The 72,089-nt window shown below is 39.8% G+C and overlaps 2 protein-coding genes across 2 annotated transcripts; both read left to right on the forward strand.

The window, feature by feature from the left end:
* The first annotated feature begins 17,658 nt into the window (after nucleotides 1-17,658).
* Nucleotides 17,659-19,910, forward strand: LOC306869592 (uncharacterized protein). Its single transcript, XM_079416383.1, has 3 exons — nucleotides 17,659-18,317; nucleotides 18,412-18,547; nucleotides 18,977-19,910. The coding sequence occupies exons 1-3, from the start codon at nucleotides 17,722-17,724 to the stop codon at nucleotides 19,727-19,729; spliced, it is 1,485 nt and encodes a 494-aa protein (XP_079272509.1). The 5' UTR covers nucleotides 17,659-17,721; the 3' UTR covers nucleotides 19,730-19,910.
* A 5,772-nt stretch (nucleotides 19,911-25,682) lies between these two features.
* LOC306874347 (la-related protein 7-like) lies at nucleotides 25,683-47,914 on the forward strand. Its single transcript, XM_079424312.1, has 13 exons — nucleotides 25,683-25,927; nucleotides 26,029-26,243; nucleotides 26,328-26,428; nucleotides 26,528-26,611; nucleotides 26,705-26,869; nucleotides 27,150-27,252; nucleotides 32,942-33,265; nucleotides 45,619-45,766; nucleotides 45,864-46,003; nucleotides 46,101-46,210; nucleotides 46,296-46,455; nucleotides 46,544-46,635; nucleotides 46,735-47,914. The coding sequence occupies exons 2-13, from the start codon at nucleotides 26,039-26,041 to the stop codon at nucleotides 46,807-46,809; spliced, it is 1,707 nt and encodes a 568-aa protein (XP_079280438.1). The 5' UTR covers nucleotides 25,683-25,927; nucleotides 26,029-26,038; the 3' UTR covers nucleotides 46,810-47,914.
* The last annotated feature ends 24,175 nt before the right edge of the window (nucleotides 47,915-72,089 follow it).

Below are 72,089 nucleotides of genomic sequence, written 5' to 3' on the forward strand. Positions count from 1 at the left end.
ATACCGGTTTGCTCCCATTGACCCTGCCTGTATTACGACCATGTTTGCTAATAAAGCCTTGCAAATGGATCCGCACGTCTCACGTCTTGTAACAGCATCAGCTCTGAACCTGCCCTTCCATATTCAAATGAATTAACACGTGAATTCTATTTGTGACGACTTAGATCTTGTTGCAAATTGATATACTACCCAGTGCCAAGAGGGAGGAGTTGTGTTTTCATTTTAATAGTGTGGCACAAGCGATAGCAAACAATTCACCCTTCTCTTGGTAGCACCAACCAAAATTTTAATCTGATCAGAAGGACTGATTAACATTAATATTCCACAGTTAAATGCAGCCACATAACACCACCTGATCTTCTAAATTTGCTAGAAAAATAATGAAAGGGAGGTGAAAAATACTCAAAATTAAATGTGGTTCTCTCAGTATTTGTTTCTGTTTCAGGTTGACCACTGCAATTCCTTGAAAGTGAGATACCAGGAAGGCACCTGATTCCAGCTACATCAAGCCAAGACAGCGGAATTGTTAGAATATAACCTGAAATTGCGGGAGATGGGTGCAATGACACTTCCAGAGGCCAGTCACACCTCACAATAGTACATTACCACACAAATATCTGCATGGCCTTCCGGATTAGCACCGGAACTAAATTTTTGCAACACAGATTGTTATAGATTAGACTCCACCCATCTCCCAGACATGAGCACAGAACACAAACCTCCACCATCGCATCATCACCTCATCTAGACTGTCCAGTCTGAACACTACACATCACAGAAGACAATGATGGCTTAAGCCCGGCTCACACTGTGCGATTTTGGCCACGATTTGTTCGTCTGAGACAAATTTAGAAAATCCTAACATCCTAAAAGATTCCTATAATCCTAGGCTAAAATCGGTTGTCTAGATCGCTGGTTTGACATGTTCACCGACAGCCGATTAATGGCCGTTGCGATCAATTTTTTCCTCCGATTAAATTCTGGCAGTGTCAGAAGATTTCAGACACTTTTCAGACACTCAAGTTTCCTGCAGTGTGACATCTCCTACGACGACCGTCAAACCAAGAACCAATAGGAGCACTGAACTTGATGACGCAATTAGCGCGACAACTTCAAACCATTCATTATTTGTAAAAAAACAATATATGTACAACGTAAAGTTTATTTAAAGTTTATTTATTAAGGGGCAGGATGTTTAAACTCGAATAACAAAATTACCTCAAGTTCGCTCTGTAGAACTGGAAGTCCATAAAGTCCTCTTTTGCCCAGCCATGACTTGCTCCACACACGTCGTCTTTTTCGTTTTTTTTTTTTTTTTTTAACATCAAGGCATGTAATTAATAAAACTAACGCTACACGTTGCTGTTGTTTGCTAGCTACCATTATAGCGAGAGAACGCGGGTCACGTATTGATGACGTAAAACTCCGGACAAGTCTTCTTGAGTACGTCCGTTTTTGTCGCGTCTTGACTGTCGTACAGTCTGACATTAAGACAACTGAGATCCTACAGTCTGACATGGGGATCATGTTCGTACAGTGTGACAAGCAGCAATCGCAAAAGATTATTAAAAATCGCACAGTGTGAGCCTGGCTTTAGATTCCAAACGTGGTACCCCACTAAAGATCTATTGTCCTTCACACTGACAGAACCACATAGATTCTCACACATAGGATTTAGTTAATCCAATGATGGCAGTCTCAGAAAGACACACATAATAGTTGTGATTTACAACCATCTGCCAACTCATGGAAAACATAATAAATCTGCATGGCTACTGTCACAAATCGATGATGTATAATTCTGAATGCAGAGTCAAATCTGTCATGAAAATTCAAAAGATTTAAACTTTCTAATTGTTATTGGGATGTTTTGGCAAACCAGAGGGCCCGCTGGTTTCCCAACAGATCACTAATAACAGAAACATTATCAAAATGATTAAATATGAAGTGCGGGCACTTCTGTAGATCAGCTACAAAATTTACAACTTGACTATGCCATCGAATGTGACGTAGCTTGCATGACACACACACACACACACACACTATTACAAGCTACCTACTGAATTCAAGCTACATGCACCTGCTGAGATTGGTGTACAGAAAGGCCTTTCCAAAGGCATCTACAACTGCAAATACATCACAAGGACCACAACAAGTGTCTGACAAATGACCCCTTTGGGAATTATCTGGAATTGACCCACGTGGTCAAAGGGAGGAAAACTGTAAGAATTACAGAACCTTAGACACTTTGAACTTCTGAGATGGACAACACACACACAGTGCATTAACATGCAGACATCTGTCTCCACATCCCACTGAGAGAAAATGCGGGGAAAACGCCTCTCTATAAATATGCATCAGTTCCTTTTCATCCCCTCTTTCCCTCACCCATCCTTCCCTTCACTCAACTCCCTCAGAATGGTCAATAGTAGAATGTAATGTTCTACATTAATGCAAGTGATATTTACAGTCATGTTTGGTATCATTTGAGTTGTCTCAGGGCGACTGGTACAATGGTCTCATTCTTATAAGTAAACTAAAAGGTAATACAGATCCTAAGAGTTCAGAGATATTTTGCACACTGTAGAGGGTGGGTCAGTTCCCAGTGGTTTTCATGCAAATTACCTTTTGTCACAAAAGGTGTTAACTCGCAAATTACAATTGTTAGCTCCTGTCTCCATCTCGGGGGTATTGGTCTTGGTCTGAAGTACTTAAGGAAATGTTACAAAAGGATCAGGGCGATTCTGTAGCCAGAAGCCCGTAGTGTGTGTCTCAATACTTCACACTATGTATTTCTATAAAGTCAGGTATGCATCCTTTACTCGTAGATTTATCTTTGAGAATTCGATGTTTTGTATTGATATGATTTGATCTCTTTGAATTGGCTATGTAATTGACATAACACATACAGTATTTACCTGACTGATAATAAATTGTTACATTTGACCTTATTCTGTTTTACTCTGTAATTATCGACTCTAGTAGATTACGTTGTATCCTTGTTAGAGACATGAGCAACCAAATGAACGAGTAAATATAAAGTCAAGAGTTAACTAGAATAATCAAATACCAGAAGAACACTAATTAGAAATAGACAAGCAATCAATTTGTATTTCAAGCTAAATACGAGGTCATAATAAAATGGAGTCAGATTAAATAATAAAATGGAGTCAGATTAGAGTTTAATTTAAATTGAAAAACTTTGCACATTGAAAAGACCGAACACGCAGGAAACCTTTATCCACCATTGGATACCTTCTTTGGGTCAAATGTGTGGACCTTACATCACATAGACCCTTATTACTCAAAAAGTGATTTAGAAAATGTAATTGTTTTCTGTGAGCAAATAAACAAGATGATTTTCACATTATTTTGAAACAAAAATTCTAAGCTACAAGATCCAGTTCTCAGAAGTCTTGTGAACAAATGTTCTGTATAGCAGCCTCACGTCACAGAAGTCAGTTAATTCTCAGCACATAGAGACTCCTTCACCCAGGTATCACACTATAGAGACTGTGTCTGTTCCCGAACTAGAAAATACAGAAAATGTCCAAACCAAATTAAGAGTAACAATTTAATTGGTATTCAACAAATAAAAAATGTTTACAATACAGAGAAACAATTGACAAAGCTTGGCTTACTGAATATCAGGTCCCTTTCTACAAAAGCACTTTTTGTAAATGATTTGATCAATGATAATAATCTAGATTTGCTCTGTTTGACAGAAATATGGCTAAAACCAGATGAATACATTACTTTAAATGAGTCCACCCCCGAAGATTACCGCTATAAAAATGAGCCACGTCCGAAAGGTAAAGGGGGAGGTATTGCTACAATTTATAGCAATATTCTCAATATTTCTCGGAGGGCAGGATTTAAGTATAACTCGTTTGAAGTTATGGTGCTGCGTATAACATTATCTAGAGAAACACGTGTTAGTGATAAATCCCCTGTGATGTTTGTACTGGCTACTGTATACAGGCCACCAGGGCACCACACAGACTTTATTAAAGAATTTCCCACTTCAGGTCCTGGGAGATGGTGGTGCACAGGAATCTGAATGACTCCACTGCAGTCACAGTGCTGTTCATGATGGTGAGTGGGGGGAGAGCAGGGGGGTTTCTCCTGAAGTCCACTCTCATCTCCACAGTTTTGAGCGTGTTAAGCTCCAGGTTGTTAAGACTGCACCAGACAGCCAGCTTCTTAACCTCCTGTCTGTAAGCAGACTCGTCACCGTCCTGGATGAGGCTGATCAGTGTGGTGTCGTCTGCGAACTTCAGGAGCTTGACAGAGGGGTCTTTAGATGTGCAGTCTTTGGTGTAGAGGGAGAAGAGCAGTGGGGAGAGTACGCAGCCATGAGGAGCTCCAGTACTAACTTGCTGTCTGTCTGTCAGGAAGCTGTTGATCCACTGGCAGACAGAGGTGGGGACGGAGAGCTGGGTTAGTTTATTCTGACGGGTTTCCGTCAAACAGTCCAAAAGTCCACAAACAGGATCCTCACATAAGTCCCTGGTCTGTCCAGATGCTGCAGGGTGAAGTGCAGTCCCATGTTGACTGCATCATCCACAGACCTGTTTTCTCTGTAGGCAAACTGCAGGGGGTCCAGTAAGGGTCCAGTTATGTCCTTCAGATAAGCCAAAACCAGTCTTTCAAATGATTTCATGGCTACAAATGTTAGGGCCACAGGTCTGTAGTCATTAAGTCCAGTCATTTGGGGTTTCTTTGGGACGGGGATGATGGTGGAACAGATCTCCAGTGATCTGTTAAAGATCTGTGTAAAGATGGGGGCCAGCTGATCAGCACAGGTTTTTAGACAGGCTGGTGACACACCGTCTGGGCCTGGTACTTTCCTTCTTTTGTTTTTCCTGAAGACCTGGCACACATCTTCTTCACTAATTTCGTAGGTGTGGGGGAGAGAGGGGTTGCTGGAGGTGTGAATGGTTGTGTGGAGAGGTGTTCAGGGTGGGTGTGGGGGGATCTTTCAAAACGACAAAATAACTTGTTCAAGTCATCTGCCAGGTGTTGATTCTCCACAGTACTGGGGGATGGTGTCTTGTAACTGGTGATATCCTTCATTCCTATCCACACTGAAGCAGGATCACTGGAAGATAATTTTTTCCTGAGCTTGTCAGAATAATTCCTCTTTGCCACTCTGATCTCCTTTTCCAGTGTGTATTTGGCCTGTTTGTACAAGACTTTATCCCCTTTTCTGTAAGCATCTTCTTTGGCCTGACGGAGCTGTCTGAGTTTTGCAGTGAACCATGATTTGTCATTGTTGTAGATTAGATGAGTCCTGTTAGGAATGCACATATCCTCACAGAAACTGATATATGATATTACAGTCTCTGTGAGCTCGTCCAGATCGATGGCAGCGGCTTCAAAAACAGACCAATCAGTGAGAGAGAAACAGGCTTGTAAATCCCGCTCTGTTTCATTAGTCCATCTTTTAACAGATTTTAATACAGGTTTTGCAGACTTAAGTTTCTGCCTGTAGGACGGAATAAGATGAACCAAACAGTGATCAGAGAGTCCTAAAGCTGCTCGTGGAACCGAGTGATATGCGTCCTTTATCGTTGTGTAATAGTGATCTAATATATTACTGTCTCTGGTGGGACATGTAACATGCTGTCTGTATTTTGGCAGTTCGCGGGAGAGATTTGCTTTATTAAAGTCCCAGAGAATGATTAAAACAGAGTCCGGGTGTTGTTGTTCACTCTCTGTGATCAGATCAGTGAGTTTCTGTAAAGCTGTGCTCACGTGCGCTTGCGGTGGAATGTAGACACTCACGAGAATAAACGAGCAGAACTCCCACGGCAAATAGAATGGCTTGCAGTTAATGAAGAGCGTTTCTAGATCTGAGCAGCACATCTTCTTTAACACAGTTACATCTGTACACCACCTCTCATTGATGTAAAAGCACGTCCCGCCGCCGCACGATTTCTCCGTTGATTCCACGTCCCGATCTGCTCTGATCAGCTGGTAATTAGGCAGATGTAGCACGCTGTCCGGTATGTCACCATTCAGCCAGGTTTCCGTGAAACACAGGGCAGCAGAGTTAGAATAATCCTTGTTTGTCTGGGAGAGCAGAAGGAGTTTGTCCGTTTTGTTGGGTAGAGAGCGGAGATTCGCCAGATGGATGCTAGGCAACGCCGTTCGAAATCCGTGCTGATGAAGCTTCATGAGCGCGCCGGCTCGCTTCCCCCGTCTGCGCCTCCTGTAGCATTTGACCAGAGCTACGGCTCCGCCAACTACAATGTCCAGCAAAACGTCAGAAAAATCAAAATCCGGTAAAAGATGTTGTGGTGTGTTCTGCCAAATGTTCAGCAGGTCATTCCTGGTAAAACTGATCGTATTTGAAAAACAAAAAACAGGAAAAACAAACAAAAACAGTTAACACTGGAGAGCAACGCACAATAGCTGCCATCATCGGCGCCATTTTTCTTTTAATGATCTGATATCTCAGATCATTATCTAGTCTTGTGTAAACTCCATATAGCTAAAACTGTAAATTCTACTCCTTGTTACAAGTATGGTAGAACCATCACCTCTACCACAAAAGATTGCTTTGTAAGTAATCTTCCTGATTTATCTAAATTCCGCAGCATATCCAACAGCGCAGAAAAACTTGATGATGTAACAGAAACTATGGACGCTCTCTTTTCTAGCACTTTAGATACAGTTGCTCCTTTACGCTTAAGGAAGATCAAAGAAAACAGTCCGACTCCGTGGTATAATAAGCACACTCGCACCTTAAAAAGAGCAGCCCGGAAAATGGAGCGCAGATGGAGGAAAACAAAACTAGAGGTATTTTGTATAGCCTGGCGGGAAAATACCCTATCTACAGAAAAGCATTAAAAACTGCTAGATCTGATTACTTTTCATCTCTTCTAGAAGAAAACAAACATAACCCCCGGTATTTATTCAATACAGTCACTAAATTAACGAAAAATAAAGCATCAACAGGTGTTGGCATTTCCCAAAAGCACAGCAGTAATGACTTTATGAAATTTATTGTATAAATTTGTTAAAACATCTAAACCAAAAACATGTATGTTAGACTCTATTCCATCTAAACTACTAAAAGAGCTGCTTCCAGAAGTCATAGATCCTCTTTTGGCTATTATTAGTTCATCACTGTCATTAGGATATGTCCCCAAAACCTTGAAATTGGCTGTTATTAAGCCTCTCATTAAAAAAACACAACTTGACACCAAAGATTGAGTTAAGTGCAGACCGATCTCAAATCTCTCTTTTCTGTCAAAGATACTAGAAAAGGTAGTATCCTCGCAATTATATTCCTTCTTAGAGAAAAATAGTTTTTGTGAGGAATTCCAGTCAGGATTTAGACCGTATCATAGTACTGAGACTGCTCTCATTAGTTACAAATTGACCTGCTTCTATCATCTGATCGTGGTTGTATCTCTTTATTATTTCTACTGGATCGTAGCGCTGCGTTCAACACTATCGACCACAACATTCTTTTAAATAGACTAGAACACTTTGTTGGCATTAGTGGAAGTGCATTAGCATGGTTCAAATGAATGCCATCAGTTCGTAGCAGTGAATGAAGAGGTATCATATCGATCACAAGTGCAGTACAGAGTACCTCAATGCTCAGTACTAGGGCCATTACTTTTCACGCTTTACATGTTACCCTTGGGAGATATTATCAGGAGACATGGTGTTAGCTTTCACTGTTATGCTGATGATACTCAGCTCTATATTTCTTCGCGGCCCAGTAAAACACACCAAATTGAGAAACTAACGGAATGCATAGTCAATATAAAAAACTGGATGACGAGTAACTTCTTACAGCTAAATTCTGAAAAAACAGAGGTGTTAATTATCAGACCTAAAACCCCACAATGGCTTTGGAAAATAGAATTCATACACGACAGCAAGAGGCATTCATAAAAAACAGTGTGGGGAAATATTACAGTGAAAGCATAAGCACTGTTTTATAATAAATAATTAAAATACTTATTTTATATTATAATATTTATATTATATTTACACGTCCGAAATCCAAAGTTAGCTTCACTTCCTGTCTCATGAGGTACCTTCATCTGATTGATTTTTGAAGGCAGCATAGATGTATCCTCTGCTGCCTTTGATATCCCACAATCCTGTGCGTTCCATTCCATGACGATTGAGATACAAAATAAAGATGGCATCTGAAAGTTGCGTTTGGTGGTTAGTTTGTGTGTAAATGTATATTCTGATTAACATTTTGTACTTTTGATGTTATTTCTAGCGAGAAATTAGTATTATAGTAATTAAATATTTGTTTAGTTATCACAAAAACTCATTCTATTTTGTTGTAGATCATTAAATCGTTACGCTGTCTCAGAAGCCTGTCCGAAATCAGTTTCGTGAGGTGCCTTCGTGCAAAAACGCTGCCTGCAAAGTCATTGCCTCATAAGGCAGCGAGACAGCAAGTCAGCTGCCTAAGTTTTCGGATGCAGTGCCTTCTGGGACAGGTCTAAGCCCCTTTTGAAATTGCTTTTCCTGAATGTAAGTTGTATGCCAGTTTGTTTTGTAAATTTGTTATATATTTGTTATACTATAATAATAATAATAATAATAAAGGTTCAGGAAGAGGTTAGAATCTTGTAAATTCACAGTCCTCTGCCCTTTTAAAACCAGCCACTTTCCAGTTTTAGACTAATAATATTGCCTCTCCTGCCTATTATGAGCAAAGACTTGATTTACACACATTTGATAGCCCCATTCATTTCAAACCATATTATGTTATATTATGTTATACAATCATTACTAGAAAATACACATTATATTCATATAAATAGATTAGTCTATGTGGAAATTTATTTTTTTCTTCACCACTATTTCTAAGCCTTAAAGGGGACCTAACATTCACAGTTTCACCCAATCTCATGTTAAACTTGAGTACCTATAGAGTAGTACTGCATCCTACATATCTCCAAAAAGTCTTTAGTTTTATCATATTAATAAAAGAAAGATACAGCTTATGATTCTCTCCGGAAAAAGCAGAGCTCCTGGAGGCGTGCCGTGTGGGCGGAGCTAAAGAGTGACAAGCACTTGCGCCAATTGCCAACAAAACAGAGACATTTGATGCCGTTTCACTTACCAACTGCAGTTCTGAATCATGACCGGGATCTTTTATAGCTGGGACTGCTCCATCTTTCAGTATCAAACGATGTGCAAATCCAGCGTCGAACTGGGCCTTGTTTATAAAACGTTCGTCAACAAACACACTTGAAACGCCATTGCTGCCCCGAAAAAACAAACTGTATCCACTGTTCACGTAACGGTGGGTTCTTTTGGGAAGCTGAACAAGGTTATCTTTCCCTCACAACCAAAAACACACTTCTTTAGAGACATTCTTCTCGAGCGAGTCACTGTAACGTAATACAAATGTAATATTAATATGTAATTTAAAGAAAGAGTTTAATTTAGCTCAAAGGGAATCATTTATGATTTTATAGGGAATTTGAACAGAATCACTGTTACGGCGATTCACTGAACGAGCCGTATAACAAACTCTGCACTGGATATTAAAATCCAAAATATAGTGAAAACACTATTTAATAGCACAAAACACAAGATACTTCTCTTTTCAATATAAATAAGACTTTATTTATATAAACCTAAGACAAACTAATCTAACACATGAACACAAGCATTCACACATTCACACGTTGCAGAAAGAGAGACAGTGAGGAAAGGATGAGTTTAAGAGAATGGAAATGTGAAATCCCAAGTTTACAGCAATATGTTCAATTGCATAGACCTGAACAACCATCAATCACTTATTTAACCATCGCTTTGAGTTTCTCAATGGGCTAAAATTTATATTAAATACCCCAATTCAGTTAGAACCTGGAGATGTTACTTGCTTGCTTTGCTAAGGGAATCCCTTTTGTCGTCGTTGTCGTTGCAGACAGGGGGTTCCCCGAAGTGTCTGATTGGTTGAGAGTTCAGTAGTCTTGAAGTGACGTCTTGGGAAGCCGATGGAGTTGTGGCTGGTAGAAGTTGAGGCGGTCACAGACTCCAGTTGAACTCGGAGACGAGGCATGGCGGCAAAACTTAACTGAGTACACAAAACTCACAACGGAAAAGAAATAAATTAAAGTAAATTAAAGTAAAAGAATAAAAGTATGTAACGAGACTAGGTTGGTTTTCTTCTCATTGTGGTAGCAGCTGTCATGTGGGCCAGAGCACTCTCAAAGAACAGCGTCAAAACGCGGTGGCAAAAAAGAAGCAAAAAAGGAGAGAGAAGACAGAGGACCAAGAGAGAGTTTGATGGTGTCCTGAGTTTTAAACTCGGCCATGTTATCTGTTCAGTCAGAGGTCCGAACTTTACAGGCTCATGCAAAGTATATTTTTGAACATGATTTCTATAACAAGACTATGATGCATTTGACAAAGAATTGATTGGAAGAAACATTTAAAGCATGATTTTTCAAACTCATACATACACAACACGCATCTGAATCCTTCAGCTATTCAATAGTGATTAAAAAAAAAACATACATAATATTTGATTAAAACATGATAATCTAATGGGTGGGTTACAAACATAATATGGGGTTCTGCATAGAAATGTCCTTTTAGGATGATTTTATGTGCATATGATAAAGAAAGTCTTTGTGCAGTTCTATGGAGAACGAAGGCATGTTCTTTAGACAAAGGAATTTTGGTTTGGTCTATCTTCTATGTGGGGGAGAAGTCAGTATAAGGAAGCTTGTGACTTCCAGCGTGGAACCCATGTGATATAGCCATCTCTTTGACCATCAGTCTTGATTGCTTGTCCCAAATTTGACGGTCTCCTTCCTGAATTGGAATTATCAATAAGTGTTCTTTTGTCTCAAGGTTGTAAGCTGTTCTGTGAAAGAGGCTTGCTGGTTAGTTTGCTTGCTTCAGACTAGTTGGAGCTAGGAATCTGATTTACAGCGTCCTGTTTCCTTTGGCCTCTCTGTGGAATTCCAGCTCCTCATGTTTCAATGTTCTGATCTCATCTTAAATTTGTCTGATTCAGTCTCTGATATTCTACAGCACGGGCGCGTTCTTCCGGGAGAAATGCCCATATAAGGAGTTCCACCGTTGTTTACGTCATCAAGAATGATGATCGAAAAAAACTCTCAGAAACTTGTCCTAACCCAGATGTGAGATTTTTGGCACAGAAATACTCTGTTATACGTCCAAATTGTTTTTTGAAACTTCTTAGCATGTCCAACTCTTTAACAGTGTAAACAACTCTGAATGCATGAAACAGCATTGTACCCCCCCTTTAACTGGTGCAAAATCAGAGGTGGGTAGTAACGAGTTACATTTACTTCGTTACATGTACTTGAGTAAATTTTTTCGGCAACTAATCCCAGTCAGCAAATTTCCTTTGACATGGATCTGGCCCAAATCAACAGCTAAACTGTGGGTCAGATTGGTTTGTGTTCGCCGGCCCAAAACTGGTCCATATCTTTTTAGCCAGAACTGAACCAAAACAGTGCCATAAACCCAGAGTGAGCCAAATAATGAAAACAGACGTGGCTGATATATGGACATTATATGGTATTCTTATATGGCTGAGTTCCGTAAAGGGCTGACGGCCCTTATGTGGCCCACATGTGGCTGATACACCAAAAGCCATTATTCAACCATATTTACACCACACCTATCTTTTTAATTTAAAATACCCATTACACAGTAAATCTTAAACACAAAAATGGATTTAAAAAAAATATTATTAGTATTTTAATAATAGAATTACAATACAGAACATAACAGACGTGTGCTATTTTGTAAATGTCAGATGAGTGAATAAATATGCAAAAATGTATACTTTTAGTAAGTCTCACCAGTCTTTCTTACTCAAAGTCTGTCAGGAAAAATAAGAGAAAAAAGAACATTAGTATATCATAATTAGTATCGTACATTAGATATTATTTGAAGACAAGCACATAAAAGACTGTAAATCAGCACTGCACACATTCTTTTCTACCACCCAAGACATGAGTGCTGCTGTGAAGTCCCTTTTTAAATTTTTATTTTCTAATTTTTTTTTTGGCTACCTCAATAACATGCTATTTTTAGACATAATTATGATAATATACATAATATTAATGAAAACATTAGGTGTGCAATCATGCCTAAGTTTTGAAGTCACGGTTTCAAACATTTCTTGGTACAGCAGGGGGAGAAAACTATAGTTTTTTTTTTATAAATGGTGGTTTACTGAACAATTTGTGTCTCTGCCTTTAAATAAACTCAATTATAATTACAATTTTCTTAAGGATAAAAAAAAATCTGAGCTAATGCTATACAATATGGAGCCCTATTAGAGCACATTACTAAAATATTAAAGGCTGCAATTAACAACTGAGCCCAATCTATTAAATTCAAATATTTTAGATACAATGACCAACACTACAAAGAAAAAAAATATGCAAACATAATTTCCACGTTTGCACATTGCAATTTTCTAGCAGCAAAATGTGGACACTGAATGACTTGCCTGAGGTAAAGGTATTGCTGTTTTATTGGCATTTTTCCTTGGTTGCAGATTAAGTGACATGAGCGTCTTTATTTCACGTTATAACTAGTAGAGAAGAGGATTAAATGGAAGGGATAATCGCATTCAGCGCTCTCCGCGCTTCCGCTTGCAGCGGCCTGTCACTCCACATCAAAGAGCATCAAAACGGCATTTGTGGATTTAATTAGACATCATTTTAAAGATGAGACCTTGTTTCTTATCGAAAAGAACAAAACACAAACCTTGCGATTACAGGATGTAAAGTATAGCCTAGTTGTCATGGCGTGAAGAGAAGAGGAAGCAAGTTGCGGGTGAAGCCCAGAAACCTCTGTAGGGCCTTACGGGAATCAGGGCTTGGCCACTCCACCACAGCCTTAACTTTCTCAGGATCCATGCGCATTCCCTCGGACGACACGATGTACCCCAGAAAAGGAACAGACTGTGCATGAAAAGCGTATTTCTCCGCCTTGACAAAAAGCCCATTCTCTAGCAACCTCTGAAGCACTCGCCGGACGTGCTGCACATGTTCCTGGAGAGACGAAGAAAAAATCAATATGTCATCCAGGTAGACATATGAACTGATCTACCATATCTCGCAGCACGTCATTGACGAGTGCCTGGAAGACCGCCGGGGAGTTGGACAGCCCGAAGGGCATGACTAAGTATTCAAAGTGCCCCCTAGGGGTGTTAACCTGTTAACCTTCACCCCCATTTGTGGCCTCGCAGGTGAAAATAACCTACCTAAATTAAAATGGTAACAGTTTGTGACAAAGTGTGCTTACACAAACAAATTAGGTATCTTTGGAAAGAAGAGACTCTGGGCTTTACTATCTATCATCCAGAGTTGATAATGCTCAAAAAGATAAAAAGTTATAGGCACTGACGTGCCTTGAAAAATATTTTTCCACACTGAATGTTTTTTTTATTTCATATACAAATACATGAAATAAGTCCTGGAGCAATCCAGAAAAGTAATGGATCGAAAGCCATGTGTCTCATGAGTTCATATTTCAAATTTGAAGAAGATACCATGAAAAATGAGATTCCTGCAATATTTTTTCTGAAACTATTTATAGTCCCCCCACCCCCCTGTTTGAGGAAAAATAACCACCAAATGGATTGCAGAATTATACAAGCTATTTTAGTCATTATACATATTCCTGCATAGTTTTTCAATTATAAAATAATAGACAGATTTATTTGAGCACTAAAAAATACAAAAATAATTATTTGAGTAATAAAAAAGGAAAAAAAAAAAAAAAAATGCTTTGTATATAGTATGTATACTGAAGTATTCTTCGTTATTACAATGATAAATATCACTGCCAGACGTGAAGTGATATTGGCAGACATGGTCATAGAGTCAGTAAACACACGCCGATGTGCTTCCATTCAGATTATAATCAAACAGATGGGCCATATAATCAATAATAGCTGATCAATGAATCACAATGATAGCCATCATAGAGTCGCTAATAAACACGCTGATGTGCGTCCATACATATTATAATCATGCAGACACGGCCACATTCCCCACACAATACACACACACACATATAAAAATGTAGAAGAAAAAAAAAAAACATTTTTTTATGGATAAAGCAGATCGCTAAGTTATGCCCCGCTCAGATGACAGTTGCGTCACAGAAGCGTCACTGCCGGCAGGAGGGAGCGCCAAATTCAAATAATCTATATTCCGCTTTTCTGAGACTTTTTTTTCCGTGGACGGTCTCATTATGTTTGTAAAACCGTATGCTGCAACACAGTGTTGTTTTTTTTACCACCAAGACGCTGTTTTTGAGCGTAATTTATTCCATAACGGACGCGAACAATAACTCTCTGAAGAAATGAAACGTAAACAAAGGAATATTCATCCTTATTACAACGTTATTGTTTCGCTGGACTAAAAGTGCTCGCTGGGATGTTGTTCTGTGGACCCTTACCTCTCTAACTAAACTGGGATTTCAGCAGTGGACGCGTTTGTGGCTCGTTATTACAATGATAAAGGTACGTACTGCTTTTTTACTCTGCGTGTTTGGATGTGTACTGCTTACACAAATGTAGCAAATTTGTGCCACTCATTCCTTATAAGCTTTCCATCGAAAAACAGCGATCTGTCGTCGATGCTTGAGGCTTAGACCCTCAGAATGATATATAGTTTGTCAAGATTAACTTTGTCCCGTTTCATTTATTCTATTAGAAAACAATGACACATGCAAACAAAGAGCGTTCAGTGCGGCGTCGCTCTGGTGAACGTTAACAGGTTAAAAGCAGTCTTCCACTCATCCCCCTTCCTTATGCGGACCAAATGATAGGCATTACGTAAATCCAATTTTGTGAAAATGGATGCTCCCTGAAAACTCTCGAAGGCTGAAGACATCAACGGCAAAGGATAAGTATTCTTTACCGTGATGTTGTTCAACCCTCGGTAGTCAATACGAGGACGCAGGGACCCATCCTTCTTCCTCACAAAAAAGAACCCCGCCCCCGCCGGAGAAGAGGAAGGGCGGATAAACCCGGAAGCTAGAGAATCAGAAATATATTTCTCCATAGCCTCCCTTTCTGGAATAGAAAGCGAATATAACTTGCCCTTAGGCGGAGACGTACCTGGCAGTAAATCTATAGCACAGTCGTAAGGACGATGCGGAGGAAGAGAAGCTGCTCGAGACTTACTGAACACTTCCCTCAGGTCCTGGTACTCCGCGGGCACGTTAGACAGATCCATCGCCTCCTCCTGAAACACAGAAACAGAAACCAACAGACAGGCAGACACAAGACAGGACTCATGACAGTTATTGCTCCAAGCTATGACGGATCCTTGATGCCAGTCTATCTTGGGGTTGTGATTAATGAGCCAGGGGTGGCCGAGCACGACGGGTGCAAGGGGGGTGTCCATGATTAAGAAGGATATAGTCTCAGTATGGTTGCCTGACGTGGTGAGAATGACGGGTTCAGTGGCGAAGGCAATGGGAGGTAACTTGTGGCCGTTAAGGGCATGAACAGAGATCTTGTGCATGAGGGGTTTGATGGGGATCTGAAATTTGTGCGCAAATGAAAAGTCCAGAAAGTTACCCTCTGCCCCGGAATCCAGAAGAGCCTGACAGGTGAGTGAACGTGTAGCCCATCTCAGTCTTACCGGGAGGAGGGTCGATGATGTAGTTGAGGTCTTCTCTGCGGAGATCCCACCCGATAGTAGCCTCACGTTTACTATCGGGCTTGGTCTTTTACCGGGCATCTATTGAGCAAATGTCCTGCCCCCCCGCAATACAGGCAGAGGCCCTGGGATCTCCGCCTCTCCTTCTCCTCCCGGGAAAGCCGAGCCCGCCCTACCTGCATGGGTTCGGGATCGTAGGTGGGACTGTCCACGTCGTTGACACGGCGACTCTCAGACCCACCAGGGACTCGGCTGGCCGGGACGCGTCGCTCTGCTCTAGCGAACCGTGCGTCCACCCTGAGGGCCAAGTCTATGAGTCCGTTGAGTGTGGTGGGGAGGTCCAGGACGTAGATCTCCTTCTGGACGTGGTCAGCCAGCCCATGCAGGAACATGTCCCACTGCGCCTCCTCGTTCCAGCGACACTCCGCCGCCAGGGTCCGGAACTCGATGGAATAGTCCGATACAGATCTTTCCCCCTGGCGGAGATCGGCGAGAATTCTGGCCGCCTCTCTTCCGGCGACAGCCCGATCGAAAACCCGCTTCATTTCTTCGGATAATGTCAGGAACGAGGTGCAGCATGGATCCTGGTTCTCCCACACCGCTGTTCCCCATAGTGCCGCCCTTCCAGTCAGCAAGGTCAGGACGAAGGCCACCTTGCTCTGTTCCGAGCTGAAGGTCCTAGGTTGCAGGGCAAAGTGCATTGAGCATCGTGTCAAGAATGCCCTGCAAAACTGCGGTTCTCCTCCATATGGCTCGGGAACGGGCAGCCGAGGTTCCGGCTGGAAGGGGGGTTCAGGTGGACTGGGGGAAACTAGCCTGAATATCTAGGCCCGTGTTATTCAGGCTCGCCTCTTGAGAGTTCATACGGTCAATGCTTTGTGAGATGAAAGCCTCCAGTGGCGTGGCTGAGGCGCCCGCTGCTTCCATGGGAAGGTCAGATCGTTCTGTCATGGCGTGAAGAGAAGAGGAAGCAAGTTGCGGGTGAAAGTAAGATTTACTGTCCAAAACAGATAATACAGGCACAGGAATGGAATGATGGCAGGTGACGCATGAACTGGATGGACTACGCGGCAGGAGGGTGGTGAAGAGTATCCGTGGTGAAGCGTGGAATCCAGACGGGAACAAACGTACACAGCACACCGACACAGGACGGACTTCGACACCAAACAGCGAACTGGACGAGTAGGAACAGGAACAGGAACTGAAACAGCACATGAAGACATCCACAATGATCTGACAAAGGAGAGGAGAAACTGGTGAGTCTTTATGGGTGAGTTAAGGAGCTGCAGCTGGTGCTGCTAACGAGGCTCAGCTGAGTGTAGTGAATGGTGATGGCTCGGCCACGCCCACACACAAGTACTACACGCACACACATGACAATACACGGGACAAGGAGGAAACAATGAATGAGTGAACCGTGACACTAGTAATAATGTATAGTGGGGATTTATTAACGAATATGAACTGAAACGGATTAACTTCCGCACGTGCAGTGGTTAAAATGACACTGTATTTGTTAGGTACAATTTTCTGTACGAATAAGTGAACCATTACACCCCTAGAACACATTTAAAACTGCACTTACCTGAATAATATGTGTCTGGGCAAAGGTTGTTGTTGTAAATAGGGAGCTTTTTCATCATCTTCTTCTTTTTTAACGGCGGTTGAAAGAGGAAGCGGAGTGGGAAATAACGGATACATGTTCAACATTTCAGTAATCCACCAATAGGAATAAAGGAAGACACAAAGCAACCAATAGCATTGTTGAATGGGTTGAGAGATGACTGCCAAATAACCTGATACCCGACTATAGCAGTTTATATGCGTTTTTCCAAATAAAAGCCAAATGTTAACCATAAGTTAACACATTCCATGGTGTGCCATAGCCAAGCCATATATGACTCTCATTTGTGTGCTGTCATCTGGACCATATACCTCAAAACATATAGGCTCCTTGCACATAGCAACCTGACGTCATATCCGCAACGGGTAAATACGGCCCACTCTTTTCCTGTTTGGCGAAATATGGCGGCGCCCGCGGCGTAAACAGCGGAAAATGAGCCTTAAAAAAGATAGAGTTTTTTTCCAGAGGCAACAGAGAAAATATCATGAACATTGTTGTGTTCCCACATGCACGTCATCATCTAAATTCAACGGCGTTTTAAGTTACCATGGATTTCCCAGCGATGTTGAACTCAGAAAGCGGTGGCTGGTGAATATTCGTCGTGATGAGTTCATTGTCACAGGACACAGCAAAGTCTGTAGTTTGCACTTCACACCGGAGCAGATCATTCAGCCGAAAACACCGGAGGGGAAAAGGCAACTAAAGAAAGGAGCTGTCCCGGTATTGTTCCAGTGGAATGATTACTCCATCCCATCACCAAGACTGAGCGTTTGGGACAGAGTAAGCAAACTTCAGCCTGAGCTGGCATCAGCAGAAGATGGGCAACATATGGACTGCACTCCTGCTGCTGATCATGACTATTCATCTGTCCCAGAACCCGCTTTCATTGACTCGTTAATCGACGAAAACACGAATTTAAAAGAAGAAAATGACTCATTAAAGAAAGCGATACAGGAGCTGAAAATTAGCTGTAAATTTGGATTACAAAGATTCGCCCACTCTGACGACGACATTCGATTCTATACACGGTAAGATGCGAACAAGATACCCCTGACATTAGTAATTTGGACCATACGTGACCATACTGTAACGTTGTGTACTCTTTCTGTTCCGTTCCCATAGATTTCCCAGTTACCATAACCTTATGCTGTTTTGGAGATTGGTTGAACCATCGGTGCATAAAATGGTTCGTGCGTCGAGGGCCAAAGCTGCTGAAAAATTGAATGAAGCAATAACATCTGTCCGTCCCACACACACGGTTGGTTTTTGCAGTTGTCATTAATAATAATGTTGTCATTAATGTTGTTGCAGTTGTCATTAATGATAATCATTAATAATAATATTTTTCTGCAAATATAAATAAATATTCTTTAGTTTATTTGATTTATTATGGTGGTTTTTCAAAGCAAACCTTCAAATTAATGTGAGAGATGAAAATGACATTGACTGCATTTACCTCAACATTCTGATATTAGATTGAATATTTTCTAACTTGAATCCATATTAATTTATAGATTTGAGTTGGGGGGGGGGGTCGTTAGTTTTTGCTGTTTTGCATTATTGCTGTTGTATTTTTAATTATAGACCAACAGCAGTAATGATAATTGCACATCCTTTTATCTATTAGACTAGAGAGGTTACATTAGGTTTAATGATGTTTGTGTGTGTGTGTGTGTTTTCTCACCAGAGACAATCATTGCAACCCATCGATGAGCTAGTCCTTTTCCTAATGTACTTGTCCGTTGGTTTAAAGGAGCAGGACTTGGCAAACCGTTTCAACATTCACATCTCTACTGTAAGCCGCATTATCTGTTCGTGGACCAACTACCTGTACACACTCTTGGGCTCGGTGGCTATCTGGATTGAGCCTGAAGACGTTAAAGCTCGCCTTCCTGATGATTTCAAAGACTTCTCCGATACTCAGATAATTGTTGACTGTACAGAGCTCAAGTGCCAGACGCCATCCTCACCTCTCCTCCAAAGTGAGATGTTTTCGAAGTACAAATCTCACTGTACAATGAAAGGACTTATCGGGATCGCCCCTCATGGTCCAGTGACCTTCATCTCTTCACTCTATGAGGGGTCAATAAGTGATAAAGAACTCTTTAGGCGGTCAGGGTTGGCTGACCTTTTAACTGATGACATGGCCGTGATGGTTGATAAAGGTTTCCTGATCACTGACTGTGTGAAGTGTAAAGTGTACTGTCCACCTTTTCTCAACAAAAAAAGCCAGATGCCAGCACCCAGTGTCCTCCAAACACAGAAAATTGCTCGTGTAAGAGTGCACGTTGAGCGAGTCATCCGAAGGGTAAAGGAGAATAAACTTTTTGATTCTGTTATTCCTTTGTCAATTGCTGGAAGCATTAATGAAATTTTTGCCGTTGCTTGCCTGCTTAGCAATTATCAAAATAAACATCTTGTCACAGCATGGGCCAAGTAGTGCTGACAAGTTTACATTACAGAAACCTACAACTTTTAAATGTAAGTATTATTTATCTCTGAATAAATTCTCATACAGTGACAACAGATGTGATCTCACACAACATTATAAACAATGATTTTTATTGTAAAATGATGCCATATTGTATAAAGTCCATGAATAAATCTGACATTACTTATTCAACTGTTTTTTTGTTTTTGTTTTTTTAAAGCAACAAGCTTGAAGACACATTTTATCCCAGATCATATCATTTATCAATCAGTTCCAGGCTAAATATATATACTGTAGGTGCGAGTGGTAAATGTAACGTAAATGAGAAGTCAAATTCATAGTCCTAATAAAATACATAATGAATCAGATTATGATTTCTTTACCTGCCAATCAGTTGTGATCGTCTCATTGAGAGATACTTTGTCATGTAAATGCTGAAGTAGAAATGATCACACTTCTGCCTGATTGTTTCTTGAACTTCTTTGTCTGAGTGCAGTCGCTGCACAAAGAAATCTTCCTCTGCCCAGACAAAAAGGTCACACCACTGAAGTCCAGTAATTAAAAGCTGGCCTTGTATTTGCCAAAAATAGGCATGGCTTTTCTTTAGTTTAAAAGCACCATTTGACATGTGCAAGTACTTGCAGTCAATGTAACTTTTAGCATTTGGACATTTAATTTCAACCAAACCGTAAGCGGGTGTTGCATTGGGATCATAAACAAGGCCATCCGGTGAGGGCCCTAGCCATGGAGCCTGTGGGTGAACCACAAGTCCACAAGGTGAGTAATTGACATTGTTGTACTGGGCATATTCTTTTGCTGCCTGAAACTCCATTTCTGAACCTCTCCTCATTTCCGCAGTTTGTCTGGTGCCCCTGATAATTCGCTCTGCAAGATGCTCAGCACTACTGTAACCTCTAACATGGGAAACTTCCCTAAACCTTGAGGAGGTTATCCTCATTCGCCGCAGCACGTGCCACTCTGGATCTTTGCTCTGACCCCGTGTCGACAATTCAATTTTGTGAGCCATCTCAATAGATAGCTGCACACTTTGTATATGCAAGTGTTCTTCCTCTGTGCATACCCACACACATTCTGTTGGTGACAGCTGATGAGTAATAAGGGGAAGACATGGAGGACCCGGGGCATTCTTATGCAGCTCTGTGCATTGTGTTAGAAGTTTCGGCTGCTGATAGGAGATCACACTACCCATCTGTACCAGTCCAAATTCAGAATCCACAAGGGGCTTGTCAATGCTCATCCCCATTGTTGTCACCAGGGGCATATCCAGTGGATCTAGGCCGCTGTACACCTCAGCCACACGAAGTACCGACAGGTCAGGAAGAGGGCCAGTCATTCCTCTGTAGAGGGTGCTCCTTTTAATAAAAAATATCATAAAGAGGTACATAATTTGACATAACAATGGGGGAAACAACTCATGAAAATAATTGTTAAGTTAATATTTATTTACCGTAATCCTCCTTTACCCATCCGACCCTGCACAGGCTTAACAACCACCATCTTCCCAACTGGACCTGGTTTTACACCCTGTGAAATTGTGATAAAATACGTGTTAAAATACACTCATAATTTTTAAAATTTATTAAACAGAGGTTCTATTTTGCAGCTACTGGTACATACTATTGCATGACATACATCTATGCAAACTATCCCATATGAACCTTGCTTTGCTATGAAACTTACTGCTGTTCGGGGTTTGTGCCATTGTTGCTCGGATTCTGTACAGCTGTGTACAGGAGGAACCACTGGCACACCCAGCTGGGAGAAGTGAGCTGTCTGGAATAATAGGGCAACTGTGTGGTTGCATAGAGCTGTCCCCGCCACACATGAGCATCTGCACCGCACCATAATTACAGGATCTGTGTCCCTGAGGACCATCTGTCGATAGATCAGTCGCAATTACTCTATATGGTCATGTTGGACTTGTGAACTGTTGGCATGAATGTATCCTTCTTAAAAGGTTGTATCACCGATTTCTGGCCCAAAAATAAATCATCACATGCATCAATTGCTACGTCACTCTGTTGATGTTCAAATAAAACAGAGAGCTAGCTCGCTACTCCCTCCCCCTCCCTTCCGTGCAATTGAAACTCTCCTAAATGTGCATCTCGTTGGTTATTGGTTGGAACACTTTGTTTTGCTTTTGAGTGGGTGGTGAACACTTGTTGATAACAAGTGTTTTTGTGTACAGATCTCGGAGCCTAGGCTGCTAGCGGATCGTTAGGAAAGATTAGATGAATGTGATAATTTATGTTTTCTATAAATATATAATATAATATATATAATATAATAATAATATAATATATAATATTATATTAAATATTTATATAATATTTTTTTTTAGAAAATCCCTTCTTTTGGGCCAGAAAAAGGGGATTTTGATACAACCTTTAACACAGAAATAGATGTCTTTAAATGGAATTATGAGAAGTGGTGTGCAGCAAGTATGGCATTATATTAAGTCATACATAATGATATTTTGGCATCCAAAGCTGCACACTGTAAACACAATCCCATTCAAACACATCATAATAAAACGCACAGAAAACAGTAACAGAGACTTGAACAACTTGAGTAGCTTTTGGAAAAGTTAAGCACATGCAAGCCAGCAACAGTGAACAGCTTGAGCAGTTTTTGGAAGTTGAGCACATACAAAGCGATAACGAAGGTCAAAATGTAACATGACCATGTTAAGCACAACACACAACTTGAACTCGAACCTTTTGGAACTGCTGAACTCGGAACTCTGACACAAATTACAAGTGCAGCCCTACATTTACACAATGAGGTTTTTCGTGCTTCTTCATGGATCTGAAGCCGAAAGCCTTTACAGCGACTTCACTTGTGGCCCTGTCTTTGTTTGACACTCACATATTAACACAATAAGAAGTTAGGAACATGCATGAAGGCGTACAGACACAACGTAGACATTTTTCGCCTAATACTACAAAACAGTACAACATTATAACACGCATATTCTGTCAGACCGGGATTGTTTATTAGCCTAGCCTAATGTAAGCTAGCAAGCTAACGTAAGCCATAAAGTTTGAGATATATAGACTTACCTTCATATCCGTGGATATATGAAGAGGCATACATTTTAAAGCCCTTCTCTAATTTGCTGGTAGGTGATTTGGAGGAGGACTTACAAAGGCGATGTATGTCCGTTATTGTAAGTTTCGGCAACTCTTGTAAACACCTAGTGTAGAATAGCGCCATGTTTAGACCGGAAAAGACGAGGCCGCATTTCCGGTAAGGAAGTAGTTACGTGCAAGGAGCCCATTGGCTGTGTCCAAATTCAGGGTCTGCATCCTCCTTAGGATCCTTCCTACCCGGTTGAAGGAGGAGGGATCCTCCGACGTCCGCAAAACCCGGAAGTCGGTGTTTGTGAATTTGGACAGCCTACCCTTCTTTCAGTTCCCTCCCTTACCCGTTGCTCATATCCTGTCGTCTAGCAACCGTGACAGCGCCAAGCAAGAAGCGGGAAAATGGACAAACAAAGAGTTATTCTCCTCATTTTAATTATTTTGGAAGAAATAAAGCAATTAAATAAATTAAATACTTTCTTTGCTCGTTGTCGGAGAGTTTTTTATATCAGACTACAAGACAGTCACATCCAGGTAAGCCATTATAGCCTATTTTTATTTGTTTTTAAGTATTCTACTAATTTCTCCTACAAATTCATTGAGCCGAAGCATAAACTTTAGCTTGTTTTGTCAGAGAAACTCCTCTCCCACTCCGCTACCGCTCGCTTCGTCCGCAATTACGCTCTGCCGAAAAGAATTATGGGATAGGTAGGACGGGAAAGGATCCACCACACCCATCCTTCCAATTCGGGGAAAAGGAGGACGTATTTGTGGGCCGCATTTGAAGGATCCTACGAATTTGGACAGCCTTCGTCGCGGCGCTGTGACGTAACATCCTTCAAATGAGTACTCCGAAGGATGCAGACCCTGAATTTGGACACAGCCATTGTCATCTAAAAGAAAATTCCCTCCAATTCTAAAGCTATGGCAAAACATATATGGGAAAAGTTTGGCCCATATGTGCTCAGCCATGCCATACCTAGGCCAAATGTGACAGCTATCAGCCACATTTGGCCCAAAACGTTCTTGCTATACTTTTAGAGTATATTTAAAAATGGGTAGCCTACTTTTACTCATACTCAAGTATATTTTTAGTGAAAAAAACGTAGGCCTACTTTTACTTCGTTAATGTGGGCGAAGCTCCTCTCGTTACTTTATCTTAATGTAATACAAGTTAAAAATCCTTAAATTTATTCTAAACGCGCCGTCTACTTTTTTTCTGGGCAATGAGCGATGCCCGTTCGAGGATGATTCATTCTTTTGAGTCAATTCTGTTCAAAGGCTTGATCAAACCAGTTGGCAAACCAGTGAATCGGTTCGGGAATCAGTTTGAATGATTCGTTCAGTTTGAAGCGGTTCTCACTCAGAGTTGTATCAGAAAAGAGCGTTGAAGACGTGGCTGATCTACATTCGGTTGAAAGTAAATCTGCAAAGGCTATGGTTTGCTAGCTATGAAGATCTTTATTAGATGGCCGCGTGTGCTGTCGGTTGCACAGGTCTATAATCTATATTCGATTACAGTACACGATACCATGACATTACCAGTTTGTTGTACATGTACCTTACATTAAATACAATGTATAATTTATTCATTAAATAAGCTGTCAGAGTATGAAATGAACACCCGCCAAACCCACGTTAGTTCCAGGAGGAATGCCTTAGCCTAGACACAATTAATATTGATATTTTCCCAATATTTACACTTGCAGTAATAAAGGCTACGTTTTTTTACATTTTGTAGAACAGACGGAAGAAGATCCGTCAATGTGCATTTGTTTCGTATGTTCAGACTTTAAAATATAATTGAATTCGGTGATGCAAATCAGAATTTTTATCAGCTGTTACTCCAGTTTTCAGATCCTTCATAAATCATTCAAATATATTGATTTATTACCAGTGTTGTTGAAAAAAAAACCCCAGCATATGCTGGTTAGGTATGTTTTGAAGCTGGGATGCTGGTTTATTCTGGTCCTTTGCTGGTTTAAGCTGGTCCTTAGCTGGCCATGTGCTGGTCTTAAATAAACTGGTCAGACCAGTTTAGGACCAGCACATGACCAGTTTAAATCAGCTCAAACCAGCATCCCATGCTTCAAAACATACCATACCATACCATACCAGCATATGCTGTTTTTTCAACAGGGAACAATTTTGCTGCTTAATATTTTTTGGAGCCTGTGACATTTTGTTCAGGATTATTTTATGAATAGAAAGCTAAAAAAGAACAGAATTGATAATAAATCACGCTGATAAAAATTCTGATTTGATCACTGAAATAAATTACATAAAAAAACTTAAAATTTAAAAAAAATTTAAAATATTTTGAACGGCAGTGTGTGTGTGTGTGTGTGTGTGTGTGTATATGTATGTATGTATGTATATATAAATTGTATCTAAATATCTATATATCTAAATAAAAATAGACTATATTCAGTATATGATCCAAACTAACTACTTGAGTAGTTTTTTTATCTGATACTTTTTTACTCTTACTCAAGTAACTATTCAGACTATTAATTTTACTTTTACTTGAGTAAATATTTCTTCAAGTGCTTTTACTTGAGTACAGTTTTTGGGCACTCTACCCATCTCTGCGCAAAATACAGTGCATCACAGATCACATAAGGTCATCTGTAATGTATCTGCTTGTTTTACACTCTTTGGCCACCAGGTGGTAATGTGAGCAAATGAACCCTCGAGAAATGAACCCTTTTGTGAACCACATGGCCGAAAAGCTTCAAGGCTTCATCTCGACATCACTACCTGAGGTTATCCGCTCGTTTATCCTCAAACAAACCCTATTATGTCACATAACCTGCTTTCTGGAATACCCCCAGTTCCATTCGTTTGCGTTGTCTCAAGACACGCCCACATCTCACGCTCACTGGAACAGCATCGACGTCATTTTTATGCGACACGACGTAGGAAATTTGCGCATATGAATTGATTTTGTGCTGTCGAACATACAACACTTTAGATTTTTGTGTCGCCGTCTTCTATCTGTGTTTAAGTAAAACATTTTCGAAGTCGTTATCAATGGCTGTGTCTATGGTAGTGTAAAGCGATTATTTTTATTCAAGTTAATTTAGAAAGCGACAATTTAAAGGTAAGTTAAGAATGTGTAGTCGCTAGTTAGTCATTAGCTCGACATAATTGGTTCTGTACAGGTAATGGTCTTACAGATATCTTATGACTTTTAACCAACAGCCATAGCAATATGATAGACACAGAGAAAATTTCCTCAGGACGGGATGCCGCCTGTTCAAACCAGAGTGAGAAGAAAGAGAACGAAAAAAAGAAGAGATCTAGGGTGAAACAGCTGCTGACTGAAGTGAAGAAGCAGGTGGAATTCTGGTTTGGTGATGTGAATCTTCACAAGGACAGATTCATGAAGAATATCATCGAACAGTCACGAGATGGATGTATATATCAGTGTTATGTTCATATCTCATGATGCACATTAATGCATATATGATGCACTTAACTTTTTTGTTGTTTCTTTGCAGATGTTGACATATCCATGCTGACGTCATTCAACCGAATGAAAAAATTGACGACAGATGTCAAGTTGATAGCCAGGGCTCTAAAAAATTCAGCCAAAGTGGAGGTATGGTTTGCATGATTTTAATTTTCTTTTCCTTTATCAGCGAGGATTTAGTTACAATTCATGTACTGATAATAATGTTAACTGTTATGTTGTTTTAAGGTAAATCTTCATGGAACACATGTACGACGAAAGAATCCACTTGGTGAAAGCCCAAAAGATGTGGACAACCGCACAGTTTATGTGGTAATTGAGTTCGCATTAATTTCACATTATTTTCACTTTTTTGTTTGTCTGTATGATTTCAGTGTATACCCTCTTAAATTTGTTGTGTTTCAGGAGCTGTTGCCAAAGTCAGTGACTCATGTTTGGCTGGAGCGAGTGTTTAGCAAATGTGGAAATGTAGTTTATGTTAGTATCCCCAGGTACAGGTCCACAGGACACCCTAAAGGGTTTGCATTTGTGGAATTTGAGACAGAGGAACAAGCACAGAAAGCTATTGAGGTAACTTGTGTGCTCTGTAATTCTACTATATTGTTAGCTATACTAAAGCATCGGAATATTGTTGGACTATTAGCCTACAAAGTAATATCACTTTAATAGCCAGCAAGTGGGAAATACGATTTTGGCACACTCATAGGATCCTATAAACACGTATTGTTGGGATTAGTATAGAAACAGAATAAATTGTAATAATACAGTATAAAGTAACACAATACAGTCCAATTGCAAGTTGGAGTAACATGTACTCTAAAGCATGGTGTTTTTTTTCTTGAAATGGCAGATGCTGAACAATCCTCCAGAAGATGCTCCAAGGAAGCCAGGCATCTTCCCTAAGACTTGTAAGAAAAAGACTATCCCTTTTGATGCTATCCAGGACACACAAGGTAACATATTGATGCGTACTGTGAAAAGGTTGCTTGTGTATATATTACAGTATACCATTAAAGGTGGGATATATAATTTCAAAAACGCTTTAGAAAACTGAGTCGGATCCGAGTACTAGGGCTGCAACTAACGATTATTTTAATAATCGATTAATCTGTCGATTATATTTTCGATTAATCGATGAATCGGATTAAAAAACCAAAAACAAGGCATTCATTTCCAACCCTTTATTCAAAAACAGAACTAAAATATTTAGAAAGTGCACAAACACGTTGCTCCTTGAACATCCCTGAGCTGTTATAATAATAATAAAATTAAATAAAAATGGACTAACACAAAAAACATACACATGTATGCTTTACATCTGCCAAATATATAGACTTTTTAAAAAAAAATAAAGTGCCACCTGAGCTGCCAGAACAACAGGGGCGTGTCTAGAACATTTTAAATGGGGGGGCCAGTCTGGGGCACTGCCTCAAAAGAGGGTGGCCGGGGGGAGGGGTTGGATACACGATGTTAATAGGCCTATATTATATAGGCTATTAATTGCACAGTGTGAGATTCATTGGTACTCACAGAACTTTGTGAGATCGCGATGAACAAAGAGTGACAGCTTTATTGGTTATGAGCGCTCTTTGCAAGCTTTCTAGGCAATCCATTTAAAATGCAGAACTTTGTTTTTTGCCCACACACATGTTGCAACGTTTTGGGAATGACATCTGCATATTTATGCAGGATTCGCTCTCGAAGTATCAGCATATTGATAGTAATAGAAGGGACAAAATATGTGAAAATGTGCATTAAGAGAGCACCCCCACTTATTTCAGAAGCAGCCTTGGTGATTATTTCTGGAACCTGGTTGATATGCTTCTATAACTATATACAAAAACAACAAAATACAAATGTACTACATAAAATAATTTAATAAATGCATATTTACAATTTAAGCACTTAACTAAAATAAGTATTAATAAAATTAATAACTAGAGAAGGCTAACTATATTCAGCTTGCTTCCATTTAGTGAGAAAAGCCTAGTCTTCACTTGAATTAGAAAAAAAAAAAAGCCCTGGCCACCACGTAGACACGCACCTGCAGAACAATAAATAATTTATAAAAAATAAAGAACAATACAAATCAGAAAATTTAACAGGATTTGTTTGAATGTCAGAACTTGTTCTCTACACTACACTGCAGACGCACACACTCGCAGACGCACACACTGACAGACGCACACACTGACACACACACACACACACACACACACACACACACACACACTTACTTTGTTCAGACACTTTGCATTGCAGTTAACTCACTTTTTCTGTTTATTTAGTGTGAAATGCTCCCACACCTTGGATGACTTGGGTCGCACGGACTTCTCTGCCTCCGCCATGTATCTTTCCTCTACCTCCGCTCGTTTTTTATTTTAGCTCCGCCCTGTCTATGAGGCGCCGAACTCTGCTAGCATCCGTGCGCGAGAGAGTGTTCACTCCGCTCCGCGCTCGTTTTTTTTTTTTTTTTTTTTTTTAAATAATCAAACGTCTCCGCGTCGCGCGACACAACGAATCGATTATCAAATTCGTTGCCAACTCTTTTAGTAATCGATTTTTATCGATTTAATCGATTCGTTGTTGCAGCCCTACCGAGTACCAAAACAAACTTGTAGCCAATCAGCAGTAAGGGGCGTGTCTGCGCATGATGTGGAGGAGAGAGCGTTCAGTGAACAGCCGAGCCGAACGACAGAAAGATAGAGATGGCGGATAAAAAAAACAAAAGAGGAAAACCTCTGCAGAACGATAAGACAAGAAGTAGGACCCGTGTAAATGTTGGATCAGCTTTCAGTGTTTCCCCTAGGTTTATGGCTTTTGGGGGGGTATTCGTTTAATTTCTCTTTTAATTAATGAAAATTAAACAAATCTTATTTTTTTTGGAAAATAAAGGGGATTTAATATTACAATTAAAACATTGAAGACATATGTTATGATTTTTCCTTAAAAATAAGGTTTTAATCATTTTAGTGTCAAATGTCTACAATTGAAACCCAAACATTTATTTTGACGGGTTGCTGTGAATACCTTTACATTTCTGTGTGTATATGATATGAGGATAGTTTTACTCAAATGAAACGGTCAAATGCTCATGAAGTGACTCTCAGAGCAGTTCTGGAGATGTTCATGTATTTATGTCCTCATTTAGTGAGGCAGCAGACGTTAATATCACCGCAAGCCTCACGCGCGCCTCTGTATGAGTAGCGAACAAAACCATGCCTCTGCGCCATACATTAACACAGAGACAGGCAGAAGTCATATTTAAATAGTCGTTTTGCCGCTTAATATTTACAAATACTAGTGGGAGTGGGCTCACTTGTGTGAGCGCGTACGTTTGTGTGTGTGTGTGTGTGTGCATCAGGGCGGAACTCCGCTGTGCGCATACAGAGCGCGTGAATGTAATGTAACGTTAGAGGCAGAAATGACATGCCGTCATGTAAATAAGACAAATAAGGCAAGGCTATTTAGTTTGTTTAATAAAAGAACAAGGTGTAGAGTAGACCTGTTCTATTGGAAAGGTAACTTTAAATGACTTCTGTTGTGATCTGGCGCTATAGAGAAAATATAATTAAATAAAATGAACTTGACCTTCAAGGGGGGCGGGGGGTGCCGTTGGGAGGGCGGGAGTACTGGCTTGTACTTTTACATCCATAATATTATAATTTGACAGTTTATTGCTGGTCTGACGTTTTACAGTGCTGTATTTTTTTAAGATTTCATATTATTGTAAGGTGAGCTTAAAGGGTGCACTACTATGCAAATCACACAGCTTCAGTGTGACATCAATAAGAAAAAGTATAATTTCATAGATACCCTTAATAATATTCATATTAAAATATGTATGAACTTAATACATGACCTAGACTATTTATTTAATACAAATCCAGTCATTTTAATAAATATTACATGAAATTTATAAAAAATTGTTGCTGCTCCCATTAAGCTCAGTGTGCTCTCTTTAAGCTCTCCCACATTGAACGTCTATGTAAATACTTCATAAACAGACTTTAAATATTAACTGATGGTTGTCCCCTTAAGTTAAGTTAATTGATTTTCTATGAATTCTGCCAACTCAAATCTGCAGACTGGCTCTGATCTTTGGCAACTAGCATCAACTTCTCCAGACTGTAAATCTGTGGGAAATCGGGGCAAAAATCGTGTAGTGTATTCCAGGCTTAAGAGACTATAGATAAGTAGACAAAAAGAGGTTTCACAATGAGGCTAGTTTCTGTGTTCATCCCCATGAATTAAATGTTTTATTGGTTTGTTTTATTTGATTTTTGAATGTGTTACTTAGCTGAACATGGACTAGTATAGAAGCGATTAGTGTTGTCAAAAATATCGATATTTCGATAAATATCGATACTGAAATATCTGAACGGTACCAATATTAATTTCCCGAAGTATCGATACACCGATACTAGCCGAGCTGTCACTTTCACTTCTCTCCAAAGGCGCGTGGAATGTCACGGAATTTGTCAAAGTTTGGATGAATTAATCAAAAGTAGGTCATTACACTTAAATCAAATCGCGGTATGGACTAGTATCTGTAAATATTAAGCTGCAAAAGTCGATTTAAATATGAATCCTGCATGTTCTGCGCGTCTCTGTGTGAATGTGCTGCACGTGCGGTTTTGTTTATGTGGCGCTCGCGGTGATTTCAGCATCTGCCTCTCAATGAGGACAAATACATCAACAATATCTCCAGAACTGATCTGAAAGGCACTTTACGAGCATTTTACCATTTAATTTGAGTAAAACTAGCATCATATCATACACACACAGAACTTTAACGGTATTCACGGCAACCCGTCAAAATAAACGTTCGGTTTAACTTAGCCTATTAAAGACCGTGTGCCAGAAATAGGCTATATTACTATTATTTAGTAGAATGTACATAATACTACTACTGTTAATTTTTTTTAAAGAAATAATCACAAAATATTTTAATTTTAATAGTAAATCCCCTTCATTTGCCAAAAATGTAAATGTTTAATTTTCATTCATTCAAATATAAATTAATTAAAATTGTTTTATGCCTTCATCTGATATCCAGTAAAATTTAAATACACAACACAGAATTTCTGAGGGGGAAAACACATTTCATAAGGCTATTGTAAGAATAAATAAAAATTGTTTGTATGCATTCAAATAATAGACATGCTAAAACACAGAATTTGGTAACAATAAAACATAAGGTGAGAAAAAAATAAAACATTTCATACGGCCCTAAACGTGTCATTTTTGTTACACTTTTAATAAATTAAATGTTAAATTGTATAATTTTCATGATTTTAATGAATTAGACATGCTTTTAGATTAATAGCATTTAATTTGACCATTAAAAAAAAAAAAAGAGTCCAGAAAAATTAAAACGGAAAAAACCGGAATCCAGAAAAATTAAAATGGAAAAAATTGAATGTAGAAAAAAATAAAACGGAATTTGGGGAAAAAAAAAAAAGGATTTCATAGGGCCCTATATCTGGAAATATTTTGGTTATGAAGCAAATGAGAATATCAACAAATAGAACTTTGGATTTTAATTAGTACATGTATTAGTAAACGTTAGTTTCAATTAACATTTAACTAAGATTAATAAAAGATTAATAAATAAATCAACAAATGCAGTACCTCAAGACATTTTTTTGTTCATGTAAAATATACCGCATGTTCTCGACTTGTTACATTTATCTTTAAATTAAAAAAATTACCCCCTTAATATTGTGGCAGTTTTTTTTCTCCGTGGTATCGAAAATGGTATCGAATATCGATATTTTTCAAGGTATCGTATCGAAGTTAGAAATTCCAGTATCGTGACAACACTAGAAGCAATGTGTTTGAATGACACTTCACTATGAATATACTGATCAAACTGAATGCCTTGTTGCTTGATTTTTGTGTTCTGTTTTTGTTTTGTTTTTGTGATCGACTTTGTACCTTTTTTAATTACTCTTTAAAAATGTTCCATAAAATAAACAAGAATTTTTAATAAAACGTGAGCTTAGTGGGAACAAGGGTGTGCTTAAAGCACACCTTGTTAAGCACAGCCAGACTTTTGGAATTTGATGATGTATATCTTAATTGAAATGCTTTTGTCATTTAAAATAAAATAAAATAAAATATTTTTGTGTGAGAGATTAATATTTTATTTTAACAACTTTTTGTACTGAAACCAGCACTAAAAACTGCACTAAAATGTCTCAATGTAGATTTTGGTGAGCTTAATGGGTATGTTTACCCTAAAACGCAGCAGCAGTTTACTGTCAGGGATTTGTCATGTCGAATCGCACAGCATCCAGTGTAGACAGCATCACTGATTATAATGACTTCTATAGTATTTTTTTGCGACGCTCACATACGGTGTAGACACGGTGTAACATTGGTTTCGCTTTGTTTCACAGAACTAATCGTTGTGTAGGTTACGAATGTGTGGGGCAGAGCTATCAGAATAGGGACAAGACCCTTTTGGGGTAGGGGCGTGTTTGTTTTGTTGATCTCAAATATCAACATTGGCTTCCAGAAATCGCTTACCCCACCTTAAAACAGACGATTTGTGTGATTTGTGTTACCAGTTTGTGTTTTTCTGCCATCACATTCTGAATGATCCAGATATAAGCAACTCATGTTTTTACTTTTAAGGTTATGAGGAGGATGGCAAGAAAAAGAAGAAAAAAAGGTCTCGAAATGATCTCAAAAACAGTGCTTGTGAAGAAATGACTGTAAATGAGATGGACAGAGAAGGAATGTTGGGGACTGCAGTTAACAATGAGCCAAAGAAACAACCATCAGATGAATCTAAAATGCAAAACCCTGCAATACTGATCAGCAGCGCAAGCAAGAACGTTGAGAGGAAAAGACGAAGATCCCACAGTTCTGAGGCATTAGTTAGAGAAGCCCAAGATGAGATGCCAGCCAAAATAAGAAAAGTAGAAGAGGAGGAATACGAGGAGAGTGAGATGAAAGGTAGATTTTAAATAATTTTTTTAAAGGTTGTTTTGGTTTTTCTGGGAGAATTTTAAGGTGCGCAGCGTGCGCTGTTATGCTACGGGCGCCCCCAGTTCGAGTTCTGACTCGAGAACCTTTCCCAATCCCGTCCCCAAATCTCTCTCCCACTTCGCTTCCTGTCAGTTCTGATCTGTCTTATTGTATCAAAGGCGAAAATGCCAAAAGTAAATCTTAAAAAAAAAAATTATTTTAAGGTGCACTCAGTGCTTATTTTTGTCATTTAAAAAGATATTCAGAAGTATATTCATACTTCTGAAAAAGTCCAGTCATATGAGTAATTTATTTTAAATGGAGTGGGTCACCTCATGGGGGCTGCCATGGTGATATTGCTCCGCAATAGTCACATCGCAGGATGTGCGATTTTTAGTATACTGATCGCCGCCCCACACTGTCTACCCTGGACGCGACAATAAGACCGTTGCAAATTCTTTGAAATTTGTGTCAGTACGTCATAAAAAGAAAGAGATTTACTCTCAGGGATCTGCCGTGTCGCGCTTCATCCAGTGTAGTAGGGCTGTGCGATTAATGGAACCGTAATCGCGATTTGAGATGTTGCGATTTACTAATCACAAAGCCTGTAATGTGGACGCGATATGACTCGGTTCAAGAGCAAACGCAAATGCATGATTGCAAGCCTTGAGTGACAGTCTTACTAATCAATTGAGTGATCGCACCTCCGTTCTCCCCAATCAGCACTGCTCTAGCCAACTGTGTAAACGCCCACCATTAAAAAATAAATAAAACAAGCGTGAAATCAGCCTGTAGCCTATGTAATACTTTGCATTATAGGAAAGTAACAGTTCTTTTTTATACAAAATAAACAAATCTTTCCTGTGAAATTCAGTAATTAAGTAAATTCTGTAAAAGTAGTAATACCATTAAAATCTTCCCTGCTGAAAAAAAACAATAGAAGCCCTCCCAAAACACAATAGAAAATTTAATGGATTTAAGGGTTATAATGGGAATTGTATTGGTTTTAATATTTAATATATAATAGTGTCTACTGGTATTTGATGGATTTTATTGGTGTGATGAAATCTGGCAGATGGGAACCAGAACAACAGTAATTCCTATTGGAATAATGCCCAAAACACACTATAAAAAGGAATTTTGTAATGGTTTTAATGGAAACCATAAGAATTTCTGTGATGGTTTCTGTAGTTTTTTCAGCAGGGTAATGATACCCATACTGTACTGCACACTATTGACGATATTGAGCTGAATCTTGACTTGGCAAAATTAAAATCGCAAATCAAATCGCAGTATCTGTCAAAAAAAATCACAATTAGATATTTTCCCCAAATCGCACAGCCCTACAGTGTAGACAGCATCACTGATTATAATCGGTTCTATTGTATTTTGTCGCCACTCACGTCCGGTGTAGACACGGTCAAAGCCACGCAGATGCAAGTGAGCACTGAATTCCGTTCATTTCCGCATCTATTTGTGCCTGAAATGACATACACGTGAAACTGTCAAAATGCATGTCTCTGCAAGTATCCTTGTAAACACAGTTGCTTAGGTGAAGGTAAAGAATTGAAGAGTTAATTTGCAAAAACCGATAAACTGATTGCCGTGCATTATTCTCCACATACAGTGCGATCTGGACCCTAAACTCGTTTTGTCAAAAAAGCCGGTATTGTCCACTTCCAAGGCATCACGAGTTCACGTTTTACTGCAGAAGCCGACAAGCGCCCTTATTGTTTTTGAACAGAAGCTGATAAGTCCATTTTAGCGAATCAGCACGCTGTATTCAGGTCAGTTGACAAGGTTACTTTCACTTTGAAAAGACGTGCTAGCTGAGAGGAGTTTCGTCAAAGCTGACTAAAAGTGATCGAGGATGGATCATTTCGACAAACTTGACGAACCTGTGATATCATCTTCAGGGCATAAAAGGAAAATAAAAGCTGAAACGTTTTCACGGAGCCTTGCAAAAGCAACGCGTTACAATGGTGAGGGAAAAGCTCCGTGTATTACGTGTAATCACATCCATACAGTTTATGATCACAACAACAACAACATTTGTCAGGCATCTACATTGTAATCTGAGGAGATTACAAAGATTGAACGAGTGTTTTTTTTTCAACTCACTTTTTTTATCTGCTTTTGCTATAAAACTAATTTTTAATATATAAAAAAACAAAACATACTTTCAATGAACTTTAATTTTGTAAATTACCTGTATTTGTTTAAATTACTTAATCAAAATAACCCAACTGCAGTTTGATTGATATTACTTGGAATGCGCAAAAAAAAATTGTGATTTCCAAAAAAAATTTTTTTTCGGTTTTTGCAAATGAACTCTTCAATTGATAAAGAAAATGGATAGTATATTGGTTCACAGCAGTTTAATGTTCCTAAGGTTTTCTGTGTCATGAATTTTAAACAAACAACAAAACGCATAGAGAAAAATCGCTTTTGTAGCTTTAACACAGATGTATTAGATTTAATTTATACAGTGAAGACTATGCAGTTTTATTTTACATTTGATTATTCAACCAGTATACCTGAATACTGTTAGACCTACCGAAAAAATATAAAGCACTGTTTATTTAATTTGTGTCTTTTTTCTATTATATTTATCTATATTTGTAATTTATTTATTTTTCTATGCTGTTAGAACTACAAAATCACCCCAATCATTGATTATTTTTTTTCCAAATAGAGCTTTTCAAGTAATGTGTTAATGTTAGTTAATAAAAAGACAATCGTTTAGTATTTGTTCATGTTGTTGTCGCTGTTACGTGACGTAGCGGTGTCTGACTAGGGGCAAGACGTGGGGTGATGACATCATCGTTTGACAAAATATACTGATTGGCTGTACACACGAAAATGCAAGGCTGTCTTTTTTAGTTTTATCAACTCTGGGGCCGAGTTCCCAAATCACCAGATCCATTTGAGCAAAACGCCGATACAATACAAAATCTTTACGTATACAGCTAAACATATCTCCGTGTGGATGGGGCCTTATTCACCCTCAAGCCATCCTCAGTGTATATGACTCTTGTCTTTCAGACGAATACAATCGGAGTTATATTAAGAAATGTCCTGGCTCTTCCAAGCTTTATGATGGCAGTGACTGGGTGTTGATATTCAATAGTCCAATGAATAGAAGTCCATAAAATCCATCCATCATCCATCTAGATGGCTCCAGGGCTTTAATAAAGGCCTCCTGAAGTTAATCAGTGCATTTTATAAGAACATATTTATATATTTACATATATACATATTTGTATACATATACAGTCAGGTCCATAAATATTGGGGCATCGACACAATTCTAACATTTTTGGCTCTATACACCACCACAATGGATTTCAAATGAAACGAACAAGATGTGCTTTAACTGCAGACTGTCAGCTTTAATTTGAGGGTATTTACATCCAAATCAGGTGCAGTGTTAATTTTGTCAGGCATTTTTTATTTAGTCTTAGTCTTTATCTTGAGACGAAAATGCTTAATAGTCTTAGTCACATTTTAGTCATTTGAGTCTTTCATAGTTTTAGTCTAGTTTTAGTCAACGAAAAGTCATTGCATTTTTGTCAACTTTTAGCCAGTACTTTTAGTCAAACTGTAGTTACCAACATTTATTTTGGTAGCTATTTTATATGTAGTATTCAAACAAAAATAGTCATTAATAGCCTATCCGTCCACTGCGGCTGCCATGCAAATGCACCTTATCCAGTGACAGAGACGCACATTTGAAAGACAAGACAGTTAACTTCGCCTATAGGATGTATTTTGAATGTCCGGTAGTCCTCAAATAACATTTTAGTCCCGTCTCGTCTTGTTAATGAAGACGCGCATAAATTTCGTCATAGTTTTTATCATCAGATATTAGTTTTAGCTCGTCAACGTCTCGTCTTAGTTACAGAAAAAAGGTTTGTTGACGAATATGTTTCGTCGTCGTCGATCAGGTGATCAGGTGAACGGTGTAGGAATTACAACAGTTTGCATATATGCCTTCCACTTGTTAAGGGACCAAAAGTAATGGGACAGAATAATAATCATAAATCAAACTTTCACTTTTTAATACTTGGTTGCAAATCCTTTGCAGTCAATTACAGCCTGAAGTCTGGAACGCATAGACATCACCAGACGCTGGGTTTCATCCCTGGTGATGCTCTGCCAGGCCTCTACTGCAACCGTCTTCAGTTCCTGCTTGTTCTTGGGGCATTTTCCCTTCAGTTTTGTCTTCAGCAAGTGAAATGCATGCTCAATTGGATTCAGATCAGGTGATTGACTTGGCCATTGCATAACAGTCCACTTCTTTCCCTTCAAAAACTCTTTGGTTGCTTTTGCAGTATGCTTTGGGTCATTGTCCATCTGCACTGTGAAGCGCCGTCCAGTGAGTTCTGAAGCATTTGGCTGAATATGAGCAGATAATATTGCCCGAAACACTTCAGAATTCATCCTGCTGCTTTTGTCAGCAGTCACATCATCAATACATCATCAATAAATACAAGAGAACCAGTTCCACTGGCAGCCATACATGCCCACGCCATGACACTACCACCACCATGGTTCACTGATGAGGTGGTATGCTTAGGATCATGAGCAGCTCCTTTCCTAAGATATAAACAATCCCACAGACTATTGTCTTTCACCAGTGAATCTATTAACTCTCTGAAGTCAGAAGTCCTACTCAGTGTGTGTAGTTCATCAAGGTATTGGTCAGAATACAGAGTTCCGTTTTCTGTCTGCCGTGCTGCTGAGAGGTTTGTGATTGTAGCTCCGTGTAGCTTCGCTTTTCTGTTGAATCTCTATCTTACTATCACTCTGTTGTTTAAAGTGATAAAATATAATTAAATTCCCACCATATTTCTGATATTTTCTATCAAACTAATCAGACTAATTTGATAGTTCGCTTTTAATCTAAAACTGCGAGTGCAGTGCGTTAGCATTCGTTAGCCGGTTAGCTTGTCATTCATGTTTCCATTCACGCTTCTATTTGCGTCTATTACTATTTTCTTTTTTCTCACTCCGTTTAATTTCTCTCTCGCTCCGTTTTTCTTGAGTTCATCAAACAACAGTGGTCAGTGAATCTTTCATCAATCACTGTGAGTAATGGCTTCTTCTCCTGCTATTGTTGTTTGCACTACTTACCACATGTACCGTTTATCTCTCTCTGTTGGCGATGAGGGATTCACATGTGATAAATGCAAGGAAATAGTTAGGCTGACAGAGAAGATTTTAGAACTAGAGACACACATCCAAACTTTAGTTGAGACTAGTAAGAATGTGAGGGCTGTAGATACTGCTTTGGATGCGACTAGCTCAGGGAGTCCCGTACATTGTTCGGTTCCGGTTACAGAGCCTCCGCTGCAGGGCAACTGGGTGACTGTGAGGCGGCGTAGTCGCGGGTCAAAACACTGCTTTTCCGTTCCGATCAAAACATCAAACAGGTTCTCCCCACTCAGTGACGCACCCACTGAGAAACCTGATGAAAGTGCTCTAGTTATTGGTGATTCTATTGTACGGAACATGAAAATAGAGACATCAGCCACCATAGTCCAATGTTTACCTGGAGCCAGAGCGCCTGACATCGTGGCAAATTTAAAAGTGCTGGCTAATCCTAAATGTAAATTCAGTAAGGTTGTTATTCCCGTCGGCGCTAATGATGTTCATTGTCAAAATCATACTCTAGATTTAATACTGTCACATGGAATTGATGTTAATGGTGTTGAAATTCTGCAGCAAAGCGATGATATTTCAGATCATTATCTAGTCTTGTGTAAACCCCATATAGCTAAAACTGCAAATTCTACTCCTTGTTACAAGTATGGTAGAACCATCACTTCTACCACAAAAGACTGCTTTGTAAGTAATCTTCCTGATTTATCTCAATTTCTCAGCATATCCAACAGCACAGGAAAACTTGATGATGTAACGGAAACTATGGACTCTCTCTTTTCTAGCACTTTAGATACGGTTGATCCTTTATGCTTAAGGAAAAGAGTCCAACACCGTGGTATAATGAGCACACTCGCACCCTAAAGAGAGCAGCCCAGAAAATGGAGCGCAGCTGGAGAAAACTAGAGGTATTTCGTATTGCTTGCTGGAAAAGTACCCTATCCTACATAAAAGCATTAAAAACTGCTAGATCTGATTATTTTTCATCTCTTTTAGAAGAAAACAAACATAAAATTGTATCCATGCAGCTGTCAGCTACAGTATTGCATCATATAGTGCACTATAGGTCCCCTGAGGAACAATTCCACTCATTCTCTACTATAGGAGAGGAAGAATTGTATAGACTTGTTAAATCATCTAAACCAACAACATGTATGTTAGACCCTATTCCATGTAAACTACTAAAAGAGTTGCTTCCAGAAGTCATAGGTCCTCTTTTGGCTATTATTCATTTGTCGTTGTCATTAGGATATGTCCCCAAAACCTTCAAATTGGCTGTTATTAAGCCTCTCGTTAAAAAAACACAACTTTACCCTAAAGATCTAGTTATTTACAGACCAATCTCGAATCTCCCTTTTCTGTCAAAGATACTAGAAAAGGTAGTATCCTCACAGTTGTATTCCTTCTTAGAGAAAAATGGTATCTGTGAGGATTTCCAGTCAGGATTTAGACTGTTTCATAGTACTGAGACTGCTCTCATTAGAGTTATGACCTGCTCTCCTGTCATTTGATCGTGATTGTATCACTCTATTAGTGCTACTGGATCTTAGCGCTGCGTTCGACACCATTGACCACACCATTCTTTTGAATAGAAGAGAAAACTTTGTTGGCATTAGTGGAAGTGCATTAGCATGGTTCAAATCATACTTATCTGACCGCCATCAATTCATAGCAGTGAATGAAGAGGTATCATATCAATCACAAGTGCAGTATGGAGTACCTCAAGGCTCAGTACTAGGGCTGTTACTTTTCATATATTATCAGGAAACACGGTGTTAGCTTTCACTGTTATGCTGATGATACTTAGCTCTAGATTTCTTCGCGGCTCTGTGAAACACACTAAATTGAGAAACTAACGGAATACATAGTCGATGTAAAAAATTGGATGACGATTAATTTCTTACTGCTAAATTCTGTTAATTATCGGACCTAAAAACCCCACATGTAATAGAACACGGTCTACCACTTGATAGCTGCTCTGTAAATTCTTCATCATCAGTTAGGAACCTAGGTGTGCTATTTGATAGCAATCTTTCCTTTGACAGCCACGTTTCTAGCATTTGTAAAACTGCATTTTGTCATCTTAAAAATATATCTGAATTGAGACTTATGCTCTCAAAGTCAAATACAGAAATGTTAATTCATGCATTTATGACCTCAAGGTTAGATTATTTTAATGCTTTATTGGGTGGTTGTTCTGCATGCTTAATAAACAATCCAGATGGTCCAAAATGCGGCAGCTAGAGTCCTTACTAGAACCAGGAAGTATGACCACATTAGACCGGTTCTGTCAACACTGCACTGGCTAACGATAAAACAAACCAAATAGCTAGTTATCAAGCTCATGAGCGCAGGTAAACGCGATCTTTGGCAAGTAATTTCAGACTTGGAAAATCACATAGCAACAGACATGAGATTTCTTAATAGAATCAAAGTTTATTTCACTACTCTAACACAATACTAAGCTAAACAACACGAAACAAAAGACGTAAACAAACACACACATTCGTTGCAATGAATAGTTTTGATCTGAAGAGAGTTTTAGGTTCTAATGCTCGTTTTAAACCTGAGGGAAATCACACACACATGGAACTTTTCGGTCTTTACTCTTAGCGACGAATACAACCAGTTTCCAGCAAATTTAGGAGATTTTGTCTTACTTTCTTTACTTTCGGTTGAGTTCAGTTCTTTCCGGTTCAAGAATGCTCTACTTCAACTTTCTCGCTTTCAGTTGAGTTCAGTTGTTTCCCGGCTCAGGAAAGATTGTGCGCTGATTGGCGGCTTGGTAGTTCGTTGTCACGAGAATACTCTTCAGTGGTTGGTTGGCCTCGTTCTGACTTGATGACGCTCCCAGGAAGTTGGTTTCAGTTTCTGAGGCTTTTAGATGTTAAGGTTCTTTGGAAGCTTGAGTCTTGATCTCAGTTTACTGCTCAATCATGATGTTAAATGACTGAGAGTGTCGAGCAAGGAGCGAGCTGAGCTTAAGCTTTTCTTTTCAATTTCCAACAACAACAACTGAGACACAGTTGGGTATCTGTTTTTAACAGATACCGCCCTGCACAGCCTTAATTTTCCGTGCATACATTATCCGTTCAGTTACTTATCACATGAAGAAATTATTGACAGCAGATTTCTATTCGTGTTGTAATCATGCATTGATGAGAACAATCAAATTTCATCCACACCAGCTTACTATTAATGAAATCAGCTTTCATCTGAAACCAAACACCACGTATTTGACATGCACAAAAATACATATCATTTGTATTCATTCGTTAAGCCATAGAAGAAACAATCCTTAATTCTAAATAATCACATCGAGCATGTGAACTGAACACTAGTCATCAGGTAAAGTTATGCATCAAAAGATTACAACAATATCATACGTTCCACAAACCTTTTAAATGACACGAAAACAACCTTAATATATGTTGTAAATATATTGTATATAGTGTTTTTCGAGTATATTGCTTCAATAGCAGAAATTAGTATAATTTGTCCTTTTTTAGGTACTTGAGCAAAGCGTGGCGTCTCTTTGTCTGTTAGAGAGCAAAAAGGCGCATTCTTGGAATGTGCTGATAACGCGAGGTCATAATGTCATTTTTTTTGGGAAGATCTGGAGATTTTCTTAGTTGGACGTTGATCGTAAAAACATCATCTTCAAAGATACATCCTTGAATTAGGTTCTCTTCTCTGAAGACATCCAGATGTTCGTCTCCAATATATCCTGGTTTTTATGGTCCCAGGAGATAAGAGGGTTCAGGGGAGGAGATCCGCAGGAGGGACGCTTTGCTCAAGAATGTGCTGTCCGAAATTGTGTGTGTGTGTTCTGGTTTCGACCAGGACTTACACTGTATTCATTTCAAAAATACAGAAAAAACAGTGATATAGTGAAATATTATTGCAATTTCTAATATTGGTTTCCTATTTTAATACCTATACTTTAAAATAGCATTTATTCCTGTGAATTTCACAGCTGAATTTTCAGCATAATTACTCCAGTCTTCAGTGTCCCATGATCCTTCAGAAATCTTTCTAATATGCTGATTTATTATCAGTGTTGAAACTGTTGTGCTGCTTAATATTTTTTTGGAACTTGTTACTTTTTTCTTTGATTCTTTGATTAATAAGTTTAAAAGAACAGCATTTATTCAAAATAGAAATATTTTCTAGCAATAGAAGTCTTTACTATCAATTTGATCCATTTAACACATCCTTGCTGAATTAAGTTTATTTAGCTTTCTTTAAACTTTTTAAAAGTATTTTTAAAAAAGAAAGAAAAAAAATTCTGACCCCAAAATTTTGAATAGTTTATATTGGAACACAAAATCTCTATTTTGACTAAACACTTTTAACTTTTTATTTTTTTTAAATATCACAGGTCCCAAAAAATACAGTATGTATGTATGCGTATATATATATATATATATATATATATATATATATATATATATATATATATATAAGTAGTACATCTGTTTCCAACATTGATTAAAAATCTGCATATTAGAATGATTTCTAAAGGATCATGTGACACTAAACATACTGCTTTGCTTCACAGGAATTAATTACATTTTAAAGTATATTAAAATAGAAAACATATATTTAAAATTGCAATAATATTTCACAATATTATTTTGTGAAATAATATTCAGTATTTTTTATCAAATAGATACAGCCTTGATGAGCATAAGAAACTTCTTTAAAAAACTTTATTGATCCAAACTTTTGAACTACAGTGTATTGTACAGTAAAAATGTTTTCTCAGGTAACCTAAAATGTACATCATTTAGTTACATCAAGGGTCAAATCAAATATAAATAGTGCATTAAAGTTAAAAGTTACACACATGCGTGCGCTGTATAGGTCTGGTATAAAGCATGCTTTTGCTCAGGTGCCCGAAATGTCCGCCCAATAGAGAAAGGTTTTGCTCAGCAAGAAAAAAAATTAGAGGGAACATTGCTCCCACGGGTCCTTAAAGTTGATGACTAAATTTAAGAGTTTTTAAGGTTTTTAAATATGTTAAATGGTATAAGAAATAATTTTTCAAATTGCCTTAAATAGATTTTTAAGAATTCTGCAGATACCTTGTAATATAGTCAAATAAAACTCTTTCCTTGATATTTGTGTATTGAAAATGTTTTTGATTGACATTTATGGTCTTTATTTTATTTGGGCTAGTTAAATTCATTTTCGGGCTACCAAAATCTGAAGAGTACCTGCCCGATACTACCAGGGATTTTGAAATTTTTCGAGCCCTGCGTCCGCTGCGTTCTCAACTCTAGCCATTTGATACTACCTAGAATATCAAAATCAACTGCGGGTGGCAGATCCTTTTCCTATTTAGCGCCCAAACTCTGGAAAAATCTACCTAACACTGTTCAGGAGGCAGACACACTCTGTCAGTTTAAATTTAGATTAAAGACCCATCTCTTTAACCTGGCGTACACATAACACACTAATATGCTTCTAACATTCAAATCCTTTTAAGGATTGTTAGGCTGCATTAATTAGGTCAACCGGAACTGGGAACACTTCCCATAACACCCGATGTACTTGTTACATCATAAGAAGAATGGCATCTACGCTAATATTAGTCTGTTTCTTTCTTATTCCGAGCTCACCGTAGCCACCCGATCCAATCCGTATCCAGATCAAATGGTCACTGCAGTCAGTCGGATCCAGTCCGTATCCAGATCAGATGGTTGATCAGCACCTAGAGATGACCTCTACAGCCCTGAACGTCAGCAGAGATCAGGACACCTAGATGAGCCCCAGAGACAGATCCCCAGTGAAGACCTCGTCATCTAGACGGCCATCGGGACAAGACCACGGGAACCAGATGAGTCCTTAACACAATCTGACTTTGCTGCAGTTGGAATTGAACTGCTGGTTCGTCTGGCCAGAGGAGAACTGGCCCCCGACTGAGCCTGTTTTGTCCTAAGATTTTTTCTCCATTCTGTCACCAATGGAGTTTTGGTTCCTTGCTGCTGTCGCCTCTGGCTTGCTTAGTTGGGGGCACTTCATTTCCGGCGATATCGTTGACTTGATTGCACAGACACTATTTAAACTGAACTGAGCTGGACGATGACATCACCGAATTCAATAATGAAATGCCTTTAACTGAAAATTTAGTGTTTATAATCTTGTCATTTTTCATTATTGACACTATTTTCCTATTTTGATACTGGAAAGTTGCTTTGACACAATCTGTAATGTTAAAAGCGCTATATAAATAAAGGTGACTTGACTTGACTTGATTAGTCAAAAGTAATTTCTTGTTTCTGATCAGCAGAGAAAAATTTGTATCTCTCAAATGTGACATTCTTGCTTGGCACAAAGTATTCTTCAAACTTTGCCATGATAACAGTCAGTGTTAAATTTGCCTCGTCAAGTTGAAAGCTATTTATTACATATGCCCAGTGCATCTTCCCCTATCACATGCAGAAAGATTGATGCTCTTAACTTCTCGTCAGCTCCAACTGTGCCACTGGCAGCAATGATGACAATTTCTGATGATTTAGTATATGCATGCACACATAGCATTTGTCTCTACAGCATGGTGCACTAACCAGAACTGTCTGGTCCTTAACACAGTAAAGTAACCATAGTTGTTATCGGACATGACATAACATTCAGTTTGGTCAAACAAACTCTGACCAATGGCAACAGATGCTAACAGGGGTAACACTTCATTGATTATGCTGGGTGATTTTTCAGATTTTATCGAGTAACTAAGTTTTGGCTAAGATTAAAATGAACAGCTATGCCGTCATGTGTCATTGTAATCATCCCCTTGCAACGTCATATCTTCATCTACCGTACAACATTCAATCCGCATTTTTGCATTTAGAATTGTTGACCCCCGATAATTACAGCTATATTTAGGGACCATGCACTAAAGATGCATAGGCACCTATTGTTGGTCTTCTTATTAAGGGGCAAAACCAAAGGTTGTTTCCATGCTGCTTCTACTACTGTTTCTGCACTTATGTTTATGGCAGCCCGTAGACTATAGTTTCCAACCTATAGTTTCCCAAAACCTCTAGCACCACCAACTGTCTAAATTTGCACTCGTGCAAAAATGTATTTTCCTGCGACTGTTCACTCTTCAATGTGAAATGGCCTTAAAGTTGTTCCTGTCATTTACTTGTACTTTATATTATTTTATTGAATAGATTTATCAACTAAGAGCAAGAATGAAGAACAGTTGGACTCTGTGAAAAAAGACGATTCTGTTTTGAAGGCCAAGAGGAAAAGAAAGAAGAAGCTCAAGGAGAGATTGAAAATAGGGGAGGAGGTCATCCCACTCAGAGTCCTTTCAAAGTAAGCAATGCTGTGTATCTTTTCTTTTTCAAGTCAAGGTTCATAAATTGTGTATTGTGTGAGATGTTGAAGTAATGAAGTGGATTTCAACTGTCAGGAAAGAGTGGTTGAACCTGAAGCAGGAGTACCTGACACTGCAGAAGCACTGTATGGCCCATCTGAAGCAGTCAGTGGCTCAGATCAACCACAAGTCGGTGAAGTATGAGATCATGCAGACTAAAAAGAATAAAAACACTTGTGAGTATCTTTTGTTGGGGCAGCATCTTGCCAGTTAATATATCTTGCTATTTAAATACCTTTCTTTCTTTCTTTCTTTCTTTCTTTCTTATCAAAGCTTGTAAGGATACTGCTAAGAAGGAGACCCCTTCTGGCCCTGAGTTTGCGAGTGGAGTCATTGTCAAGATTAGCTATAACCAGCCCCTGCCAAGCAAGAGGTGCATCAAGGTATACTAACATACTAGTTAAATTTATTGTTAAACCTATCTTGGGTACATCAAACAATAAGAGCGGTTTCTTTTCATATGCACAGGATTCACTGTCTGAGATGTCTGCTGTGGCTTATGTGGACATTCTTGATGGAGATAAAGAGGGTTACATTCGCTTCAAGAGTCCTGAAGATGCACAGACAGTTATCACAGCCCGATCAGAACTTCAGAAAAAATACAACTGGAACCTTGAACTCCTCTCAGGTTAGAAGGATAATTTTCTTGGAATCAAAACTATCTTTTTTTTTTTAAGATATGGCAAAATTAAATCATGTATTAATGGATAAAAAAGGTGACCATGAGCAGAGGTACTGGCAGAAGATTTTGGTGGACCGACAAGCAAAGCTAAACAGTCCTAGAGAAAAAAAGCGTGGAACAGAAAAGGTAACCTAATCCTCACTCAAAAGCCTTTAAAGGCAGTCAAAGTTAAATAGATTTGTAGTTTTATCAACATCACAGAATGTTTGTCATTGTTTTTCATAGCTCATTTCTAAAGCTGAGAAAATCATCATCGCTCGGGCCACTGAAGCAAGTAAGCACATCCGCTTTGATGACTAACAGTCTGAGCAATTATTACTTCAACAAAAATATTGTAACAAAAACAAAAATATTTAAAATGACATAGCCAGTGAATTCTAAAATGTTTCTTTTATGCATTGTGTTGATCTGACCTCAAGTAATTAATAATGGAGTTTTGTGTTGGAATTAGAACGAAGATGTCTTGAATAATAATAATAATCATCATCAAGCATTATTATTATTATTATAATTATCACTATTAGTAAGTTGTTTACTGTTTTTAAGTTGTTATATTTTTTTGGCAAGAAAAGGCTCCAGAATCAATTGTATATGTAGTTATATTGGCACCCCTGTTATTATTTTTATTATTATATTTCTCCTCCTTTGTTTTTTGTCTTTCTAAATAAACTTCATTACTGAAAGCATTGGTGTTGTGGTAGAAAACGATTCTCACTGGAATAACACCAGAAGAATTCAAAATAATGGGGGGGGGGGATGTTAGTATGAGTGAGTGGTTTGTTACCGTAACTTGCACCATACTCTTTTCACCATACTTTGGCTTAATATTGTACACATCTATCAGACCACCATAAACATGCAAATAAAGGTTTTCTGGGAGACAAAAAAAAATACAATTCCCTCTCAAATTTTGCACCTCTGCATTGGTCAGTCCACCAAGAAGGGGTGTAAATAAAGGGGAAGTAAAAGACCCTTACCTAGACCGGTCATTGCTCAAACCCTTTGAGACAGACCCTCTTTAAGACTCATCCCTTGAGTCTGATCTTCCGCATTTTTATCAAATAACTTTGATTCACTGACTGTGGACTGTACGGTCTTCAGAAGAACCCAACAAAAGCTTCCAGCTTCTAACAAAACTCCTCAAAAATCTCAGTTTTCTCCATGCATCTGTACTCTTGTACAGCTACAAAGCTAATGAAAGTAACCGTTTTCCATCTATTTAAATGCATTTCTGAGATGAGCCCCTTTATTAAGGTCATTTTAATACTCTGATCCTCATTGGGTTGGGGTTAATTGACATTCTGTTGTTTGTCTCTCTCTTTCCTTACTTTCCTTTCTTCTGTATGTGTTGTGTCTGTTTGGTTTTAGCTTTAGTTTCATTTAATAAATCCCTTATATTCACAATTGATTGCCTCTGTTTCACAATTCGAAGTGACTAAAATGTTGATCTTGCCTACATGCTAAGTTACTGCTAGTACTGTATAAAGTAACAATGCTATTATTTTTTTGGTCAGGAAGATAATCATTCCTAGAATTTATAAATTATACTGTCTGCTTGTTGGACGAACAGATTAAATAATTGTAGTATTTAGTCTGCTACTGTTAATTTTGAGATCTGTGATCTGAACCAGTTATAATTAATGATAAATATTTCACATTAGCGTTTTTAACCAATCAGACACAATTAGTCATTATATTTAATGAATAATCCTCTCACCCAAAAAGCAAACTATGTGTTAAGAGCTCTGTGGAAAACATCCCAGAAGAGCAAGTAACACCCCAAAAAAAGGCAGAACATGACAAGCAAAGACAAATCATCTGATAACACTGGTTTTATTGTTCAAAGGAATGCAGGCAGAGCAACTCTCACTCTATTTGCCCATAGGAAAGACACATAATGCCCATAAAAATGGACTCTTCCCTATTAATTCCTAGCCAAACCTTTCTATGAATGACTACACCTATCACCAGGTCATTGTGTGTATTATTACTGTTCCTGTATTGTCTTTTGTATCGAATACTCTTTTATGCATGTGTTATTATATAATTAGTTAATATACATGGTAATCACCTATACCATGTTTGATAAATTAGTGTATATTATATGTTGATGCCTATGCAAGATATTATTGTTCTAAGAAACTTTAATAGTTTTTGTATCAACAATCAATACATTTATAATAATGTTTAATTTATATAGCACCTTTCCCAAGCTCAAGGACACTGCACAAAAGCAGAAACACAATAGACGGTCGATTCACATAATCGCAAACAGTCATTTCACAATCAATTAATCAGTTAAGTGAACAGAAGGCATTTGCCTAGTTCGGGGATAGACATGATTGCAGATTCATATTATGTACAGAAAACAGAGATACATAACATAGTAGAAGTAACAATGGAAAAAAGTTAATGTCAATAAGTAACAAACAGAATAGAGAATGCAACAGAAATACACAGCTGGTAGTATAGGATGAGAGGAGTGTCTAAAGAACATATGACTGATATTAGGTAAACAAATAGGTTTTGAGTTGTGATTTAAATACAGAGAGAGAGGTTATAACAGTTACATATACAAAATACCATGCTCGAAGACAACGGGACATGAACTTTTCCTCCAAAATTTAAAGTCACCATTGGCTCTTTGACCCCCCTCGGAGGTGTGACCTCCACAGAAGTTAAAAGGCCTCACATCAGTGACCCGCTTGGCTCTCTGGTCTCTTCTTCAGCTACATCCCCTTCAGCTTTATCTTCTTTTGCTACATCCCATTTGAGCTGATTTGCTACACTTGTTAAAGCATCTAAATCAACAACATGCATGTTAGATCCTATACCTACCAAGCTATTACAAGACATGTCACCTCTTCTTAATATTATAATTATAATATTATAATTCATAATTACTAGGATAAGTGACAAAAACTTTCAAGCTGGCTGTTATAAAGCCTCTTATTAAAATAACGGTAACATTATTTGTAACAGATGGTAACAGTTTAATTTAAGGTGTCCGTGATAGAGTAATTACCTAATTAGGTACTTGGTAGTAGATGTTGTACTTACATGAAATAAAATGTACTTACCATTTAACTAAGTAATGTAACAGCCTGCACTTACAGTTTGTAACTATGTACATTTAATAGGCAGCTACTATGTAACAGGCCAAGTCTGTTACACAGCTACTTATGTAACCAAAAGATGTTATTACATCCATGTTGCAGACTTGATACAACGTAATCATAAATGTAAGTACTTAGTTCTACACAGTGTAACAAGTACTTTAATATGTTACTATTTTGTGGAAAAGCCTGTATTTGCACATGGTTATTTTGTATGTATTAGTTGTGTATCACGATAACAATGAACTGTTGTATCTGGCCCCAAACCTAAAGATGTGTACGCTCATGAAAGACATTAATTTACTTTGCCCGAGTAAAACCGTTTGTCCGCGATTAATATTGAAGGCATCTGCGGCCTAGAATCCATAAGGCCCGACACTAGCTGCCCCGCCGAAGCGACACCACGTTCTCAAGTTGAGGTAACGCAAGCCGAAATTATCGGAAACCGATGGCTGGTCAACACCCCAGCGCGAACGGCTACCCACACATACGATCAACACGACACCGCCACACGCATTATCCTACCTAACCAAACTCTATGGATCACGGTCCCTAAGGGCTCGATCCTCCATATTGACGATTTGGCGTTGTATCACCTTACAGATGACGAGTATCAGGCTGAAATCGAAATCTCACCCTTCTTCAAACAGCACTCCTTCGCCCTTGATTCAGAATTGGAAGAAAGGATCAGGGAGGAAGGAACGCAACTGATTGATTTAACTCCTGTTGATACAGCTTTAGAAGCTATCGCTCGCCTTCCGCCCGCTGGCGCGCCAGTTATTCGGTCTTGGTCTGCCGCTGACACAGCGCTTTGCATCTCTACTATTGTAGGATATGTTGTGACTTTGGCCCTGGGCTTCCTCCTACACAAGCGAGTGAACGCCGTTCAAGAGTCTTTCAACAAATACATGTCAGGCATCCCGCGCATTTTCTGACGTGATAAAACTGACCAAGAACCCGAACCGGAGAACTCAACCAACCTGATTGAGATCACGCCTATACCGCCTCATCGAACCCCTGACAACTAAACCAATCAAAATGACCCTACCACCAATAACCCAGTTGTCTTCATTCTCAAATTACCCTGCACCAGGATTCAGTCAGTGATGGAGATGTTGTTTGTGCCTTGTGTGTGCCTGTTCTCCCTACTTCTTGTTCCAGTGCCCGCCGACGTTCACAACGGGAACCTCACTGAGCAAAGGGGGAATATGTAAGAACTGGTCGAAATCAGGATACACACACACACACAGCTATTTTCAACACATTCTTGAAGCAAGAATCAAAGCTCGCATTCCAGCGCCCACCGCTCGAACCCCCTTTTCTCCTGGGACCATAAAACCCAGGAAATATTGGAGAAAAGACATCTGGATGCTTTTAAGAGAAGAGCAACTTTAAGTGCTTGGCTGGATTTATCATAAATAAAGTCGGACAAGGGAAAAGACCTTGTCATTTGGGAGAAACTCCACAGAAACACTCCCTAAGCTCTCTCCATTAACGCAGTAAATTCAAGGATGGTATCGTTGAAGATGATGTGTTTACGATCAACGTCCAACTAAGAAAATCTCCAGATCTCTACGAAAGTGACCTCCCCACAACCTTGCGCTTCTCCCCAAGAAAGGAATGCGCCTTTTCCTTGTTGCTCTCTAACAGACAAAGACGTCACGTATCTTACAGGGACAAAGTTATACTAGTTTCTGCTATTGAAGCAATATACTGGAAAAACACTATATATAATATATTCACAACATATATTAAGGTTGTCACGACATGTATAAACTTTACTGTGTTATTGGAACGTATGATATTGTTGTAATCTTCTGATGCATAACGTCACCTGAGGCCTAGTGTTCAGTTCACATGCTGGATGTGTTTATGTAGAATTCAGGATCGTTTAATCGATGCATTAACCGTGTAATGAATACAAAGGATATATGTATTTTTGTGCACGTCAAATACGTAGGTGTTTGGTTTCAGATGAAAGCTGATTTCATTAATAGTAAGCTGGTGTGGATGAAATTAGTTTGTTCTCATCAATGCATGATTACAATGCGAATAGAAATCTGCTGTCAATAAGTTTTTCATGTGATAAATAACTGAACAGATAAGGTATGCGCACGGAGAGAAGCCATGCAGGGCGGGGCTCCGCCCCACAGGAAGAATCCGATTGGGTCAGTCGCCCCGGGGGGCAGATCCCAAATCGGCCCGTTAAAAACAGATACTCTTCAGAGTTGGTTGTTGTTGGAAATTGAAAAGAAAAGCTTAAGCTCAGCGCTCATTGCTCGATGCTCTCAGTCATTTAACATCATGATTGAGCAGTAAACTGAGACCAAGACTCAAGCTTCCAAAGAACTTTAACATCTAAAAGCCTCAAAACTGAACCAACTTCCTGGGAGCGTCATCAAGTCAGAACGAGGCCAACCAACCACTGAAGAGTATTCTCGTGACAGCAACCTACCAAGCCACCATCAGCGTGCAATCTTTTCTGAGCCGGGAAGGAAGAAATTCAACTGAAAGCAGAAAAGTTGAAGTAGAGACTCCTTGAACCGAAAAAAAAGACTGAACTCAACCGAAAACAGTAAGACAAAATCTCCTGAATTGGCTGAATTGGTTGTATTTATCTTTTAAGAGTAAAGATAGAAGAGTTCCATGCGTGTGTGATTTCCCTCAGGTTGAAAACGAGCATTAGAACCAAAGACTCTCTTCAGATCAAAACAATCCATTGCAACGAATGTGTGTGTTTACGTCTTTTGTTTCGTGTTGTTTAGCTTAGTATTGTGTTAGAGTAGTGAAATAAATTGATTCTATTAAGAAATCTCATGTCTGTTGCTATGTGATTTTCCAAGTCTTGAAACTACTTGCCAAAAAGATAACGTTACCTATGCTCATGAGCTTGATAACTAACTATTTGGTTTGTTTTATCGTTGGCCGCGAATAAGATAAACAAATTTGTTAAGAGATAACGTGCTGATTTTAATGCTTGCTGGACAAGTCGTTAATAAGGTAACGTTAACAAGGTATAAATTGGACATTCTGATTAATCTCAATTAATCATATAAATATCGAATCTTAAGAGTGATTCCCTAAAATCTAAAGTTAGAACAATGATTCTAATGATTACTTACAATGTTCAAATTTGAAATGAAAAAATAAGTATGTTTGTTGAATAAATAATGTAAAATAGTGTTGTGTTCCACGTTTAATGTCAAGTGTTCATGAGATGGATTGCTTGAGGGAAGAAACTGTTTCTGTGCCTGGTCGTTTTGGTGCTCAGAGCTCTGTAGCGTCGACCAGACGGTAACAGATTAAAGAGGGAGTATGCTGGATGTGAGGGGTCCAGAGTGATTTTGCCAGCCCTTTTGCTCACTCTGGATAAGTACAGTTCTTGGAGAGCGGGGAGGGTTGTACCAATGATTCACTCAGATGTCCGGACTACCCTCTGTAGTCTTCTGATTTCAGATTTGATAGCTGAGCTGAACCAGACAGATTGAAGTGCAGAGGATGGATTCACTTATGGCGGAGTATAACTATTTCAGCAGCTGCTGTGGCAGGTTGAACTTCCTCAGCTGGCAAAGGAAGTACAACCTTTGCTGGGCCTTTTTCACAATGGACTCAATTTGATTGTCCCACTTCAGGTCCTGAGAAATTGTGGTGCCCAGGAATCTTAATGACTCCACTGCAGTCACAGTGCTGTTCATGATGGTGAGTGGGGGGAGTGCAGGGGGTTTCTCCTGAAGTCCACAATCATCTCCACAGTTTTGAGAGTGTTAAGCTCCAGGTTTGTTAAGACTGCACCAGACAGCCAGCTCCTTAACCTCCTTTCTGTAAGCAGATTCGTCACCATCCTAGATGAGGCCGATCAGTGTGGTGTCGTCTCCAAACTTCAGGAGCTTGACAGAGGGGTCTTTAGATGTGCAGTCATTGGTGTAGAGGGAGAAGAGCAGTGAGGAGAGAACGCAACCCTGAGGAGCTCCAGTGCTGATGGTGCGGGTGCTGGATGAGAATTTTCCCAGCCTCACTAGCTGCTGCCTGTCTGTCACAAAGCTGGTGATCCACTGACAGACAGAGGTGGGGACGGAGAGCTGAGTTAGTTTATTCTGAAGGGTGTCCGGGATGATGGTGTTAAAAGTGGAGCTGTAGTCTACAAACAGGATCCTCACATAAGTCCCTGATCTGTCCAGATGCTGCAGGATGTTGACTGCATCATCCACATACTTGTTTGCTCTGTAGGCAAACTGCAGGGGGTCCAGTGGAGGCCTTCAGATAAGCCAAAACCAGTCTTTCAAATGATTTCATGGCCACAGACGTTAGAGCCACAGGTCTGTAGTCATTAAGTCCAGTAATTTTGGGTTTCTTTGCAGGGACGGATCATGACGCAGAGGTGCCCTGGCCACAGACTGATTATAGGCCCCCCTCTGTTGAAATTGCGGTCATTTTCAAAGTTCAAATAGCAATGGATTTTATCTACACTAAGTGAAAACAGCAGTATTTTTAGCGATATGTTATTTACACTGTGCAAATAGCTATAGATTACATTTACACTGTTAAAATAGCAGGATTTTCTGCTATTTATACTACTTGTCGCAAAATAGTGGCAATTATCTGCACTTCAGTATTGTATTACTTTATAAACCAGTATGCAATAATAACGTATTGAGTGTAAATTATCATTTTAATTCAGATTATTAAATGGATGCCACCTTATTGATAATAAAGCCCTCCCTACACCTACCCTAACCCTACCCGATACTTTATTTTCAACTTTTTGTTTATTTCTTTAATTTTTATTAAAAATAAATGCCTTTACGATGTAATATGAGATTTGAAAAGGGAGAAAAAAAAGTTCGGCAAAAGGCCAATTTTCACGTCATAGTTCAGACGGGGGCCGGGCCTCGGGCCTGTTTTAGGTTTTTTCTCCTTATTTTTATATTGTAGACATCCATCAATTAGTGATGAAAAACAACACGAGACCATGGTGTTTAGTGTCCCGCAGCAGCAGCAGGTGCGCAAGTGACTTCAGCGCAGCTGCAGAGTTCTGCGTTCAAATACACGCAATAGGCTAAAGCTTGCTGCAAATCCCCAGCAAACATAACCACGAATGTGTCTGCGGGAAATAGTAAGGAGATATTTGAATTATTTACTAATAAACTAATGTTTTCTGAGTCTGTGTCGTAAGAATGAAGTTGCTGATCCTGACTTGCCGTCTCCTCATTAGACGCACCTTTAGAGAGAAATGCATCTTTATTGATTATGATTAAGATTATAATAAAAGTAAAAAAATTAATTTTATTTCGTTAAGTGATAATTTAAAGCTTTTTATAGATATATTTATCATGTCTGTGAGGCATGTATTTGCTCCGCTTCAGTTCATTTTTGTGAAGCGCTCCTGTTCAAGACGGCAGAAAGCGCATGTTTTTCTTTGTTTTATAAAAGAACTACCTTTTGTTGGTATTGTGAGTGCACACAAATACAAGTAGACCCTTTACAGTTCCGAATGATGTATTACTCTTACCTTTATCAGAAAAAAAGGTGGTGTAGGCTATTTTAATTTGTTTCCACTGAAAACAATGCAAGTGTTTGCTGGTGCCTCCATGTCCGCACAAACTTAGATATAGGCTACACACATTATTATTATAGCGCAGGTTTAACGTTTAAACATTGTTATATACTTTAACTGTTTTAGTATATCTATAGATTTTATTTTAGGCAAGTCGTGATGATATGAGAAGGCTAAATTGATCAAACATAGGTTATGGTCAGATCATGCAGCTGGCCGCTTGGCCGTTACTTTAAAGACCAAAAACTTAGGACTTATTACTATATTTAACGAACAAAAATGTTCCAAACGTTTCTCTAACTTAATAAGAAAACAAAACGAAATATAATCATTTTGCTATTACATCGAAAACTGAACTATTTTAATAACGAAACAGTAGTATAAACTGTTTTGGGAGAAGGGGGGAAAAAAAGACTGGCTCGGGTCGGTTATTCTGATAAGCTGTCGGACGTGGGCCGGGCTAGGGCCTAAATTTGAGGTCCGTGCATGGCTCTAGTCTCTGGCTCCGTGCCAGCCAACGAAGTTGAGCGAACGCAGGTTTCAATTAGCAGCTGATGATGTGCCGCACTGAATGATCTAATCACACCGGTGTGATCGTTTATTAAATATAAAAAATATTATTCGGCTATTTCTTTTTTTTTTTTGTCTTTTGGATGCTGCATTCAAAATCCAATTGCCTCAAAAATCTGAGGAGGGCACAGTTGAAATCGCGTTCTGGGAGTAGAGGTATTTCGGCTGGGCCCCCCTCTGGTTCAGTGCCCTCCAGTGATCTGTTGAAGATCTGTGTGAAGATGGGGGCCAGCTGGTCAGCACAGGTTTTTAGGCAGGCTGGTGGCACACCGTCTGGGCCTGGTGCTTTCCTTCTTTTGTTCTTTCTGAAGACTTGGCGCACGTCCTCTTCCCTGATCTGAATTGCAGGTGCGGGGGAGAGGGGGGTTGCTGGAGGTGTTAATTGTTGTTTGGAGAGGTGTTCAGGGCGGGTGTTTTTCAAACCTGCAGTAGAACTCATTCAGATCATCTGCCAGTTGTTGATTCTCCAGAGTGCTGGGGGATGGTGTCTTGTAACTGGTGATATGTTTCATACCTTTCCACACTGAAGCAGAATCACTAGAAGAGAATTTGTTCCTTAGCTTGCCAGAATAATTCCTCTTTGCCACTCTGATCTCCTTTTCCAGTGTGTATTTGGTCTGTTTTTACAAGACTTTATCCCCCTTTCTGTAAGCATCTTCTTTGGCCTGACAGAGCTGTCTGAGTTTTGCAGTGAACCATGGTTTGTCATTGTTGTAAGTTAGATGAGTCTTGGTAGGAATGCACATATGCTCACAGAAACTGATATACGACGTTACAGTCTCTGTGAGCTCGTCCAGATAGTTTGCAGCAGCTTCGAAAAAAGTCCAATCAGTAAGGTCGAAACAGGCTTGTCCATCTTTTAACAGTTCTTAATACAGGTTTAGCAGATTTAAGTTTCTGCATGTAGGTCGGTATGAGATTAACCAAACAGTGATCAGAGAGTCCTAAAGCTGCTCGTGGGACAGAGTGATATGCGTCCTTTATCGCTGTGTAACAGTGATCCAATTCATTGCTGTCTCTGGTGGGACATGTGATGTGCTGTCTGTATTTTGGCAGTTCACGGGAGAGATTTGCTTTATTAAAGTCCATGAGAATGATTAAAACACAGTCCAGATGTTTTTGTTCTGTGTCTGTGATTTGATAAGCGAGTTTCTGTAAAGCTGATCTCGCATTCGCTTGCAGTGGAATGTAGACACTCACAAGAATGAACGAACAAATTTCCCGCGGCAAATAGAAAGGCTTGCAGTTAATGAAAAGCGTTTCTAGGTCAGAACAGCACATCTTCTTTAATACTGTTACATCTGTACACCACCTCTCATTGATGTAAAAGCACATCCCGCCGCCGCACAATTTCCCCTTTGATTCTGCGTTGCGATCTGCTCTGATCAGCTGGAAGTTAGGTAGATGAAGCATGCTGTCTGGTATGGCGTCATTCAGCCAGATTTCCGTGAAACATAGAGCAGCAGAGTTTTAAAAATCCTTGTTTGTCTGGGAGAGCAGAAGGAGTTTGTCCGTTTTGTTAGGTAGAAAGCAGAGATTCACCAGATGGATGCTCGCTTCCCCCGATGGCTCGCTTCCCCTGTCTGCGTGTCCTGAAGCGTTTGACCAGAGCTATGGCTCCGCCAACTACAATATCCAGCAAAACGTCAGAATAATCAAAATCCAGTAAAAGATTTTGTGGTGTGTTCTGCCGAATGTTCAGCAGGTCATCCCTGGTAAAACTGATCGTGCTTGAGAAACAAAAAAACAGGAAAAGCAAACAAAAACAGTACAAACACTGAAGAGCAAAGCACTGTAGCTGCCATATGTGGCGCCATCTTAGATCTGTCTAATAGGCTAATAATAATGATGATGATGATGATGAATGAATCATTCGTACAACCCTCACTACTCTCCAAGAACTGTACTCATCCAGAGTAAGCTAAAGGGCTGGCAAAATCACTCTGGACCCCTCACATCCAGCACAATCCCTCTTTGAATTGTTGCCGTCTGGTCGACGCTACAGAGCTCTGAGCACCAGAATGGCCAGGCACAGAAACAGTTTCTTTCCTCAGGCAATTCATCTCATGAACACTTGACAATAATTGTGGAGCACACGCTATTTATACACTTATCTAACACACATACTTAGTCTACATTTCAAATTGCACAAAATATACCTGTACATTCAGCTGTCTATTGTTATACTTGTAAATACAATTGTTAATTTGTATATTGTTATTCCTTATTTACTTGTTCTATTTTTTTTATTCTTTTTATTATCTGTGTTTTTTATTCTGTCATTGTCATTCTGCTGCACAGTGGAAGCTTCTGTCACGAAAACAAATTCCTCGTATGTGTAAACATACCTGGCAATAAAGCTCATTCTGATGATGATAAAAATAATAAAAAAAATAATAGCCAATAATAATATACAAATATTACAGAAAAAGACAATCAGTTAATGGACACACACAGCTAGCAAGACTGTGGGATGGATAAAAATCTATTTTATTTTATGTACTTTATGTAACATTTAGCCTATTCGTGATGAACTTAATTCGAATGCTGTTTACATCACGTACAATTGCCTACAGTCCGGTAGCCTGTGGTCAATATAATAATTGAATTAGGTAATAATATCTATAATAATTAATATAATAATTTCTTAATTAAAAATAAAATATTAATGAATCCATCTCTGATAATCCCGGGTTGCTATGGTCACGTGGGTTTGTTTACACATTAAACTCGTGCCACAAGAAAAATGTCATTCCCTCAACATGAGAAGTCATGGCCACGAGAAATGGATGTTGTTCCCTCAACACAATATCTCGAGGCCACAACATAATATTATGTTCCCACGAGTTAATATGTCATTCCCACGAGTTAATATGTTGTGGCCATGACAAAACTAAGTGAATGGCCCCTCCTGGTCACCGTACTATACACTAGATTTGTTTATATAAAAGGTGCTGTTCAATGTACCTGTCACAGGGTGAGAAAGGTGATGTTGGTGATCCAGGACCCAGAGGGCCATATGGGTTACCTGTAAGTATTCAAAGATTTTTTTTTATTATTATTTGGCCATTTAATAATGGTCACATTATCCAGTATTGTAGTTCCAGAAAATATTTAGCTTTTTTTCTTCTTTTTTGAAGGGAGCTGCTGGAACACCTGGAATGGTTGCGAGTTGTCACTCATTTACTGCTTGTGTGTTGACTCTTATCATTTATTGTCTCCTGGATTGGTTCCTGCAACTGTTCTGCCCTCTAGTAGCTGCCGGCAATATCTATGAAGATCTTTACCCCTGAACTGCTGAGTATCCAGGCATTTGTAATTACTTGAAGTTGTATTTTTGCAGGGGTTACCAGGCTTAAAGGGAGACAAGGGCAACATGGGGGAAAGAGGAGAAAAGGTGATTGTGACAGATGTTGTGAAACAGGGAATGAAACTTTCACTCATTATTGATTAGATCTGATGTCAATGGACATTTTCAAAGCAGTTGAGGCACAAGCCTTCATATAGACTGAATATGGTAGGGATGCACGATATTGGATTTTTGCCTGTATCTGATATGCCGATATTTTTCATCTAATTTTGGCCGATACCGATGCCTAAAGCGATATATTTCCTTTTGTTTGGAAACAACACCAAGTCTGTCCTGTGCAGAAATTATAAGCAAAATATTTAAAATTTTGGTTAGTTTTTAACAGAACTTATTTATTAGAATTAAATAAAAAATAACGAAGGTTTTTTGACAGTACATTGAAGCTTTGAAAATAACTAAATAAACTATATCAATCACTGCATTTCCCCCCAGAGAGATGCTGTGTTAACCCTAACATTTTATTTTAAGATTTAACATTTGTAGGCAGTCTAAAACAAAAGAGTTGTAAAAATTCAGAAAATCTTTTAGAGCTCATGATTTGTTTAAAAAATAAAACATATTAAACATTAATGAATAAATCAGTATATATAAAATTATTTAATTTACAAGTGTCATGTTTGTGATTTTATTTTTTTTTCATTAAAGCTATAGCTTCTGACCATTCAAATCAAAACATACTCATTATATTATGACATCAATTACTGCTTTATTTAATCAGAAACACAGTCTAAATGCTATTTGTGTAGGCTATTTTACTGTTAATTTAATAAGTAGGCAAACAGCGCCCCCTACAGATTAAATCTCCTTACCAAACGTGCGTTAGGACCCAGGGAAGGCTGCCGCTACAAGTGCTATTACAGAACGTGCTTTCACAGATTAACCTGTTAACCTTCGTCCCCCATTTTGGGCCTCGCAGGTGAAAATAACCTACCTAAATTAAAACGGTAACAGTTCCTGACAAAGTGTGCTACACAAACAAATTAGGTATCTTTGGAAAGAAGACACTCTAGGCTTTACTATCCATCATCCAGAGTTGATAATGCTCAAAAAGATAAAAAGTTATAGACACTGACGTGCCTTGAAAAATGTTTTTCCACACTGAATGTTTTTTTATTTCATGTACAAATACATGAAATAAGTCCTGGAGCAATCAGGAAAAATAATGGATTGAAAGGAACATGTCTTATGAGTTTATATTTCAAATTTGAAGAAGATACCATGAAAAATTAGATTCCTGTGTAAGTGAAGTGAGTGAAGTGACATTCAGCCAAGTATGGTGACCCATACTCGGAATTCGTGCTCTGCATTTAACCCATCCAACGTGCACACACACAGCAGTGAACACACACACACCGTGAACATACACCCGGAGCAGTGGGCAGCCATTTTATGCTGCAGCGCCCGGGGAGCACCACTATTCGGATACCATGCCAATTTACGCTGCTTGACTTCTTCCTAAAAAAGGAGTGAATAGTTTCTTGCCGCTTTGAACTCATCTCGACCTCTATGATGGATACAGCGCGGGACCGCGGGCGCGAGCCTGGGCATGTCGTGACGTCACAAACTGAGTGACTGATTGCCATGGAAACGTAAACGTCATGTATAAATTATCTTGTCTCTTTGAATTTTAAATTATTCTTCATTTATATACATTGCTCCATTAAAACCTCAACATATCGAGAACACAACTGTCCAATGAAAAAGTGCGGGGGACGAATTTATTTTTTATAAAAAGTGGGGGGGGGGACGTCCCCCGCGTAATCTACGCCCCTGGCTCAAGGGCACCTCAGTCGTCGTATTGAGGGTGGAGAGAGCGCTGGACATTCACTCCCCCCACCTACAATTCCTGCCGGCCGGAGACTCGAACCCGCAACCTTCGGATTACAAGTCCGACTCTCTAACCATTAGGCCATGACTTTTCCCAACATACAAGTAATATTAATATGTAATTTAAATAAATAGTTTAATTTAGCTCAAAGGGAATCATTTATGATTTTATAGCGATTTTAACAGAATCAGTGTTACGGCGATTCACTGAATGAGCCGTATAACAAACTCTGTACTGGATATTAAAATCCAAAATATAGTGAAAACACTATTAAATAGCACAGTAACAAAATCGGCAGATTAAGACATTAACTTGTGAGCAGAAAACACAAGATACTTCTCTTTTCAAGATGTAGGGCAGTGTTTTGGGTTGACCACAAGATGTCGACTATGACACTGTTGTGTTAGGGCAGTTTCAAGTACTTTTAGCACTGTTTGAGCCTTTTGATGTACCGTAGTGTTGATAGGTGTGTCATCTTATATACGCCATCTTTTCTTCAGTTCATGTTATCAACACTATAGGTAAGACGTGTTAATAGTAGTGAAAATTTCAATTCAAAGTATCTTTGTTGTTATCGCTCTAAAGTTCTGTCTATTGAGATATTTTGTGTTCTAAACTGCTAAAGACCTAAATGCACAGTAATATGGAGAGTTAAAATGTTTTTTTTGTTCTCTCTTTGGAGTGTGATTAATACAGGGTGGCTGATGCAAAGCTATGCATGATTATATAAGCAGCGAGAGATTATTGAATTGAATGTGCATTGAAATGTACATTACTAGATAAACCTTAAGTGAGTTCATGTTATCAACACTATAGATGTCGTGCTGTGGAATAAACGGTCAAGCCACGATCCCGAACCCCTCTGTGTCCGCGTCTCCTCTCTACCACCGCCCACGAACACACACAACACAACGCAGAGAAGCAGCGGCGGTGCTAGAGGCCAGCAAGCACGCAGAGAGCGAGAGGGCTGCATCTTTGGTGCCGTGACCCGGATCGTGGCACCACTAGACCGAAGAGGAAGAGAATTCTACAGCCAGTGGTTTGAACGCTGAACTATGTAATAGACAAACTGAATTCTTAACCAAACTGGTGATTTTGGGGATGCATCATCGTCACCGCTATATCCTTTGCAGCCTGCTGGGAATCTGAACTGTTTGGCTGTTTCAATCTGAGTGATTTACTGTTATGTAAAACATATTTTATGGTTTATTGATAATAAGGAATATATATATATATATATATATATATATATATATATATATATATATATATATATATATATATATTATTATTATTTATTTTTTTTCCTATTGAGATTCATGTAACTTTTCTGAGATTATTGTGCATCTACTTGCTATTCAGTGAGACATGCAATAGATAGTTAGGTGTAAAGTGACAAACCAATTTAGTTTATAAATTTTTGGGATAAACTGGTTGTATATTTCCCTGTGCTAATCTCGTTGAAATATATAGCTTACTTTAGCACTTTTTTTTTTCTTGTACAAGATAGGAACATTTTACATAACACCTACTTACAATCCAATTACACTGCCATTTAACCTGCTTGCACATAGTAAATACACATTTACATTCTACAATGTCGCAGACCTATGCAAACTCAACACAAAACTTGCATAGCTCCTTTTCCGGCACATCCAGTCTCCTACCGCCAGCTGAGCATGCCACAAATTACCCACCATTGCCCTTAGAACGACATACTCCACCACTGCCAACGAACTTGCTCTATGCTGACCAGTACGTGACGCCAGCCCATGCATCAAGGCTGCCAGGCACTGGGGCCTCAGGGCAGGTACCGCCACTCTGTTTCGACAACAATGCAAGTACAGGTGGCCAGGTAGATAGGTTGGTGGATGCCTCTGTTCGCAAACGTAGTGGCCATGGGCCCTCAGGAGCAACGCTTTGGCAAAGCTCTACAAATCATAGTTTTGTTGAGATGCCAGCTGAGCAGCAGTCACCCAGACCCCTTCCAGTTGCACCACCAAATCCAGCCCAGCTCAGCCAACTAGGCCCGGCCCCCAGGCTTACTCTAGTTATTCGTATCCCCCTTCTGTGCCTGCACCGCATCTTCAGAGGCTGCCAGTGGCGAATATTACAGTTAAGCACGTAACCGCTGGGCAGGCCCTTCATGTGTATTCCCCCGAAGCCACATTTCACACCACTCAAGTTCCAGGCTATAGTGGATCCACCCTATTGCCCCCATCTGCTAATGCATGGGTTCCCAGCATGACTCCACATAGCCCTCAGGTAGCGTTAGAAAAGGCAACCACTGATGCTCCTCTTGAACCGTCTTCTCAACAGACACCGATTCCTCCTTCCCAACTTAACGTGCATGTTGATACTCTCTCTCAAGCTGCCCCTCCACCTACATCTGCCAGCCAATCGGCCTACCCACAAGTGACACAGTTCAGGTCTCCTGCTCGAGCAGTCGCCAACCAGTGCCTTCCCACAGCAGCCCATGGCGGTTTCATGCAAACTCATCAGGTGAAAAATGTTCAAGTCTTCACAGGAAATCCAGACTGTAGGATACTGGTGGAAGACTGGATTCACGACTTGCAGTACCTCTTGGAGGCAATAGAGCTCCCAATGTACCTTCGCTTCTCCACTGTTGTGCGACACCTGAGTGGTGAAGCCCGAAATCTCATCCTTAACCTACCTCCCCATGATCAGACCCCTGAGAAAGCATTTGAGGAACTGAGGGCCGAATACAGCGACACACGAGGCTCCCTAGACCCTCTGGCTGACTTCTATGAGCGGAGCCAGAATTCAGGGGAGTCTGCCTGTTCTTATGCTATAGCACTGGAGGCAAAGTTGCGGACGGTGGAAGAGAAGCAAAGAGGAGGTAAGCCCTTTCTGGATCGAGATAGCAAACTAACCTGGCAGTTCATGAGGGGCCTTACCGACGAGGAGGTGTACACAAGAATCGCACCAATGGCACCCAGGCTCTTGAGCTTCAGAGATTTGCAGGCAGAGCTCCGAAATTTATCCAGAGAAACTAAGAAGTTCCAGACGCAGTGTAAAGCAAAGAAAACATATGCTCAGGTGCACGTAACATCAGGAGGGGGTGGAAACACCAAAATGGATAGGCCAAAGCACACATCTGAAATGTCAGAGTTGACGGAAATGGTTAAGAAGTTAGCCCTCATTCAGGAAGAACAAATGGGTAAGCTGTCCCAACTAGAAATGAGAATGGCCTCCCCATTAGCAGTCCAGCCAGCAAAGGGGAAAGCAAGCCAGAGTCTAAGCTTTGTCTGTTACCGGTGTGGAGAGCCAGGCCACACAGCCAGAGTGTGCCGAGCAGTGCTTCCGGATCCAAGCCCAGCAGCTTAAGACCCCTGCTGATGGACACATGCACTCTGCTCAAAATTTAAACGCTTAGTGCCCATGGCAGCTGGGGCATCCATGGGTACACAGCAAGGGCCCCACCCACCCGTGAAGAGGATTCACACTGACGGAGGGGAGACAGCCCTAGTGGGTCCCAGGAACGAAGGGGAAGTGGAAGTCAATGGCAAGGCATGTAAGGCTCTCATTGACTCCGGCTCGCAGATCACCAGTATTACTCACAACTACTGGCAGAGCCACCCAGTTCTACAGAAGCAGAAGCTACAGTCTTCTATGATACCAATAGATGGTGCAGCAGGTCAGATCGTACCTTACCATGGTGTTCTGCACATCGACCTGAAAGTGCTGGGGAAAGAATTCAAGGCAGTACCTACCTTTGTTGTTCCTGATTCCGACTATCGCTCTTCAGTCCCCCTGTTGGTGGGAACCAATGTCATTCGAGCCTCCCGAACCCACCTTCAAGCAGCCAATGGTCCGCACTTTCTGCACCAGGTCAAAGAGAAGCATCCAGAGTGGTACACAGCTTTACTGAAGGTGGGGAGCGCCAAGCAAAGTGTAATGCATGATGTTGTGGGTCCTGCTGTTTACACTGGTCGTACAATACACCTCCCTGGTGGGAAAGAGATGGATTTAAGGTGTAGGATTAAAGCTGGCCCTCAAAGGAAGACTTATACAGCCCTGATAGAAGCCCATCCCTCTTTGCAGCTCCCCCAGGACGTCTTAGTGGCCAAAGTGCTCGCAAATGTGAAAAGAGGTTGTGCTCCAGTTAGAGTGATGAATCTTTCCCAGCGAGTCATTACGATCAAACGACACACAAGTCTGTCCAGTGCAGTCCTGGTGGACAAGGTGGTAGAGTTCCCAGATAAAAAGCATGGTGAAGTTGGGAACAGAGGGGCATGTCTCAGTCTGGACCAAATAGTGACTAGCTGTGGGGTTGACCTAAGTGAAGCAGTGGTGGAAAGTGAGGACCAACGTGTTCTACTTAAGGATCTGCTGGACAAGAATGCAGATTTGTTCTCCCAACATCCCATGGACTATGGCCACACCACAGCAGTACATCATGAGATTCCCCTGGTTGATCTGAGGCCCTTCCGACTGCCATACCGCAAGATACCCCCCTCCCAGTTGCAAGATGTGAGGCGGTTATTGATGGAAATGGAGACAGCAGGAGTCATTCGACCCAGTAAAAGTCTGTACGCATCCCCTGTGGTGGTTGTGACCAAGAAGAATAGGTCACTCCGATTGTGTATTGACTACAGCTCAACTCCTGCAGCACTCGAGATGCATTCCCTCTGCCAAGGATAAAATAGAATGCCTTTTGGGCTGCAAAACGCACCCTACACCTTTCAAAGACTGATGATCTCCTTTTTTGGGGACTTAAACTTCACCCATCTTATGTACCTTGACGACATCATCATTTTCTCTAAGTCCTTTAATGAACATCTGGAGAGGCTCCAGCTGGCTTTCGATAGGCTTCGAGAGCATGGCTTGAAACTGAATCCATCCAAGTGCCAGCTTGTGAGGAAGGAGGTGCAGTACTTGGGACACTTGGTGTCTGCAGAGGGCATCAGGACAAACCCAGAGAAGATCAATAAGGTCATGGATTGGGAGAGGCCTACTAATCGTATGGAAGTGCTGTGGTTTTTGGGTTTCGCGGGTTACTACAGGGGGTATGTTAACCCTTTGGGGTCGGCTGTATCGCCGGCGATACGAACTTGGTTTTTTTAAGATAAGTGCAAAAGACACTAAAAATGCTCTGTTGATTTTGGTCACACAAATAAGTGTTATACATCAATCGAAACTGTTAAGTGTCTACTTTTTTTCAGTACACTCACGATTACAACAAAACTTTGTGGTTTTGGGGAAAAAAGAAAACAAACAGGGTGAGCTCTCTGTCTTATCCTTCTCCGCGATATGTTTATAGTAGCGCGTCACTAAAATGAAGTGTAACTCAGCAAATACTCAACACAGAAACATGAGAGTTATATCTATAGAAAGGCTAAAGTGTCTGCTTTCAACTGAAGTAAGTGTTGCCGAAAACAAATGTTCTGTGATAAAGTAATCCGTATAAAACCGACACAATGTTCAGTCTGTCCAGTCTAACTCATTATTTCTAATGTGATCCCGCCCCCTCGTGTTCACATGTAAATAACCACGTGACGCGCGCGCACGCGCTTGGAGACGCCCAACAACAAACAAACAGTCACGAGACTCCGTTCATCTCTGCTGCTGTTAGTTTCTGGAAGAAGACGCGCTGAGTAAAGGCTGGATTTACCTCAGAATGAGAGGAGAGTTCATCCAGAATACATTGATCGATCTGATAAGTAAGTAAATGCTTCTTTTTTGCATTAGTTAGCGTGTTATTGTGCCAAACCTGAACGCGTTTAGTTGGGTTTTCCCCAAACGACAACATGATGAATGCTACGCATCTAAGAATGTTTAATGTTCACAAATATATTTAATATCGTCCTAAACAATAACAATTAGTTTCTCAGATATAAAATATCCTTTTTTTAATGGTACAAAGTACATCCTTTTGTAGTTCACAGCATACGTGAGTCTATGGCTGCAGAATCATAACAGCTTCTATAAAATCATACATACTAGACTATATGACTGCAAAATCATAGTTGTTTTTCTCCCAAACTGTAATTCCAGACTACAGTGTTTGAATATGATGGACAATTCATTGTATTTAAATTTCTTACGGCACGATGATGTTTTCATGCTCTATATAAAACAATAATATGAGAGTATATTGTAACATGATGAATGCTACGAGTCTAAGTATGTTTACAACATGTTTATTATTAATAGTCTTCTCTGTTCAAAAAATAGATTTAAATAAAGTGCTAAACAATAATAAATAGTTTCTCAGATATAAAATATTTTTTATAGTACAAAGTACATCCTTTTGTGGTTCACAGCATACATGAGTCCGTGGCAGCAGAATCATAACAGCTTCTATAAAATCATGCATACTAGGCTATATGACTACAAAATCATAGTTGTTTTTTTTTTGTCTTTTTTTCCCCAAACTGTTGTTTTCATGCTCTATATAAAACAAAAGTAATATGAGAGTACATTGTAACATGATGAATGCTACGAGTCTTAAGTATGTTTACAACATGTTTATTATTAATAGCCTACTCTGTTCAAAAATAGATTTTAATAACGTACTAAACAATAATAATTAGTTTCTCAGATATAAAATGTATTTTTTTGTGTACGATAGTACAAAGCATGCATGCTTTCTTCTTGAATCCATGGAAATAAGTAAATGTTGTTGAACAGAATCTGTTGCAGGAATGACTCAAAGTCTGTTCACATCTCTGTGGTTAGATCAGTGTGCACAATAATGTGTCTTTGACCTTCATTATGTATGTATTGATTATACTGTGTTGTAAATAAAATACAAATAATTTAAAAACCCCATTTTTTCAGTCTCCTCACACTCTGTCACAGTCACACTGATGGCCCATTAGCAGCTTTAGGGGAGGGCCCTTTGTCTCTCAGGTGAGAATCACTTAATATTCAAGGCTATTACCACTCCCTCGCATATACGCTTTCTATCACAAAACATGTCTTTTAAAAATTTAAATCAATATATTGTTTTCTGTGAATGAGTAAGCTGAATGATTTTCACATAATTGTGAAGTAAATATTCTAGCCTAGAAGACTGATTACACAAAAGTCTTATTCAGGACGATTTAGTGTGGCTTTTATGCCTTATTTCAGCTACATTTTTTTCCCCAAAACTTACTAACCATGCATAATATTTTTTTTCTAACAAATGCAAACATGTACATCCACCTTGGTCACATATTATTGTAGCATAGTTTGTGCTGAATACAAAAAAAAATACATGTTGGTCAATAGTATATTATAAGTAGCTGAAATAAGCACAAATATCAGGGCATGTCAACACATCTCAAGGGCCCCAAAATTACCTCAGACCCCAGAGGGTTAAGGGTTACTCTAACTTGGCTGCTCCGTTATACCGCCTTACCTCCGGTGACCCTAGAAAGAAGAAAAGAGGGACCCAGAAAAGTCCAGGCCCTGACCAGACATTTCTGTGGACCGCTGAATGCGAGGAGGCTTTTCAGTCTTTAAAAGAAAAGCTGATAAGTGCTCCAGTGCTAGGCTTTCCGGACTACAGTCAGCCCTTTCTGCTGCAGACTGATGCCTCAGGAATGGGGCTTGGTGTGGTGTTAGTACAGGTCCAAGATGGGGTGGAAAGGGTCATTGCGTATGCGAGCAGAGGCCTGAGCCCACCTGAGACGAGGCATCCGGCACACAAGCTTGAGTTCCTCGCTCTCAAGTGGGCCGTGACGGATAAGTTCCATGACCACCTCTACGGGTGCAAGTTCTCCGTTCTGACGGACAATAATCCTCTGAAATATGTAATGACCTCATCCAAACTCGACGCCAAAGGTCAGCGATGGGTTTCTTATCTGTCCACATTTGACTTTGACATCCAGTATCGGAGGGGACAGGATAACTCCAACGCTGATGCCCTATCACGTATGTCCAACCAGGAGGTGATAGAGACCCTACAGTCATGCCCGCAGCAGTTGAGGACTGGTGGACCGAGACATGAGGAGGGACAAACCACCCAGGAGCCTGAGGAGGTCTCAGGCGAGGATACAGCTGGCACAGAGGAACCTGAAAGCGGTCAGGAGACCAGCAAGGTATATGTGGATGTGGGGATGGAGGCACTGCCTGCTATGACCATACAGGAGCTTCGAGCAGGGCAGAAGGAAGACAGAGGTATTGGTCCCATCCTCCACTTTAAGAGCAGGAACCACAAACCAAGCCACAGTGCGAGGATGACAGTGGGAGCCACTGGGGGTCTCCTCTTAAAAGAGTGGAGGAGGTTATTGGTAAAAAAAAGGGATCTTGTACCGTAGCATTAGAGACTGCCATAAAGACGTGGTGGAGCAACTAGTACTGCCTGAAAAGTTGCGTGAAACCATCAAAATAGCCCTCCACAATGACTCATTGTGGCATTTGGGATTCGAAAGGACACTACAGATGATAAGGGAAAGATTTTACTGGCCAAGAATGTTCCAGGAGATCAAAGCTTGGTGCGAACAGTGTGAGAGGTGCTGCCTTAGAAAAACTCCCACAGCCAATGTCAGGGCCCCCCTTGTCAGTATCCATACCAGTGCCCCCATGGAGCTGGTCTGTGTGGACTTCTTGATGCTGGAAAAGTCCAAGGGTGGAATGGAGAATGTGCTCATTGTCACGGACCACTTTTCTCGCTACGCGCAGGCCTACCCCACCAGGGACCAAAAGGCACGAACAGTAGCCAGGGTCTTGTGGAGGAATTTCTTCTGCCGGTTTGGGTTCCCTGCAAGGTTGCACGCTGAACAAGGGCACAGTTTTGAAAGCGCAATTGTGAAGGAGCTATGCAAGTGTACTGGCATCACTAAAACCCACACCACGCCCTACCACCCCCAGGGCAACGGGACCACCGAAAAATTCAACCGCACCCTGATGAACATGCTGGGAACACTAGAACCGCACCTGAAGCCCCAGTGGCATGAGTATGTGGATGCCATGACACACGCATATAACTGCTCGCGACATGACTCCACTGGATACAGCCCGTACTACCTCATGTTCGGCAGGCATCCAAGGCCCCCAGTGGACCTCATCTTCAGGTCCCCCACAACGGACCAGCCGTGTGAATACAGCGAGTACGTCCAGACCTTGTATGACTCTCTGACGCATGCCTATGCCCTGGCTAATCAGACATCTCAGCTGGCGAAAGGACAACAGAAAAAGTATTATGACAAAAGAGCTAAGAGTGAAGACTTCAGTCCAGGAGATAGAGTCTTAGTCAAGGTTATGTCATGTGGAGGGGAAGCAGAAGTTGAGAGATCGATGGGAGGCACAGCCATATGTTGTGGTCAGGAAGCAACCAGGTTTGCCTGTGTACGTGGTGCGGCCAGAGGATGGAGGAGCAGAAAGAGTGGTTCATAGAAACCTCTTGACGCAGTGCATGTTTCTTCCAGTGGAACGAGATGAAGGAGAGATCGTAAAAGAGGGAGGGTCAGAGGATGAGATAAGTGGGGCAGACATTGAATGGGAAGGTGAAGAGGGAACAGGGAGTGATGGTTCAGAGGAGGCTCTGGACAGAGCCCTGATTGGAGCGGCCGATGACGAGGGGGAGCAAATAAGCACAGAGGAGGCTGACATGTGGACAGAAGAAACGGCTGACAGAGAGGGAGTGCTTATTACTGGTAGTGGGGCCACCTCCACTCAAGGGCCCATTCCTCCAAGGAGAAACCCAAAAAGAAACCGGCATCCCCCGATTAAACTCTCACTCGAATCCCAAGTTGTGAAAATGGAGAGTGACTTCGAAAAGATAGAAAGAGGGAGAAAGGTGTGGCTAAGGGCTAAAAATAAGAAGAGCAGCAGGACATACGCAGAGCCATACTGCATGCACCCTGATAACAGTTAGCTACCCCGCAAACACAATCTACACACGTTGTGTGCTATACATTTACTCAAAACACATTTATTGTTTTGATTGTCATAGACCAGGCCACACTTGAGTTTTAGTTAATCTGATGGCTGGGACGCCATCAATTAAAGAAGGGGTGGATGTAGGGCAGTGTTTTGGGTTGACCACAAGATGTCGCTATGACACTGTTGTGTTAGGGCAGTTTCAAGTACTTTTAGCACTGTTTGAGCCTTTTGATGTACCGTAGTGTTGATAGGCGTGTAGTGCGCCATCTTTTCTTCAGTTCATGTTATCAACACTATAGGTAAGACGTGTTAATAGTAGTGGAAATTTCAATTTAAAGTATCTTTGTTGTTATCGCTCTAAAGTTCTGTCTATTGAGATATTTTGTGTTCTAAACTGCTAAAGACCTAAATGCAGAGTAATATGGAGAGTTAAAAAATTTTGTTCTCTCTTTGGAGTGTGATTAATACAGGGTGGCTGATGCAAAGCTATGCATGATTATATAAACAGTGAGAGATTATTATTGAATTGAATGTGCATTGAAATGTACATTACTAGATAAACCTTAAGTGAGTTCATGTTATCAACACTATAGATGCCGTGCTGTGGAATAAACGGTCAAGCCACGATCCCGAACCCCTCTGTGTCCGCGTCTCCTCTCTACCACCACCCACGAACACACACAACACAACGCAGAGAAGCAGCGGCGGTGCAAGAGGCCAGCAAGCACGCCGAGAACGAGAGGGCTACAAATATAAATCAGATTTTGTTTATATAAACCTAAGACAAACTAATCTAACACATGAACACAAGCATTCACACATTCACACGTTGCAGGAAGAGAGAAAGTAAGGAAAGGATGAGTTTAAGAGAATGAAAATGTGAAATCCCAAGTTTACAGCAATATGTTCAATTGCATAGACCTGAACAACCATCAATCACTTATTTAACCCTCGCTTTGAGTTTCTCAATGAGGCTAAAATTTATATTAACTGCACCTGATTCAGTTAGAATCTGGAGGTGTACTTGCTTGCTTTGCCTGTGTAACGGGGTTGTGTCGTCGTTGCAGACAGGGAGTTCCCCGAAGTGTCTGATTGGTTGAGAGTTCAGTAGTCTTTGAAGTGAGGTCTTGGGCGTTGGCTGAGGATGCGGAGTTGGTCTGGTCGAAGTTTGAAGCGAGTGCAGTCAGAGCTGGACTTTGTAGCAAATTTACATTAGAACACGAAACTCCACGGAAAGAAAAGAAACTAAAGTAAAAGAATAAAATATGGAAGCAGAATAATGACAATAGTTTTTGAAACATAAAG

The sequence above is a fragment of the Barbus barbus genome, assembly GCF_936440315.1.
Source record: "Barbus barbus genome assembly, chromosome: 1".
NCBI lineage: Eukaryota > Metazoa > Chordata > Actinopteri > Cypriniformes > Cyprinidae > Barbus > Barbus barbus.

Excerpts from the sequence above, each read along its gene's own strand:
- LOC306869592 (XM_079416383.1), top strand. The coding sequence starts at position 17,722 with ATGAGCCTTAAAAAAGATAGAGTTTTTTTCCAGAGGCAACAGAGAAAA. Across the intron at positions 18,318-18,411 it reads GACATTCGATTCTATACACG|ATTTCCCAGTTACCATAACC; the intron begins GTAAGATGCGAA and ends CCGTTCCCATAG. Across the intron at positions 18,548-18,976 it reads CTGTCCGTCCCACACACACG|AGACAATCATTGCAACCCAT; the intron begins GTTGGTTTTTGC and ends TTTTCTCACCAG.
- LOC306874347 (XM_079424312.1), top strand. The coding sequence starts at position 26,039 with ATGATAGACACAGAGAAAATTTCCTCAGGACGGGATGCCGCCTGTTCA. Across the intron at positions 26,870-27,149 it reads AAGCACAGAAAGCTATTGAG|ATGCTGAACAATCCTCCAGA; the intron begins GTAACTTGTGTG and ends TTGAAATGGCAG. Across the intron at positions 45,767-45,863 it reads CCACTCAGAGTCCTTTCAAA|GAAAGAGTGGTTGAACCTGA; the intron begins GTAAGCAATGCT and ends TTCAACTGTCAG.